This window comes from Nicotiana tabacum, chromosome 7 (assembly GCF_000715075.1).
Source record: "Nicotiana tabacum cultivar K326 chromosome 7, ASM71507v2, whole genome shotgun sequence".
Classification (NCBI taxonomy): Eukaryota; Viridiplantae; Streptophyta; class Magnoliopsida; order Solanales; family Solanaceae; genus Nicotiana; species Nicotiana tabacum.
Genome location: NC_134086.1, coordinates 36,803,742 through 36,875,830, shown reverse-complemented (window position 1 = coordinate 36,875,830; position 72,089 = coordinate 36,803,742). Strand labels below are relative to the sequence as shown.

Sequence of the window (72,089 nt, the reverse complement as noted above, 5' to 3'; positions counted from 1 at the left end):
TGAAATTATGTTATATTTATTGTTTCAATTTACTTATTTTAGTAGTATTGACTTGTTATTTCACATCGTACATTGTTCATTTTTTAGTTAGAATTGATAGATTAGTTTTGTCAAATATTTGAATAATATTGTGCCATTATATTTATAAATATTAATTTACTTAATCAAATATGCATTCCATGATTTTCTTACAAAATTTATAGTTTAATTTTTCTAATTAATTAAACTAAATATTGTTAATTTAAAAAAGATATATCAATTATTTTTATAATATTACTTATAAATATATGATTACTAATTAATGTATATTCAAGAAAAAATATGCATCTTAAAACAAATTTAATATTATTTGTACTTATAAAAAATCAACTATAGGTATATATTTATTATATTAAATTTTAAATTTTGATAATTACTTCTTTTAAAAATTTAATCTAACTGTGTAATATCACTTGTGCAACCAGACAGTACGCTTGTAATTATACTGTATTTAGGTTATGACAAACAAACAGGTCGTCGTAATTAATATATTATGTATTACTAGGTAATGTAATTATTACCTTGGTAATTAAATTTCAATTATCGTGTGGCTTTCCAAACAAACCCTAGAAGAATTTCCACTATTGCTTAGAATAGCTGTCGGTGGCAGTTCACATGGATTAATTATCTGATGATATCTCTTAGCCTTTTGACTATTTGATGGAAGGGGAGCCTCAGCGTAACTAGTAAAGTTACTGCCATGTGACCAGGAGGTCACGGGTTCAAGCCGTGAAAACAGTCTCTTGCAGAAATGCAGGGTAAGACTGTGTACAATAGACCGTTGAAGAATGGGATCCTGAGGGGTCAATCGGGCTTATTCGAGAAGGCGATGACTGATCGCAGCGGACTCAACCTAAGGAAGAGTGGGCGCTAATACTTTTACCCAATAGCGGTATCGGGGTCAATTTTCCACAGGGAGCTTCAATTTGGAGTTGAGTGTTTGTATGGTCTAGGACTATGTTTTAGCTCCTAATTGATCTTCTAACATTTTTGGTTTTCTTTTGATTATCAACTACAATTTATCAACTACAAGTTTAAAGCTAAGTTAGGCTAAGATATAGATTCTAAGTTGTATGCAATATAGAGAAAGACACTAGGGTCGTGGCATGTACCTAAGTGGTCAACTAACGGGTAGAGATTCTTAATGCAAGAATGATGAATATGGGACTTATGCTATAACCGTTGCACTTTTGTACCCACTCTCACACCTCTCGGTAGAGAGTGATTTTGCCCAATTGCCTCTCTCGAGACCAGTTGGGTAGGCCAATTTGCCCAAGCAACTTATGGTTCAAGTTGGGTAATTACTCTCTCGAGGTTTAACCCGTTAATTGGGACTACCATTCTCACGGGTCCATCCCAATTCCTTGTTGGAATTAATCTTGGGGTCATAGACTCTCTTTCTCAAGAAGAGTCAAAACTCACTAAGCTAGACTTAGTGTTTGCAACCACCAAATATTAATGAAAACATAAGATTAATCCAAATAACAAATACCCAACATCATTCATGCACTAAACAATCACACCCATTAATTACCCACACAAGGATTGAGCCACAACCCTAGCTAATGGGTTTAGCTAGCCATAATAGAAATAGAAATTGAAGAAATAGTAGATGAAATTGACATAATAATTAACTACAATGTTAATCTACTCAAATCCACGTTAATACTAGAAGAAATTGCCCAAAATGGACTAAAACTATGAAGTCTCGAGTTCAGCTGCTATCTGATAAAAAACCAAACTGAAAACTGCACCTAAAAAGTAAAATGTTCTATTTATACTACACAAGAAAAATCGGACAAAAATACCCCCGAGGGTCTGGCGCGGACCGCGCACAAATGACGCGCGGCCGCGTAGGGGTTTAGGTCTTCATATCTTGCTTCTCACACTTGGGGACGCGGACCGCGCAAATGCGACGCGCGACTGCGTAGGGCGTTTCCATGCGGACCGCACTGATTAGGTATATGCGGCCGCGTGGGCTTTTGCCTTGAATGACCGAGTCTCTGACACTCTTGGGCGCGGACCGTGTGGAAAGGAGCGCGGACCGCGCATCTTGACTTGAAAATTGCATGGTCTCTGAACTATCCTGTGCGGTCGCATGGCAAAGCAGTGCGGACCACGCAGGTTGACCTGGAAATTGCCCAGCCTCTGAACTCTCCTGTGCGGCCGCGTGACAAATCAGTGCGGACCACACGGGTCATTTTGTTCCCCACTTCAGTTGTCTTTTGACACTTGGCAGATTTCACTCCTTTTTGAGCCGATCTTTGGTATTTGTCATCTTGTCGCTCAAACCTGCAATCAAGCGCAACTTGTAAGCATTTTGGGACTAATTTATGGCAGTTAATGCATAAAGCTTAGGTAAGAATGGGTATAAAACATGTAGAAATCACAGTTATCAACTCCCCCAAACTTAAACCTTTGCTTGTCCTCAAGCAAATAAAATGAGACCTACCCCTCAATGGACAACACTCGAGAAATTCCTGTTTATCCTAAAATAACCTCAACATATCTTTGCAATGGGTTTGAACGTGATTTATGGTTTCTTTCAGGGTGGTAACAAATATGTATACGGTCGAAATCGGGCTCGTCTATTGCATGATAGATCGGTATTGAAACATAAAGGGTTGAAGATTGACCCCGGGTTCCATCGGACTAGGATACGAAGTTAGAATGCCCGTCCTTGAGAACATCGAGTCCATGACCCCGAAATCGACCTTGCCCCGAGTGAGCTCGAGGAAACATTGCCAGACCGAATAACGGAAGGCTGAAATATCCGTAACCGGTAGGGTATCACGGTGGAAATCTTGGCATGTATCAATGAAAAACCGGCTAATTAGCAAATTATGGGATTTTTACCTTTTATAAAATTGTACCTAAAGTAGGATTCCCCTACTATATAAAGGGGGTCTGATTATTTGTAAAACACATTGTGACATCCATTTAGAAGCAATATTTTATTATTTTCTCTTCAAGTTCTATTTCAACTGTGTCTTGACACTGATCAAAGTTTCTTCTGCTAAAGGTTGGCTCTCCCCCAAGGCTGTCACTATTAAATTCGTGTGGTTTGAATTTACTTTAGCATATTTTATTTTCAATTACAATTTAACTTGTCGCTTTGTGTCAATTTAATCCACATATCCGTAAAACCACTTTCAAATTCAATTGTTATCTGATTTTGAGGGTAAACAGTTAGGCGTCCACCGTGGGACTAAGGTTAATAGTGGTTATTTGATACAAATTTTCATAACACACACTATTTTACACTTGTTCTTTGAAGTGTCTCTGATTTCATGATTAAAATGTCGAACTCTCAATCAACACCCCTACATGTTGACAATAAGTCCGGCCACCATGGCGAAAACGATAATGTAGCACCCGGGAATAACGTGCCCCTGGTCGACCTCGATGGAGTCCCGGTTGCAGATCCAATCGATGTTAGCTCGCATGTGGCCATCAACGTAAATTTGCCCATGGATCCTGAGGATAGCGTCCGTAGGGATGTTCGATCGGCCGCACAAAGCACACACGGTGGGGAAGATGGTGGAATCAACTTACGGATGATCTTCGAAATGTTATAGGCTCAATATGCGGCAATAACCCAACTCCAGAACCAGAGCCGCCCGTTAAGTAGGATTGAGCCCGAACCATCCCAGGTAGTTGTTCACAGAGTTGAATCGGTCTCAAGGAGATCGAATGAGAATGAGTCGGGGACCAATCCAGTAATCATGAAGATGCTCGAGGAAGTGATAAAATAGATAGAGTCGGGAGAAAAGAAGATCGAGGCAAACGATAAGAAGGTGGAAACTTACAATTCCAGGGTCGATCAAATCCCAAGAACGCCGCCGATATTGACAGGCCTGGACTCTAGAAAATTCATACAGAAACCTTTTCCTCCGAGCGCGGCTCCTAAGAAGTTTCGCATGCCCAAAATTCCTAAGTACAATGGAACGACCAACCCAAACGAGCATGTTACCTCCTACACATGCGTCATCAAAGGTAATGACTTGGAGGATGACGAGATCGAATCTGTCTTGCTAAGGAAATTCGGGGAGACCCTGTCAAAGGGAGTTATGACATAGTATCACAATTTACCACCTAATTCTATTGACTCGTTTGCTATGCTTGCAGACTCTATCGTGAAGGCACGCATGGGGGATATCAAGGCCGAGACCAGAAAGTCAGAACTTTTTCAAAGTAAAGCGGAAGGATGATAAAATGCTCAGAGAGTTCGTGTCCCGATTTCAAATGGAACGGATGGACCTGCCACCAGTCGCTGATAATTGGGCCATTCAAGCTTTCACCCAAGGACTCAATGTTCGAAGCTCGGTGGCTTCACAGCAGTTGAAGCAGAATCTGATAGAGTACTCAGTTATTACTTGGGCCGATGTGCATAACCGATATCAATCAAAAATCAAAGTCGAAGATGATCAACTTGGGGATCCTTCCGGGTCCATTTATCCTATCAGACCCATCAACAAAATCAAGAGAGATATCGACCGTAAACCGAGGTCGAATAGAGATCGGTACCAGCCGTATTATGGAGATCGAAGGAGCAGTGGGTCCGGGTGAAATTCTTTGTGAAATGAAAGGAGAAATGATCGAGGTCAGATCACTCGAGGACTCATGAGTAAGAACAACTTTGATAGGGCTATCGGGCCTAAAGAAGTACCAAGGTTATCGGAATATACCTTTAATGTTGATGTGGCTGCCATCCTATATCAGCTATCGGTCGAATCAAAGATACCAAATGACCTCAGCCTTTACAATCTGATCCAGCCTAAAGGGATCCCAACCAGATGTGCAAATATCATGGCCACAGAACATAGGATTGCCAACAGCTGAGAGAGGAAGTAGCCGGTTGTTCAACAACGGGCACCTTTGAGAATTTCTAAGTGACGAGCCAAGAATCATTTCAGAAACAGGGACTCTAACAAACAGACCGAACCAGAAGAACTTCAACACGTCATTAACATGATCATTGGTGGGGTTGATGTCCCTCAAGGGCCGATGTTGAAGTATACCAAAATGTCCATCACGAGGGAAAAACGGACTCGAGATTACATACCAGAAGGTACCTTGTCCTTCAACGTCGAGGACGCAGAAGGGATCATGCAACCTCACAATGATGCACTGGTAAATATATGTACTCATAAATAAATCTCGAGTTAAGTATGTGTTAATTGATCCAGGTAGCTTGGCCAACATTATCCGGTCGAGAGTCGTAAAACAGCTTGGTCTATAAGATCAAATCGTGCCTTCAGTCAGAGTTCTGAACGGATTTAACATGGGATGTGAAACCACTAAGGGGGAGATAATATTACTAGTTAATGCCGTCGGGACCATCCAAGAGGCCAAGTTTTATGTGATAGAAGGAGACATGAGATACAACGCCCTGTTCGGGAGGCCATAGATTGTAGTATGAGGGCAGTGCCCTCTACTCTTTACCAAGTGCTAAAATTCCCAATGCCATGAGGGATTAAGACAATATACAGATAACAACCAGCCGAAAATGAGATGTTTGTAGTCAAAGAAGTGATTATGATATCGACACTCGCAATGTCAAAGGAACCAAGTTTGAGGGCAAAGCAAGAGGCCAAATAGCAATCACCGATACTGGCCACGATCCAACTGAATAAACAGGGGACTGACGAAGACGATAATTATAGGGTCCCCCAATATTTTATAGTCTTCGATGACTCCGGCACTACTAAATCAACGGTCAAAGAGCTGGAACATGTTATATTGATCGAGCATCTACCCGATCGAAAGGTATACTTAGGCACGCGGTTAACTCGCAAGCTCAGGAAAAAACTCATTTGATTTTTATAGCAAACATAGATTGTTTCACTTGGTCCCATCTTGATATGACAGGGATCCCACCGGAGGTAACCACTCACAAGCTAGCCTAGACCCAAATTTCATCCGGTCAAGCAGAAGAGGAGGCCCCAATATGAGGTCAAACATGCTTTCATCAAGGTCGAGGTATCTAAACTCCTTAAAATAGGGGTCCATTCGGGAGGTTAAATACTCGTATTAGTTAGCAAACATAGTGGTAGTCCCTAAAAAGGGGAACAAATTAACGATGTGTGTAGATTATAAGGATTTGAACAAAGCATTTCCCAAGGACTCCTTCCCTTTACCCAACATTGATCGCATGATCGATGCCACGACCGGCCACGAGATCCTCAGTTTTCTTGATGCCTACTCCGGATACAACCAAATACGGATGGACCCGGATAATCAGAAAAAAAAAAACCTTGTACGGTATGTACTGCTATAACACGATGCCATTCGGATTAAAGAATGTTGGTGCCACTTATCAACATCTAGTAAACCAGATATTTGAAGAACAAATAGGAAAATCGATGGAGGTTTACATTAACAATATGTTGGTAAAGACCCTGCGAGTAGAGGACCATTTAAAACTTTTGCAGGAGACCTTCAACATATTGAAGAAGTACAATATGAAGCTGAACCCGGAGAAATGTGCATTCTAAGTCGGATCAGGTAAATTCCTCGGGTTCATGGTATCCAATCGAGGAATCGATATCAGCCCCGACAAAATCAAAACCATTGAAGATATCACGATCGTGGACAACGTGAAGGCCATGCAAAAATTAGTCAGACGCATAGCCGCCTTGGGGCAATTCATCTCGAGGTCCTCAGATAAGAGTCATCAATTCTTTTCGCTACTAAAGAAGAAGAAGAACTTTTCGTGGACCCCAGAGTGTCAACGGGCCTTGGAGGAACTCAAGCAGTATCTATCGAGCCCACCGCCGCTTCACACACCGAAGGTAGATGAACAACTATACATGTACTTGGCGGTATCGAAGATAGCGGTAAATGTAGTCCTGGTCCGGGAAGAACAAGGTACGTAATTTCTAATTTACTATATTAGCAGGACTCTAAGTGAGGTCGAAACTAGGTATCCTCATCTAGAAAAATTGGCGCTCGCTTTCCTAAGCGCCTCTAGGAAACTGAAACCATATTTTGAGTGCCATCCCATATGTGTTGTGACAACATACCCGTTGCGAAATGTTATGCATAAATTCGAACTCTCGGGACAATTGGCCAAATGCGTCGTGGATATCAGTGGGTACGTTATTGAATATAGGACAGCCATCAAATCTCAAATTTTGGCAGATTTCGTGGCTGACTTTATGTCGGCCCTAATACCCGAGGTCGAATGAGAGTTGTTGGTAAACTTGGGGACGTCCTCGGGAGTCTGATCCCTCTTTACGGACGGCGCATCGAACACAAAAGTGTCTAGACTTGGCATCATACTAAAACCACCCACAGGCAACGTGGTTAGACAATCTATTAGAACTACAAAATTGACTAACAATGAGGCTGAATATGAGGCCATGATTGCAGGTCTCGAACTAGCCAAAAGCTTGGGGGCGGAGGTGATCGAAGCTAAGTGCGACCCCCTCCTTGTGGTGAACCAAGTTAACGGGACGTTCGAGGTCATAGAGGAACGAATAAAAAGGTACCTGAATAAGTTGCAGGTAACATTACATCGGTTCAAGGAGTGGACTCTACAACACGTACCTCGGGATCAAAACAGTGAGGTCAATGCCCTTACTAACTTGGGGTCTTCGGGTCGAAGATGATGAGCTTAACTCGGGGGCAGTCGTACAACTTATGAGATTGGTGGTGGAAGAAGGTCATGCCGAGATAAACTCTAAGAGCCTAACTTGGGATTGGAGAAACAAATATGTAGAGTATCTGAAGACTAGAAAATTGCCCTTGGATCCAAAAGAATCGAGGACCCCGCGTACAAAAGCAACCCGTTTTAGCTTGTCCAAAGACTGAACCCTGTTCAGAAGAACGTTCGATGGCCCACTAGCGATATGTCTAAGACTAGATGATACCGAGTATGTTCTAAGGGAAATTCATGAGGGCACCTGTGAGAATCATTTAGGCGTTGATTCATTGGTTCAAACGGTGAATAGAGCCGACTATTACTGGATCGACATATAAAAAGACGCGAAGGAGTTCGTAAAAAAATATGATGGATGCCAACGACATGCTCCAATGATTCACCAACCTGGGCAGATGCTCCATTCGGTTTTGTTGCCATGGTCGTTCATGAAGTGGGGAATGGAGATCGTTGGCCCCATTCCATGGGCACCCGGTAAGGCTCAATTTATTTTATTTATGGTTGACTATTTCTCTAATTGGGTGGAAGCCCAGGCATACGAGAAGGTTAGGGAGAAGGAAGTCATCGATTTCATTTGGGATCACATCATATGTCGGTTTGGAATGCCGGCCGAGATCGTCTGCGCCAATGGAAAATAATTCATTAGTGGCAAAGTAACCAAATTTCTTAAAGACCACAAGAAAAAAAGGATCCTATCAACACCCTACACCCTAGTGGGAACGGACAAGACGAATAGACCAACAAAACCATACTCCAGAACCTTAAAAAGAGGTTGACCGGTGTGAAAGGAACTTGGAAGGAAATCCTACCAGAAGTCCTGTGGGCATACTGCATGACCTCGAAGTCAAGTAGCGGGGCCTCTCCATTCTTATTGGTTGTCGAAGCTCTAATACCATTCGAAGTTGTAGAACCAAGTATCAGATTCTGATATGCGACAAATGAATCAAATGATGAGGCCATGAGTATGAGCCTGGAGCTGTTGGATGAAAGGCGCGAAGCCACCCTCGTTCGGTTAGCTGCCCAAAAGCAACAGATTGAGAGATATTACAACAGAAGGGCTAACTTTCGATACTTTAACGTCGGGGACTTAGTATTAAGGAAGCTCACGCTGAACACCCGAAACCCAAGCAAGGGGAAGTAGGGGCCGAACTAGGAAGGGCCATATCATATCATCAAAATCATCGGAAATGGGTCCTACAAACTCGGAACAATAAGTGGCGAACAACTACCGAGCAATTGGAATATAACTCACCTGAAATGATATTACTGCTAAGGTACGATCCCATTCGTTTTCTTTCACTTATGTTTTGGACTAACGCTTGCAGGTAACCGACAAGGAGCAGTACAAAAAATTTTGTCCTTAAAGCACGCGTTGCACTCTTTTTCCCTTGAACCGGTTTTGTCCCAAATGGGTTTTCCGTATTACGCCCCACAATATTACGATGATGTTATGCCTTGCAGTATTACAATACGATGATGTTACGCTTCGCAATATTAAATTACGAAGATGTTGCACCATATGGTATTGTACGTTGAATTTGTCGTAAGGTAATTGACATCAGTCCAAGGAAAAGATTATTTGGAGATTATAATGATTATACTATTTTAAATAAGTGATGAGTAAGTTCGTGAAGGTGAGAGGGGAAGCAAGTCAAAGAAAATGAATTTTAATCGAAGTTTGGCAATTTGGGATAAAATACGGTCCAAGCTATAATACCCCGATATTTATGGACTAGTACTATACAAGGTACCATATGACCACGATAGTATGATGTATAATGTGTATTAAAAATGAGTAGTATTTTAAGTAAGTTGAGATAATTCTTAATTATATGGGTAATAAGCTAATTATTGGGTAATGAGATATTACCTAATTAATTAGGAATATATTGGATAAGATATCTATGGATAATGACTAGGTGGCATGATGTGGCAGCCCCTCCATTTAAAATAAGTGACTATCTTAATTGAAAGGTGGAATCATAAATGATTATGTATAATACATGTAGTGTTTGGCTTCATTAGACTTAAAGAATCAATGTAAGAGATCTTATAACATTTCCTAATTCAACCATTGCAAACAGACACTACACTTAATCTAGCAAAGTTTTCTGTGAAAATCTTATAAGCTTTCCTCCTAAATCCAAACATTACAAGAACGGAAAGTTAAGCTTACTCCAACAAGAATGGACGCTAATCTTGAAACAAAACAATTCCAACAAGATTTCTTAGCACCGCAACAACGTGAGATTTTGTGATTCTAAAGGAGTACGGTGTAACCTTTTTCAAGAATATCATACAGATTTTTTCCTACTCTAGGTATGTTAAGGCTATCCCTTCTTTCTTTTGGCATGATCTATATGACAAACAAAACGACCAAATGTTGAATTTTCATAAATGACTCTATTCGTAGAAATACTAGAGATGCTTATGTTCTTGATTCCCCATGTGTCATATTATTCTATCATATGTTCATGGGTCTTAGAAAATATGTAAGTTGATTAAAAAAATTTCATGATATTAATCAGAGATATAATGGTCTTATGACGTACCGAGAGATTTTATTAACGTATTTTCACATGCATCTCATGCACTTATACATGCACATTGATCCATGATCAGATGGCATTATATACGCGTATATATATGTATGTATATGGGATATGAAAAAGGTTATGGCGTTATATACGTACCACCACCTAATCAACTAGTATACGTTGATGATTTGCCCATAGTGGCCGAGATGATATGAAAGGGTGCCATCAAAGGCTGATGATGTTATGAAACATGTACCTATGCATGACATGACATTCATACGCATATGCATGACACTATAAGTATTTCATGATTTACAAATTTTTCCAGACTTACAGGTTGAGTCATTTACTCTATATTTCTTCCATGTCTGTTATGTACTTATTTATGTGCCTTACATATTCGGTACGTTATTCATATTGACGCCTCCTTTACTAGGGGATGCTTCGTTTCATGCCTGTAGGTCCCGATAGACAGGTCGAGAGCCCTGCAAGTAGGTTATCAGCTCAGCGAAAGATGTTGGTGCGCTCCATTTTCTTCGGAGTTGCTTGTTTGGTTAATATGATTTAGACATGTATTGTTTGATATGGCAGGACTCTGTCCCGACCTTTGTGAAAATTACGTATTCCTAGAGGCTTGTAGATATATGTCATGTACGTAAAAGATTATATGGCCTTGTCGGCCTATGTTCAGTATACGAGTGGTTATTTTGGTCTTATAGACCCTTATGTCTCTTATGCATAAGTTGGTATTACATGTTGTATCCTACTCATCTCATGACAGCCTTCCGGTTCAGTTATCTATGATAGTATGACATGAAAAGATACGTTATATTGGTCCTTGGTTGAGTAAGGTACCGGATGCCCGTCGTGGCCCATCGGCTTGGGTCATAACAAAAGTGGTATCAGAGCAGTTCTGTCCTAGGGAATCTACAAGCCGTGTCTAGTAGAGTCTTGTTTATGGGTGTATCGTGCACCACACTTATAAGCAGAAGGCTACAGGGCATTTAGGACTGCCACTCTTTCTTCTTTCTCTAGATATGTGGTAGAGCTCAATTATAAGAACTCAATTTTTTAAACTCTATCTTATTCATAATACGACGATGCCTACATCCAGAAAGACAGTTGGTAAGAGATATAGTTGCAGAACAGTTGAGTCAGAGGAACTCGATTTTTACTACGTGCTTATGATGAGTAAATGTAAGGTATCCAGTGTGTACTAAGACGTGTGAGCTTCTGGAAAAAGATTCCTAAGGCATGAATATCTATCCACCCATATGGTGAAAAGCAATAAGAGATTCAGAAGATAGATACAAGTTTCAACAAGTAAAAGAAGCAAGGTAAAGAAGGGAACAAGGTACCCAGTTAGTGAAGATGATCATTATCTACAATTCAGGAAAATAGATATAAGCATTATGAGTTACCTAGAGGTATGTATAATTGGCGACACCCACCTCATTTATGCCCTATGGAAACTAACAGGTGTAGTTTAAGAGAAGAACGTGATATCAGGATCCGGCTGGGGTTAGAGTAACCCAAAATGGTGAATGGATTGTTTGTGTTAGTTCACATTTCCGAAGGTTATTGCAAAATGTACTAATAGGTCTCCTTGTGAGGCACCCATATGGTGCACTCTAAAATAGTACAACTAGATATGAGTACTATAAAGATAGGAACTGAAAACCTGGAAGGGATAAACATTACCTTAGTGTGACTCCTCTCCCCAGTAGAGCGAGGACATTGAGCAACCCGAAGAGCCAATGAATGAAGCAAGGAGAGCTAAAAACAAAAGAATGTCGTGTTGAAGTTTCCACAAGAAAGGGATAGGCATAAATATTAACAGAGTAATGAGAAGAGAGATAAGGAAGAATTATGAGTGAGATGTGATATATGGATGACAACGGTAGAGTATTACAGAACCTATATTACCGGGTCCATAGTCAGGTGAAGGAAAAGACGAGAGGTAGAGTAGGCCTTAAGACAATAAAAGAGTATAAGCCATAAAGTCATATCCTCATTTCGAGAAATAAGTTCGTGAATCTAACATGATTGCCAGAAGGAAAAGTTAGACCCTAGAGTAATAGAAATCAGTATGGACTGGTGAACAAGATAAACTAAACATGAATTAGGAACTGAGTGATTTGATAATAGTCGGTATCATGAGAATTTCAGATTGTATTCCGACAATGATAGAATGGATAATAGAAGAAGATCCATGATGAATTCAGATAATGGTCACTTAGGGAGACGCTTCCCTAAAACAAGTAATATGAGCAAAGTTAAGCTTAATGGACTGTATGTGCCAATTACACTAAGTGTCACCAATGCAAGTGAGGAATTTTGTTTTCCTTGGTACAAAAGGATTACCGCAAGGCGAGTAAAGGTCATTGATGATGTGAAAGGACACCAAAGATGAAGAGAAAAAATATCTATAGGTAGGTCGTCATAGATCCAAGTCTTAGTACTTCCTTAAAGGAGGGAATATGGAATAATAAAGGAAGAATGCGATAAAAATGAGAAAGAGATAAGATTGCACTTATCCAATTATTACAGATATGCTATGATTCCAGAATATTATGTAAGCACGACATTAGGGAAAAGAACTAAGGCTTCCAACCCGAGATGTTTTTGATAAATAAGGAGCCGGTGCGAGAGGTAAGTTAAGACAAAGGGAATAACCCAAGAAAGATTACTCGGAATATTGATATGAGAATGGGCCAATGAGTAGTTAGTGGTTGATTCAGGAAGAGCCCAGTTATGGCTAGACAAGAGGATAAAAGACAAATCAACAAATCAATGCAAGATAAACGTAGGGAACCCCAATATGGGAAATTCAGTCTCGCAGTTATGACATTATAATACTTGAGATTTATTCATATAAGAGTTGAGGAAGTTAAAAAGGTATCGTATGAGTATTACAGAAATAAAAGAAAATACCACTAGGAAGATAGTCAAAATATCAATTCAAGAGCAACCCTTCAAGTACAAGGGTGTGGAGGTAGGTAACTGCGGATAACTATAGGTGAGGAAGGACATCAAAAATTCCGTCGAGTATACGACGTAATAAGCTCGCAGCTTTACAAGAGTCAAAAGATCTTCCCTAAATACTACGACAAAAGACTAGTTGAGGAAATAAGGAAGAAGGCTTCAACATAAGCACAACGACCTAAAGAGGAAATGGTCGTGTGACAACAGTCTCAAAACAACATTGTATGTACTCCCTAAGAAAGTGGCACCTACCATGGCTAATGAGCGGGTAGTAAAACCAAAAGTAATATTCGAGACCATATGAGTTGTACAAAAATTTTGGCACGCGTGAGAACTCGGATAAGCTAAGTATGCACGCGACAAGGGGACAAAAAAACTAGGAAAAGCAATTGCTTACATTTGAAGAAAGCCGAGATGGAACAAAAGGAATTATTCGATTAATGATCAGCCGTAGAGAACTCCGGTATAAGTTAAAGAAGGAATTGGCTCCAGATCATAGACAAAGGATTGAATCATTAGAAGATTGTATCATAGTTTTCCATAGCATCCATGAAAGGTTAAAGTAATAAATAAATGCCTTGAGTCGCAGATCGAAATATAGCTTAAGCCTACATAAAGACTGATCAGAAGGAAGAGGAAACTAAAGAGTTACATCAACTAAGTAAATCAGCAATTTGATTTTGGACCTAGAAAAATTATGGACATCGTGATTGAGAATATTGCAGAATCACTCTTAATATCAGAGATACAAGAGAGACAATACATTAGCCATATTCTATAATGACTCTACGATAAAGCCAGTCAGAAAAGTACCAGCCTTATAAGAAGTTAGTATGAAGCTCTCATCGGATTGTGTATACACAAGAGGTGCAAGTATTATAATAGAGCTTCAAGTTTTGAATATGAATTATACTTATGTGGAAGGGAGGTCATGAAAAAAATAGAAGATACGATACAACATACGAAATACTCAAATGCAGAAGGTTGTGAATAGTCCATACTTCGAACAAAAGGATAGAAGCGCTGGGATTTAGTATCCAAGAATAATAACGGCGTCCTCAGTGGCTTATCTTCTAGCCTATGATTTATAAGTATCGATAGGTCTAATTAAGAGAATAAAGAAGAATTAGAGACGATGTGATATCTCGCTTGATGTTCCAGAATAATATAAGGAAATTTATGGTGCAAGGAAGTTGAAGGAAGGCTACGAGTAGTATAAATGGATATATATGGGTCGCAAGCTAAAGTATGAAGAGCGACAAGGTTGTAGGAAGACATGAGTAAGGATAATAAAGGGCGAGTGAGAAGGTGACAAGAATGGATAAGCCCTCGGGATTAAGCCCACGAAAATGAGAGAGAGATGATGGGTTCTATAAATTATATAAAGCTCAGTATAGCCTGAATGAGCTCAAAGGAGTTTAAGACTAGTAGCATTTAGAAGTAATAGAATTTTGACCTGGTAATAAAACGAGGGTGCAATTGTGAAAGATAAACGATGACGTTTGGGCCTTTATTTGAATAATGATTTGAAGAAAGAAAAGAGAAGGAGAAAAGTTTTTGCGGATGGCGCGAGATTAGAATACCCCCCCATAAGGTGAATCACATTGAAATACTATGAAATACGATAATGGAAATCACTTCAAATATTCCTCAATGCTACGTAAGCCCTAATGGCAAGGTATTACGTAAGATGTTTCAAGTTATCGATGGTATATTGTAGATCAATGTTAAGGCAAATCAATAATGGATGGGCAAAAGTTACAAGGTATGACATGAGATTAGGCCATCATTCTTAAGACGAACGGTAATGAAGGAGCATTAAAGGACTGAGATTTATACCTAAAGGATAAGCAACAAAAGTAACCGGGAGTTTGGTAGCATACCTCAGTAACGATAAATTGAAGTAAGAATTATGGTATGGTATGACCTAAGTAGATGCAGTAAAGTCATACGAATGGATAACGGGTCTATGAAATAAGATATAGCCATATTCACAAGTTCTACAAAGTATCGATCGAAGAACTTCAGTACACTTATAGATGCTCAGAGAGGCATCCTATTAAGCCTTTTATATGTTTACAAAGTAAGGCTTAGAGATTGGCTAAAAGCTAGAAGAAAAAGGAGAGAAGAGTCACATAGGCACAAGGTCAGTATCGTGGAGGCTGCATGATAGAAGGTAGCAACAGTTACGAGATTGGAAGGAATTCGATCACAAGTCATGGCATAGGAAAGAAGCCTAAATGGCAAGGAGAGTATTAAGGTATTCACAAGAGCTATAAGCTATGAAAATGATAAGAGCATCAGTCAACGTTCGAGGACGAATGTTCCAAAAGGGGGGAATGATGTTATGCCCCGCAATATTACGATGATGTTATGCCTTGCAGCATTACATTACGATGATGTTACATTTTGCAGTATTAAATTACAACGATGTTGCACCCTGTAGTATTGTACGTTGAATTTGCCGTAAGATAATTGACATCAGTCCAAGGAAAATATTAGTTAGAGATTATATGGATTACGTTATTTTAAATAAGTGATGAGTAAGTTCGAGAAGGTGAGAGGGAAAGCAAGTCAAAGAAAATGAATTTTTGTCGAAGTTTGGCAATGTGGGATAAAATGCGATCCAAGCTATAATACCCCGATATTTATGGACTAGTATCATACAAGGTACCATATGACCATGATAGTATGATGTATAAGGTGTATTAAAAATGAGTAGTATTTTAAGTAAGTTGAGATAAGTATTAATTATGTGGGTAATTGGCTAATTATTGGGTAATGAGATATTACCTAATTAATTAGGGATACATGTATATGGATAATGACTAGGTGGCATGATGTGGTAACCCCTCCATTTAAAATAAGTGACTAAGGATCTTAATTGAAAGGTGGCATCATAAGTGATTATATGTAAGATATGTAGTATTTGGCTTCATTAGACTTAAAGAATCAAAGTAAGAGATCTTTTAACATTTCCTAATTCAACCATTGCAAACAGACACTACACATAATCTAGCAAAATTTTCTGTAAAAATATTATAAGCTTTCTTCCTAAATCCAAATATTACAAGAACGGAAAGTTAAGCTTACTCCAACAAGAACGAACGCTAATCTTGAAACAAAACAACTCCAACGAGATTTCTTAGCACCGTACCAACATGAGATTTTGCGATTCTAAAGGAGTAAGGTGCAACCTTTTCCAAGAATATCATACGGAATTTTTCCCTACTCCAGGTATGTTAAGCATATATCTCTTCTTTCTTTTGGCATGATCTATACGACACAAACGAAACGAGCAAATGCACAATTTCCATAAATGACTCTATTCATAAAAATCCTAGATATGCGTATGTTCTTGATTCCCCATGTGTCATATTATCCTATCATCTGTTCATAGGTCTCAGAAAATACGTAAGTTGATAAATTTTATTTCATGATATTTATCAGAGGCATAATGGTCTTATGATGTACCGAGAGATTTTATTAACGTATTTTCACATGCATCTCATGCATTTATATATGTACATTGACCCATGACCAGATGACGTTATATACGTATATATATATATATATATATATATATATATATATATATATATATATACATATATATATATATGTATATATGTATGTATATGGGATATGGAAAAGGTTATGGTGTTATATACGCACCACTACCTGATCAGCTGATATACGTTGATAATTTGCCCACAGTGGCCGAGATGATATGATGGGATGCCCTCAGAGGCTTGATGATGTTATGAAATATATACCTATGGACGACATGAAATTCATATGCATGTATGACACTATAAGTATTTCATGATTTATAAAGTTTTCCAGACTTACAGGTTGAGTCATTTACTCTATATTTCTTCCGTGTCTATTATGTACTTATTTATGTGACTTACATACTCTGTACATTATTTGTATTGATGTCCCTTTTGCCTGGAAACACTGCGTTTCATGCCCGCAGGTATCGATAGACAGGTCGAGAGCCCTCCAATTAGGCTGTTGCTTGTTTTATTTAGTATGATTTAGACGTGTATTGTTTGGTATGGTGGGACTCTGTCCCGACCTTTATGAAAATTACATATTCTTAGAGGCTTGTAGACAGATGTCATGTACGTAAAAGATTGTATAGCATTGTCGTCCTATATTCAGTATACGAGTGGTTATTTTGGTCTTATAGGCCCTTATTTCTTATGCATAAGTTGGTAATACATGTTGTATCCTACTTATCTCATGGCAGCCTTCCGGCTCAGTTATCTATGATAGTATTACATGAAAAGATATGTTATGTTGGTACTCGTTTGAGTAAGGTATCGGGTGCCCGTCGCGGCCCATCGATTTGGGTCGTGACATTCCAGCAAAGTTTTTAACGAGGCAACAGTGGATCGTGCTAACTTAGAATTGAATACTGGTCATGAATCGTTGTTGAAGATCATTTTAACAATATCTGAGGCTTCTTTATGATCAACCTTGAATACTGGGGACATTACCCTTGGATATCAACTTTAGCAAAGGAAGAAACTTCGTAAACGAAGGGGCTCGATCAATAGGATTTATTGTAAGGGCCAAACGGTAAAATGAATCGTGCCCACATAGATTGCTCGAGCCCTAACACAAAGCTTGTACACATGTGCAAGTCTCTTCCTTGCGAATAAGTATCGTATCTTTTTAAATTTTTCTTACATTTCTTAATAAATTTCCTACTTCCGACCTCCTAAAGGTCTCAAGCCCAAGGGCCACCTTAGTCTGAGTTCAAACGATCGCTCCCACCTGGGGACTGCCGTTCGAAACCAAACTCGAACGGTCCGAGCTATCAGAGCTCGGGGCATAATTCATATTAGGCAATGCCCGAATTATAAAGGTTAAGGCCACCCCCACTCGGGATACACCTGAACTATAAAGGCTACGGCTATATTAACACGGCTCGGAGATGTCCGAACCCGTAACAAAAACAACAAGGCCTTAAAATTACTTAATCGGTTCTATAGGCTACCCTCGACATATCATAACCTAAAAAAGTCCAAGTACTTTGGGAAAAAAATTTCCAGTCACACCAAATCCCCGCGATGCCTTAAATGAGATAAAGTTGAAGGCAAGTTTGTTCAAATCTTCAAACAAAACCTAACTATTTCATGCTAAGGTAATTAGATCTTTACAAATATAAGTAAATAAAGAAAAGAGAAGATTCAAAAGTTGTTGAAGGGAAAAAGCCTTATATTCATAATCAAAAATTATTTTTACAAGGTTCAAATAGTCCCGATGCACATTTTTACAAAGGCCAAATAGCCTCAACAAAAGGATAATACAAAAAAAACCTCAATAGGATCCAACCCTGCACTACTACAAAGTAGCGAGAGTGATCGAAGCAGCTTTTACCTGAGAAGGTCGGGATCGATTTCCACAGGGAGCTAGAAATAGGAATTGAGTTTCTATCTAAATTAGAGATGCGTAATTGCTCTTAGTTGCACTTCTAATCATAGTTGGTCTTGTGCTTTTACTTATAATTTTATGCTAATAAGATGCTAAATTAAGCTAATAGTGAAATACTTGAAGGTTGTCTAAATAGTTAAGAAGGCACTAGGGAAGTGACTTTCTCCTAGGTGGATACTTGACAGGTTCTTAAGGCTAAGGCTAGGTTGTCATGTTGGGGATTATGATATAACCAATGCACTAAACTTCTCACTCTATACCTCTCGGTAGTTTGAGTGATTTTGCCCTAATTGACTTTCTCAAGACAAATTGGGTATGATAATTTGTGCAAGCAATTTAGGTTCAAGTTGGGTATTACTATCTCTAGGTTTAACCCTTTAATTGGGGCTATCAATCTCTTGAATACGCCCCAATTCCTTGTTGGACTAATTTTCCTAGACTCAAATTCTCTTTCTCAAGAAGAACCCAAGTCAAATAGGCACAAATTAGTGTTTGCAACCACTAATTCAACATTGAAACCATAAATTAGTTCAAATATCAAACACCCATAGACATTCAAGCCTTAAAACACAAGACCCATAAAATACTCACACTAGGGTTGAGCCACAACCCTAGCTAATGGGTCTAGCTACTCATGATAATAGAAGAAAATAAAGAAATATATGAAGAAAAAACCCATGATATTTAATTACAAGGTAACACTTGAAGATTCAATGATAAAACTATTCTAAAATTACTCAAAATGGGTAAGAAACACTGTTTACGAGCGCAACTGGAAGTTAAAATACGACTGATGACCTAAAAATGGGAAAAGAAACTATTTATGCTAGCCCGAATTTTCTGGACAAAAATACCCTTGCAGAGGGTAGTGCGGTCCGCACAAAATCGAGTGCGGCCGCAGTGAGGCTTCTTAGATTCAAACTCTACTCTCTGAACTTGGCCACCGCGGCCACAGTGGCTTCTATTGCGGTCCGCACAAAAACGACCGCAGACCGCATTGGCATTAAGCTCCAAATCTTCAACTCTCTGAACTCCCTCTTTGCGGACCACACAATATCGAGTGCGGCCGCGATGAGTCCATTGCTGTCCGCATGAAATGCTTTGCGGCCGCAATGCTTGATTTCCTGAAATAGGCACCTCTCTGAACCTCCTCACTGCGGACCGCACCAAATGGAGTACGGCCGCATTGGACCTGTTGCATTGTGCTTGGACTTGTTCTTGGTACTTGTGCATGTTTCACTCCTTTTTGAGCTGATTTTGACTAATTGTCACCTTGTTGACCAAACCCTGCAAACAAGTACAACATGTAAACCTTTGGGACTATTTTGTACACATTTTTAATCAAAACTCAAATAAGAAGGAGTGTAAAATGCACCATAATCCCTAGTTATCAACTCCCCCAAACTTAAGGTTTTGCTTGTCCTCAAGCAAACAAAATAAGACCCACCCTTTAAGAGTAAATCCAAGAAAATTTAACTGACCTAAAGTGACCTTATCTAGCATCAATTGGGACTAACAATTGCCCTCAATTCAAATGAATCATTAACAACATTCACTCTTTCAAGCATCATGGTTTTAGTGCGACACAAGAGCATCAAGAGTTGACTCAACCCATCAAAGAAACTCTTTCTACTACTTTGGTCATTGTGGAACCCAAACTCATACTTCCTCAACTCTCCCTAAGCAAACCTCACCTTTAAGATTGTAGCACTCAGAACGAGGATAGTGGAAACACGCTCATCTCTCTCAAAGAAAGGTCACAGGTACCGCTCTAAGTATCATAAGTTTGCCCCTTATGAGAGTCACCACTAATGTAAGCTTCATTCAACTCAAGATCATATAGGGCTTTTGTGGAGATATAGTGAAGGCTTTTTGGTTCAGGGTAGGAAATGTTTGGTCTAAGTAGGTTCCATCTTCCCTTTAGCACTTCTTTTACTTCATTTTGGCACATATTCTCTTGACTTTTTAAGTACTTTAACTTCTTTTTAAGGGGTTAGAGAGACTCACTGTCACTCTTTCTTGTTCATTTCAAACCTTTTTCTCCTTTCTTAACTTTCCACACCTTTCATTTCTTTACTTTTATTGAATCCCTTCATTTTTATCTACATTGATCATTCTTTTTGTCTTTTTGATTTTCTTTCTTTTCCATTGCCTTTCCTTTTCTTCATTTTGTACCTTCTACTACTTTGTTGCATTCCTCATCTCTCCCCCCAGCTTATGCTTTTGCCTTGTGATAAGGAAAGATTGGGTGCAAAGAGAGGGTATTTTTAGAACGGGTAAAGGTTTGTATCGTGGTTTTTGAAAGAAAAAGGTCTATAGCTCAAAAGGGTTGACTAGGGATTTTATCATTGGTAGGCTATGGAAGTTTTCAAGATATCATTCAGATCAAGGAGAGCCTATAATCACATCTCAAGTCAAATTACACTTAGGATTTTGCCTAGACAAACATTCAGGGCAAGTTCTAGACTAATGGCTCGGGACTTGGACTTACAATTCAAATTCTCACCACACAAGCTATGGGATTGCTAAAGAGACAGAGTCGGGGGCCCACAACAACCTTAGCTAAGATTTGAGCAACACAATGGTCCCGAAAAATCACTTGATGATTATCGGCCAACACAAGAGTCTCAAGGTCACAACTTTCACCATCCTATACACAACAATTTTTTTTTGACCATATGATCAAAGGCAAATATGTTAGGCCCAAGTGAAGCTTTGCTTGAGGCACCCTTACCAACTAACTACTAAAAGCAAAAAGAAAACAGACTCAAACCCTTAAGAAGGTTGTTATGTCATCCATCATCGGGAAGAGTCACCTGGTTCACACAAATTCCACCTTTGGAAAGAACCATGGCATTAAGAAAACCAAAGGCTTGCAAAAAATCAAAATAAGAAGCTACGCACATAAAATAAGAAGTTATGAAAGGAAAAATGTGGAAAGTAAAATGAATATATACAAGAGGGAATTTGGTCGAATATACAATAGGGGGAATAAATATATACATAAGAACGTACTTTATATACAGACCAAAACTAAAAAGTACGAAAAGTGCAATAAAATGATAAAATTATGTACAAACCAAAGGTAAAAAGATAGCATAAAGAAAAAGTAATGTTATAGATACAATCATCCAAATAGGGCTACCCCCTCAAATGAAAGCTAGCATTGTCATCAATGCTAACTAACCAAAATAAGCACAAAATAAGAAAGAGAGGAAAAAGAAACTTCCTATTGGCCCTCCGTCTGCATAGGATCCTGAGTCTGGGTCCCTGGGTCCTCGGTCTGCTCGGGAACCTATAACTGGTTCCCTGTGATATGTGTCTCTACTAGGACCTGGGCCTGGACTGAGTCCTAGGTCTGTACTGGAATCTGAGGTTGGCTAGAGGAATCTCCCTGCAGGTCCTTTAACTCTATAATAGCATCGTCAGTACGGGGAATCACCCTCTTCCTCTAGGGTGGCCTCTCTGTCTCCTTCTCTGGCTGGGGCTGGGCTGCTGGAGCCGGTTCATGCAATAGAAGATCCAGAGGCAAGTGATCAGCCTTCAACCTCTCTACTTCCACCCGTAACTCCTTCACCGACTCCTTTGAAGCACGAGTCTTCCTCATTTTCTTTGCCTCCCTAGCAAGCTCCTGCAATGCCTTTCCATGAGAATCAACAGCATCCATGAGGTTCTTCTGGTTGTCTAGAAGCTCCTTGAGAGTGTCCTCCACTAACTGTGGGACCTGTGGAAGAGGAGGTGCTGACTGGGCTGCCACTAAAGTAGATAGTACAGACAGCTTAGAAGTGGCTGTTTGCATCCAGTTGTTGATGTTGGCAAGGGTCTGGTTCAGGCGGTGGGCAGTCAAAGGATACGCAGTGGATGAGGGGATCTCTGGAACTGTAGAAGTTGAGGGTCCTGGGGCTATGTCTGTTGTGGCAGAAGGAGGCTGAGTAGGAGCCACTACTACTACTGGCTCTTCAGACTGGCCAGTTGAAGTAGTGGCTTTGCCCTTAGGGTCCTTGGGGTTGTCGGGACCCTTGGTGATGTACTAGGAGAACGGTGCCTTTGCTTTCACTTTCACATCAAATCTCCGCTTCTCCACGTCAAGGTCCTCAAAGTACATAGTTAGGAAATTAGGGAAAGGGTAAGATTTGTCACCTTCGTTCACCAACCGTGTAATTACCCGGGATATCACATTCCCGATATTGATCAGGTACCCCGCCATGATCGATGCCACCAATATTGCCCGTGGGATAGGAAGTGAGTTGTCGTGAGTGGTGGGGTCTAGCCTACTACACACAAATGTTTCCCACCCTTTAGCTTGGAAATTCAGGGTCCTCCTAAAAATCTTCACTCCCGCAGTCAACTAATCTAGGGTGGTACCTGGGATTGCCAAGTACTCTGCTTACCAAGGACGAGCAGCCTCACCCAATTCCACCTTTTCTAGATACAATGACTCATCCTCCTCCGGGAAGCCCAAATAATCATTTATTGTTTTGCCATCAAATTTCACTTTTAAGTTTCTCACTTTGGTCACTGTGGTGCCCTTTTTGATGTGGGCAACATTCGTATAAAACTCCTTCATCAAGTGCTCATTTGCATCCTCCACATGGCCTATGAAATAGTCCCAGCCTGCTCTCTCTCTGAATTGTCTCAAAACATTGGGGTTGTGAGGCAAAAGGTCTCGGGTGATGAATTTTTGCTCAGGTATTAATTTCCTCTCAGGCCACCATTCTCTGAACTTGTGGTAGGCCACTTCACTCACGAACCTATCCTGCCAGGCCTCCAGGTTTCTGGTTCTCTTTATCCCTCCTACTTGGGGCTCACCCCCTCCGACTTCTTCTTCTTCTTCTTCTATGGGCCCCTCCCCGGATAGTGAAGCTGTAAGTGAGGTGGAATATTCATTGTCACTGCCTGCAGCTGAGCCCTCAGAAGACTCAGAAGATATGTGCACTGATGCTTGGGTAGTGGGAGAGACCGGAGGTGTATCCCTCAATTTGTTTCTCTTCAGCCAGTCAGGAACATATTCTGGCACGGAGTCTGAGTCAGATGCCTCCCAGGAAGGCTCATATTCACTCCCGAATTGGTCAATAGCTCTATCAACAGCCTTTATGAGCCTTCTGGTGTTTTTGATGTTTTGCCGGGCTTGCGGGGTCAATCTTATCATGCCTCGTCCTCTACCTTGGGAGGACTCTCCTTTCCCTGATTGTTTATCACCTTTGCCTCGTGATTTCACCATGATCTGCAAAGGGAATATAGTTGAACTTTGTTAGTATCAACAGAGTCAGTAAAGCCTTGCAAAAAAACTGCTGATATTTAGAAGTTGCAGACCGCGGACCGCATAAAATGAAGTGTGGTCACAAAGAAGCTACCGCGGACCGCACTGAGGTGGGGTTCAGACTACCCACTCTCTGATTAAAAGGCACTGCGGACCGCATAAAATGAATTGCGGTCTGCATTGAGGCACCGCGGACCGCATAAAATCCATTGCGACCACGGTCGTCAATTATCAGCTTTTAGAACTTTTACCACCGCGGTCTGCACAAAATAGCATTGCGAACCGCTCTAAGGCACCGCACAAAATTCACCGCGGTTCGCGGTGAGTACCCAGCAGCAATACCACCATAGGGTTCAAGTTTTTCACGTTTTTGGTCCAATTTTTCATCTACTCTTGATCCCCTAAGTGTTTAATCACTGTTTTTAACTAACTAGCCCTAATTTAAACATGATTAAACAAACATATGCTACATAATTGAAAGAAAAATGGGAAGAAAAAAAAGAACAACTAAGAAAAATAAAAATTAAAAGAAAATAACAAAATTAAACGACTAAGAAGGAATTAAAGTTACCAGAAGTGAGATGCAAGCTTGATTAACGAGACTTAGCAGTTAAATTCACGCAAGAATGAGTGATGTACAGTAATTTTTAAGCTGTTGAGAGTAAAAGGTCGAAAAGTTTAAACTGAGGGCCTCAGATCCTATTTATAAAAAAAAGACCCGGGGCCCATCTCACCTACCTACCGCGGACTGCACAAAATGGCACCGCGGTCCGCGATACTCAGAAACAAGTACTAGAAAGATGGCCATTACGGACCGCAAGAAATGCAATGCGCCGCAGTGGTCCACCGCGGGCTGCTCAAAATGCATTGCGACCGCGGTGGAAAACTTTAGAGACTCCTCATTTTGTACCAATCAACTTTGCGGTCCGCATTGAATTTTTGCCCCCGCCACTAAGCCTTTGCGGCCGCACAAAATGAAGTGTGGTCCGCATTGCAAACTTCAGAGAGTGCATTTTTTTCAACTTGGTCCTGCACTGCATCAAACAATCCTACAACATCTCATAACCAGTCAGTCCAAAATAAATCCTACACTACAAAGAAAATCAAGGGAAAAAAAGAAAGACACATGAGTTTCCTCCCAAGAAGCGCCTGATTTAACGTCATAGCACGACGCAGGTTACCATCAAATCACTTTAGATGGAGCAATGCCACCACGTGGTTGTCATCAATCTTGCCCAGGTAGTGCTTGACCTTGTGCCCATTAACTCTGAAAACCTCCCCATTTTTGTTCTTCAAGTCAAGTGCACCAAACGGAGTCACAAATACCACTTCAAAAGGTCAACTCCATTTCGACTTAAGCTTTCCCGGAAACAAACGTAACCGAGAGTTGAACAAGAGAACCAAATCACCCACTTTGAACTCCTTGACATGAGCATATTTATTATGAAAGTACTTCATCTTGTCCTTGTACAAGGACGAACTGGAGTAGGCATGGAATCGAAATTCATCAAGTTCATTAAGTTGCTCCACACAAAGATTTGCTGCCACATCCCATTTAAGATTCAGCTTCCTTAAAGCCCACATGGCCTTGTGCTCTAACTCAACCGGTAGTTGGCAAGCTTTCCTGAACACCAACCGTTATGGAGACATACCAATCGGAGTCTTGTAAGCAGTCCTATAAGCCCATAGAGCATCATCCAACTTCTTTGACTAATCGGTCCTATTTGCATTGACCGTCTTTGACAATATACTCTTGATTTCCCTATTTGAGACTTCAACTTTGCCAGTCGCTTGAGGATGATAAGGAGTAGAAACTTTGTGATTGACACCATACTTTGCAAGCAAAGTGTCAAAAGCTCTATTACAAAAATGAGACCCCCCATCACTTATGATTGCACGAGGAGTGCCAAACCTTGTAAAAATGCTCTTCTTGAGAAACGCAACAACACTCCGGGCCACATTGTTGGGTAAAGCCACAGCTTCAACCCACTTTGAAACATAGTCAACCGCCATAAGAATGTATGTGTTCCCACACGAGCTAACAAACGGGCCCATAAAATCAATGCCCCATACATCAAAAATATCAACTTCAAGAATGATATTGAGAGGCATCTCATCTTTCTTCAAAATTCCACCCGCTCTTTTACATTCGTCACACCTCTTCACAAGTTCACTTGCATCTTTGTACAAAGTTGTCCAATAAAACCCACAACTAAGAACTTTTGAAGCAGTCCTCGCCCCGCCATGATGGCCAACATAGGGAGAGGAATGACAAGCCTCTAAGATACTCAATTGCTCCTCCTCTAGGACACACCTTCGGATCACACCATCCATGCAAATCTTGAACAAGTATGGCTCATCCCAATAGAAATCCAAACTATCCCGTTTAAGCTTCTTCCTTTGGTTAGAAGAGAGCTCACACGGGATTATACCAATCACAAAGAAATTAGCAACGTCCGCAAACCATGGAATACCATTCACCGACACCGAAAGGAGTTGTTCGTCGGGAAATGGATCATTGGTCTCTAGGCCATCACGAGTCCTCCCCTCCTCCTCCAAGAGGGACAAGTGGTCCGCCACTTGGTTTTCACTACCCTTCCGGTCCATAATCTCCAAATCAAACTCTTGAAGTAACAAGACCGATTGCATCAGTCTAGCTTTGGAATCCTTCTTCATCATCAAGTACCGGAGTGCGGCATGATCGATATGAACTATGACCTTGGCACCCATGAGATACGGCCGAAATTTCTCCATCACGAACACAATAGCCAAAAGCTCTTTCTCAATTACCGTATAGTTCACTTGAGCATCATTCATTGTCTTGCTCGCATAGTACATCGGATGAAACATTTTGTTTAATCTTTGACCCAAAACCTCCCCAACCGCAACATCGCTCGCATCACACATGAGCTCAAAAGGCAAGCTCCAACTGGGTACAGTAATAATAGGAGTGGTGTTCAACTTGTGCTTGAGAAGTTCAAAGGCTTGCATACATCTTTCATCGAACACGAACTTGGCATGTTTTTCCAATAACTTGCATAAGGGATTCACTACCTTTGAAAAGTCTTTGATAAATCTTTGGTAGAACCCCGCATGCCTAAGAAAACTTCTAACTCCCTTGACAGAGGTAGGGGAAGGAGCCTTGAAATCACATCAATTTTTGCTTTGTCCACCTCTATACCATGCTTTGAAATTTCATGCCCAAGAACTATGCCCTCTTCCACCATGAAGTGGCATTTCTCCCAATTAAGAACAAGATTGGTTTCTTCACAACGGGCCAACACTCTATCAAGATTTTTCAAACATTCCTCAAATGAATCACCCACAACACTAAAGTCATCCATGAAGGCCTCCACAATATCTTCCACCATATCGGTAAAAATGACCATCATACACGCTGAAATGTAGCCGGTGCATTACACAACCCAAAAGGCATCCGAGAAAAGGCAAAGGTGTCATATGGACAAGTGAATGTGGTCTTCTCTTGATCTTTCGGAGCAATCAAGATTTGGTTGTATCCGGAATACCCATCCAAGAAATAGAAGAAGGCACGCCCAGCAAGTCGATCTAACATCTGATCAAGAAAAGGCAATGGAAAGTGATACTTGCGGGTCACTTTATTCAACTTGCGGTAGTCCATGCATACCCTCCAACCGGTGACGGTCCTGGCAGGAATCAACTCATTTTGCGAATTTGCAACCACGATCATGCCACCCTTCTTCGGCACACATTGCATCGGTGAAGTCCAAGAGCTATTAGAGATGGGGTACACAACCCCGGCATCTAACCACTTGATCACCTCCTTTTTCACAACTTCTTGCATTACCTCGTTCAACCTCCTTTAATGTTCCAATGAGGGCTTTGCATCATCTTCCAGAATAATCTTGTGCATACAAAATGCGGGGCTTATTCCCCGAATATCAGCTAAGGTCCATCCAATTGCCTTCTTTCGCTTTTGAAGCACTGCCAATGTGGCATCAACCTGCATGTTAGTAAGACAAGAAGAAAGAATAACTAGCAAAGTTGAACTAGGGCCTAAGAACTCATACTTGAGAGGTATGGAGGCAACGACCTCAACTCCAACACCGGAGGTTCCTCAATTGAAAGTTTTGTTGGTGGAGTCCTCCTATTCTCAAGATCCAAAGAGGGTTTCCTAGGCTCATAAGAGTAAGAGCCCATTCCATGTAAAGCATTCACGCACTCCACTTGGCCTTCATCCTCATTTACATCAAGATTCAATAACACGGCCTCTAGAGGGTCTTCCAAATTGATCATTGCACTGGTATCATCAACTATCACTGTTGTGACAAGGTCCACAAAAGAGCACACCTAACAACTGTTGGGCTGCTTCATTGACTTGCACACATAAAAGACCACTTTCTCATCACCCACCCGGAAGGTGAGTTCCCCTACTTCCACATCAACTAAGGCCTTCCCAATAGCAAGGGAAGATTTGCCTAATATGATTGGAACTTCATAATCTACCTCACAGTCCAAGATCACAAAATCAGCTGGCAAGATAAATTTGTCCACCCGAACAAGAACATCATCAATAATACCCAATGGCCTCTTCATAGTTCTATCCGCCATTTGCAATCTCATGAAAGTCGGCCTCGGTTGCCCAATACCCAAAGTCTTGAAAACTGAGTAGGGCATCAAGTTGATACTTGCCCCTAAATCACATAGAGCTTTTGCAAAGTCCGCACTCCCAATGGTGCAAGGAATGGTGAAAGTACCGAGATCTTCAAGCTTCGGGGCCACTGAGTGCACTATTGCACTAACTTGGTGGGTCATCTTGATAGTTTCACAATCCATGGATCTTTTCTTTGTCACCAAGTCCTTCATGAATTTAGCATAGCCCGGCATTTGTTCTAGAGCCTCCACCAAAGGCACATTAATGGATAATTTCTTCATCATGTCAATAAACTTTTTAAACTGATTCTCATTTTTCTGCTTCGCGAGCCTTTGAGGATAAGGTGGAGGTGGCCTTGGCAAAGGAGCCTTGGCTTTAGGCATAACCATTTCCGGCATGTCTATTACGTGTTCCCTAGACGGGTTCACATCATTCTGAGTTTCCACCTTGGTATCTTGGAATATCAATCCTTACTTCTTCAATCACGTTCTCATCAATCACATTTTCAACCACCAAAGGAATTTCATCATCTTGCAACTCAACTTCATCACTCAAAATTGCTTTTTGCTTGGAGGCATTCACATTACCCTCTTCCACTTCTTGTAGTCACCACCATCACATGATTATTCCCACCCTTCGGGTTAACTACCGTATCACTTGGTAGTGCCCCCTTAGGGCGAGTATTCAAGGATTGTGAGATTTGGCCTAATTGAACCTCTAAGTTTCTGATTGAAGTATTGTAGGAAGCCAACTGAGCATCAGAGTCTATATTCTTTTTCATCATTTGTTCAAACAACATTTCAATTCTCCCCATTTTGTTGTTGGAAGAACTAGGACCTTGGGATGGAAATGGGGGTGGATTATTCGGTTGTTAGTACATTTGGGGCCTTTGAAAGCCTTGCCCCCGATTTCCTTGATTGCCATTATTTCAACCTCCCTGATTGTTGTTGCCATTCCAATTACCTTGGTTGTTCTGATTATTATTCTGATTGCCCCAATTGGAATTTTGGTTGTTGTTCCCCCAATTATTATTTCCTTGTTGTTGTTGATTGCCCCAATTGCCTTGGGGTCTCCATTGTTGTTAGTTGGAAGAATTGCCCCTTTGGCCTTGATAGTTGTTCACGTATTGCACCTCTTCATTCTGCCCATCATAACCATCATCTTGGAATCCACCACAATCATTGTCAAATTGATTTGAACTCTCTTGGTTTTGTTGACCTCTTTGTCTTCTTTTGTTCACTAGCATGTTGACACCCTCCATAGCATTTACTTGGCGCGGATTTTGAATCTGTTGTAACTGTGCCTTTGCTAACTGGTTCATTATTGTTGTAAACTCTGCTATAGCCTGCCCATGATCATGTAGCTCTTTGTGCAAGTGAGTGACCGTGGGGTCACACTGTGGCACATTGGCTCTACTTTGCCAAGCGGGGGACGTGTCAGCCATCTTGTCAAGAATGTCACAAGCCTCATCATACGACAGCTTCATGAAATTTCCCCAGCAAGTTGGTTCACTATGCACTGGTTTATTGTGTTAATGCCTCGGTAGAAAGTCTGTTGGATCATGCCTCAGTCATATCATTGTTGGGGCATTCCTTTACCATAGTTCTATATCGCTCCATATCTCATGTAATGGTTCGATGGGCTCCTGCTTGAAGGCTATGATCTCATTTCTCAATGCTGCCATGTGCCCCGATGAGAAAAACTTTGCAATGAACTTATATGCCAACTCATCCCAAGTTGTGATGGAATGGTTGAGAAGTCGCTCAAGCCAATCCAATGCCTTCCCTCTAAGTGAGAAAGGGAATAATCTCAACTGAAGTGCATCCTCGGACACATTCATTTGCTTGCTCCCTCAACAGGTATCCACGAAACTCTTGAGATGTTTGTAAGCATTCTGATTGGCAGCACCCTTGAAATACCCACGCTGCTCCAGCAATGTCAACATCACATTGGTAATTTGAAAATTGCCCGCCCGGATCCAGGGTGGGACAATTGCACTTGCATATCCTTGGTTGGGAAGCACTCGAGGAGCCACTCTTGGAGATGGCGGGGGAGGGTCTGGAATATTATTATTGGCCTGGTGGCCTCTCCTTTGGCCTTGAGGTACAATAGGAACCTCATCATCAACATTGTCATCTACCTCCTCCCCTAGCGAAAGATCTCCAAGAAGTGCGTTGTTTGCTGCCATTTTGTACCTAAAGTTGTGACACACACAAATTAGTAACACAGAAGGAAAGAAGAACAATACACAAAACTATTTTCCAGTTGCTTCTAAAATTTCCCTCAGATATAAATTGTTCTACATTAAGTTTGCCTGGATCCCTGTATGTATAGTTGGAATCCTATTGAGTAATGAACTGATCCACCTTCGAGCACTTCCACACATATGCTTATTAGTTTTATGCTTGCACCAGATGTGCACATCATTGAAGCAATCAGTTTTGTTGTTGATTGTGTGTGCGATACAGTGATAACATATGCCTATCATTATGTGCCTCTCTTCATATGATGTTGAAATATTGATCTGCACTTTGATATCACCTCTAAGCACCTCAACTCCTTTTGTATGTACTTTCCAATAGAATCTGCATAAAGTATATGACAGCAGAGTATTCTTCCAAAATTCTATGCTTTTGCCTACCATTAACTTTCTCCCAGTGGAATGAGTGCATTGCACTAATACCACCAACTGAGATTCCATCAAATAGTAGGGCATAGGGACAGTAACTTTTCCTGCAAAAAAGAAAACACTATTAGTAAAAAATCTCATCACCATGTCCTCCTCCAAAAGGAGTTGGGCATGGTGATCACTTGTGTAAGCTCCAGTTGTCTTCTCTTCTATACTTCTCTCCTCCATATGGATTTGAGCAACGAATGTGTTCCTAGAAATCCTTCTGCTCCAGTTGTGTGTTGTTGTATTTATTGTATGACACCATCCTTTGAGTGTATTAAGATGTTTTCCCAATATCTTCATCAATCGTTGATGACAGAAAAAGGAAGGCCATGTACCAAAAATCTGGGCAGCTTTCTCTTATATCTCCAGTGATGCAAATTCCTTATTAGATCAGATGTTCGAGACATAAAATTCCAAACCCAAACTGCCTTCCATAGACCACTGGAGACTCTCCATGCATTCCTTCTTGTGCTCACCACTGACCTCACTACATGGGAATGAGCACATAGTGCTAATACCACCCATAGAAGTTCAGTCAGTTGGTGAGACATGTTTACAGTACTGATCCCTGCAAAAAAGAACACGATGTTAGTAAAAAAATAGTGCATTTTGATCTCTTCCCTGCAGATTTGATCACAGTATTCCCATTGATCTCCTTCTTTCCCTTTGACATCCATTTGATTCTCCGCTAATTCTTGGCAACCTTCACCCTCAAATAAGGATATTGCAGTTTATCTAAGTTCACAATCCTTCTAGCTAGTGAGTCAAGTTGTGCAAAGCCATGAGCCTCGATATCTCCATTATCCAAAGCATGATTAGCCAAGTGATCTGCTAGACTATTGTCTTCCCTCAGAATATGTGAAATTCGAATATTGCATTCCTCCATCAGCATTTTAATTGAAAACTTTGTGTGTGTGTGTGTGTGTATTGTGTGTGTGTGTGTTTGAATTGTGCTTAAGGTAGTTTGGCAGAGAAGAGACTTATATAGCAGCTATAGAACTTGAAAACTTTAAGGTGAAGCTTTTTGAAGATTAGGTTCAGAGGCAAATGACTCTTTGTTGTATGTTGGTTAGGCAGAACTTATTACATGCAGCACTCTTTCGAACTGAATATTCGAAGCTAAATGTATTTGTCAATTAGCTACATTAAACAATAGATACACAATTAACACCGCAAGAATTCATATCTTTCTAATCTATTTGTGTCAATCAGTTCTCTTCCTTTGTTAACTTATATTGTGTTTGGTTTTCAGAATCTGAAAAATATTTGAATAGTCATGAATCAAGAAGGGTGCTCAAGCAAAAATAAGAAAATATCCAACCGCATTCCAGCTGGATCACTTGCATCTTTGCGAAATCAAAGGGTTTCGTCGTTGACAACACAAAGAACCTTCCAAGCTACAAGGTCTAATACAAATGAAGAACGACAATCAGAAGGTGGATTACCTTCATCTTTGCGAAACCAAAAGGTTTCGTCGTTGACTACAAAAACAGTCTTGAAAGTTATAAGGTCAAATGCAAATGAAGAACAACAATCCGAAGGTGGATCTCAATTGCAAGAACAAGTGCAACAAGTGCCACAGAATTGCACCTCTTCAGCAACACAAGGAGTACATGAACAAGTGCAACAAAAGAATATGGATTCCATCACTCCTGCGTCACAGGGAGTATATGAACGATCTAATGATTCTACCAATCATGAAGCAATTGAATAATTTGAGGAACAAGACAAATATATATAAATTTTAATCATAAACTTAACTAAATATAGTGATTAATGATTATCTTTGTTTTGTACTATTGCAGGCCCCTCCTTGCCAAAAAGAAAAAGAGGTCGTACTCAAATGCCAAGTGCTCATGTTAGAAATGAGCGTAAAATAATCACTCTAAATGAGTTTAATTAATCTGTTGGTCCTACTAAAGAGGTTGTAAAAGAGTTGGGTAGCTTCCTCGGCACATTGGCAAGGAGTGAGACTTTTTGTCCTCTTAATGTATTTAATTGGAGAAAACTAGACACAAAAGATGATATGTGGAAATATATCAAGGTATGAAGTTGCCAATGTCCAATAAACATGATGATATTTCTTATTTCTTACACTAACCAAATTGCACTAAATTTGTAGAAAAAATATGACATTCCTGATGGGGCGAAAAAATGGATTTTTGAATCAGTTGGTAGTGTTTGGAGAAAGTATAAGAGTCAATTGAAGACAACTCACTTTACAGCCTATGAGAATGATGAGCTTCAAATGGAGAATAGGCTAGTAGATGTTCCGGAATCTCACTTTAAGGATCTTCTTAACTATTGGAACTCCGATCCTCACAAGGTAATTACATCCAGAATCTCTTGTCTAGTCTTCAGTGAGTGAACCATAACAGCACTGTTATTATGAGTACATACTGGAAACATTTTGAGTGGACTATTATCTAATGAGGGGGAAATGTAAGATGATGTTGCAGTATGCATCTTCTTTTCTTGATCTGTTATTCTGCAATTACATATTTTGTTGGAGTTGGTTTGTCAGTTGGAAAGAAATTCAATCGAAGCTTGATTGGTTTGTGCTAGGAAGAAATATTTGCAACTCAAGATCATGGTAGAAGAAGCTCTCTCCCAGTAGTATACATTTGTGCCCTGCTCGTGTTCTCAATCGATTCATGAGAACTCCAAACACTTCTTGAAAAACCTGTTATGGCCAAATGTAGGAACTGAGCGAGGCCAAATCATGTAGAAAACATTCCAAATAGGTTGTTATACTCTGTTTAGGAAGAAAACCTAGAATTCTAAGAAACTCTTGACAATAATCATAATAATGTCCTTGTTTCATGCCTCTGTTTCAAGAGTACTTGAGGAATTAAAGTTCTAATTCTGCAAATATTACTATCTGTCACACAGTAATATAGCATCACAGTTGTCATATCTTTTCACATGTTTCAGTATCTAATGTGCAAGTCTAATATGTCTATTTAGTCCAATGTTTAATCAATAAGTGTAATATTCTATAATTAGATAACTAATCTCCCCTTAACATTCATTTAAGTGCATGGTATTGGGATGAATATATCTAAGCTATTCAGATGTATTCACTTCAACAGCTACTACCAAGTCCTTTAATCAAAGAAGTTATAGAGATGAATTTGTAACTACCTGACTTTCAACCTTTTTTTCTAAAGAAGTGACAGCACTTAATCAAGCAAACTTTAATACTATGAGTCTATCTTGGGTCATGATGTGGGTAATAGGCATAACTGTTGGTTGCTATTTGGTTGACTCGTTTATTTGCAGAAAATATCCGAAACCAATACAGAGAATCGAAATAAGTTGAAGTGTCCACACACTGCTGGCAGAACACCTTTTGCTCTAATTCGCGAGGTTTGATGTTTTATCTTTCTTATTTTTTTTAAAATTATGAACTTGCTAACTTTATATGGAAAGATTCTTATACTTGTTTTCATGTAACTAGGAGAAAAAGAAGGAAATCTCTAATACTTCAGATACTATATCAAGTAAGGACATCTTTGTGGCTACAAGAAAAGAAAACTTGGCCGAGTATACAAAAGCTCATATGACAATATGATTAGTAAAATTGTACGAAATTTCTAATTTAAAGTTTGTCGTGCTTATTTATTTGTTCTTAATTATTGATTCGACTTTAGTTACTTAAAACTCTTTTTTCTCGCATTTGGTTTGTTGGCTGAAATAAAGATGGCGATCATTCAATTGACGTTTTTGCATCAGTCATGGGACCTAAACATCCAGGTCGCATGAGATTGTATGGACGAGGGGTTACCAAGATTGTGTTAAAAGGGCAAAAAGGGAATCTTGGATCTTCTGATGAGAGGATGCAGCAGAAAATGGAGGAAATTGAAGAGAGGATGCAACAAAGAATACATGAAAAGTTGAACGAACAAAAGGATGCTATGGAAGAAAATATTACAATGAAATCGGACGACTTCAGCGTTTGAACCCAGATTTGCGACTTGTCCTGACATGTTAAGGTTTAGTGCACGTTCACCTGTAGAAGCTTCCTCTGCACAACAAGCTGCTATTCAACTAAACAGTCGGCCATCTGCTGGTAGTAACAATCAAGGTCAGTACGTACCAAATGTTATACATCTTCTATTTCTTCTTCTCCTCCTTCCTTGCTTGGGATTTTGCTTTGGTTCAAGGCAGGGTGGATATGGTAATATCCTTTTTTCTTCCTATAAATGTGGCTATTTCGGCTTTGCCTATTTGCTCTTAATTAAAATTCAAATTGTTAAGCTTAAAATATATACCTTAGGGCCCCTAGGACCATTTCTCCGCAAAGGTGTTGAAGTGGTGTCACAATTAGCAGATCCAGCATTTGGACATGTAAGAATTAGAGCAACATTTATTAGACTGAAGTCGCTTTTAATTATTGTCATTGCTGGTACTAAGACGAGTGGAAGGTGTCTCTAATGAATGTGTACAATTAGACGATGTTAAAGAAGCAAATGAATACATGTTTTGGTCAGAATAATTTTCATCAAAGGGAGTTGTCTAATACAGTGGTTGTTCAGTCCATTTTGTAAGTCTCGAGATCCCACTTATTTTGCTCCTCATTCTTTGGTTTTTTCCTTCGAGTTGTCAAAGCTGAAATTTCCAAGTCAACAAACATCTTAAAGGGATTAGATGTAAATGTATGGTGAAGAAAAAGAGCAAGAAGAGAGTATGCTCAAATACAGAAATAACTGTTTATTCTCTGCTTCTTTCCTTGCATCAGTCTTGAATATCTTATATCAAATTAATATTAGTGCAAGAATTGAGAATGATGGTTGTAGCTTCTTGGTCTGCTTTATTCATTTTCTATCAGTTTCTGATCTTTAATTCAGTTCAAGCTCAAAATCAATCCCGAGATAGCTGCCCCGGGGAATTCCAATGTGGGATCCTTGGAAGTGTGAGGTTTCCTTTTTCTATATCCTCACAACTTGCTTATGGATGGTACACTATTGATTGTGATGCTAAACCAAATCCAAGAATTCATTTGGAAGGAAATGTTTTCACTGCTTTGGAACAACGGTCATATGATGATAGTTTTCGACTTTTTGATCTTAGGTTTAATGATTTATTGGCAAGAAATAGTTGCAGTTCTTTCGATAAAAGTTTATCTTTTCCAAGTCCTCCTTCTATCTCGTTTAGAACCAACGAACGCAATCTTACCTTGTTCATATATAACATTAGTATGCTACAACCTTCTTTTGTAATAAACATGTGAGATCTTAAGGAAAATATTCCATCAGAGTAATTTCTTACACTGTCGTTTTTGTCGAATACACCAGACTCCCAATGGTTTCTCTTTATTTTGCTGAACAAATTCTGATCTTTGTGACTCTTATGGCTTTCTTTTGGTCTGTTTAATGTTCTTCAGCAGACTGTGAACTATACATCTGGGGACCTATAGAATAGTGTGTCTTGTGGTGACATTGAAGTTGAAAGGGTTTGAGTTGGAATTACTTTTGTTCATATCCGTAGGAGTCAAAATGGCTTGAACAAGAATCCATCCTGCAAAGATTGTCCAGATCCTTAAAATAAGTGGTACCTTTGGATCAACTACTTGAAACTCTGTATTGATACAATCATTTCGTAAACCTTTTTTTTCATGGCAATTAATAACTTTATTTATCCTCTTTTGTAGGTGGAGTAGATCAAGAAATGGATGATGAAGACGATGAAGAACTAAACCTTACTTGAGATGAATTTTGATTTGTTATAGATGAATGTTCTAGGAATCTTTTGTTGCCAACATTTTTTGAAACTTATTTACCCTCTTAAAATGTACTAAACTTATGCACTCATGGGGTAGAACATTTGCTTTATGGATATTATTTGCTTGATGGATAATTTTATATTATTACTAGTTTCATTTTATGATGTATTTAAATTTTAGTGTTATTATAATTTATTATGTGTATAAATATTTATTTATAACAGGTGCTATATTTTGGTTTTAACTGAACTGATACAATAGCCTACCAGAACTGTTGCAATATGATACAAATGGCGTTCCAGTAAACAATATAAACCATTGCAATAGGTCCCATAAACTGTTCCAAAATGATCTACAAACCGTTCCAAATACAAATATAACCGTTACGATAGCTTAACGAAACCGTTGCTATATCCAACATAACCGTAGCAATAGCTTACATAAGTATTGCTTTAAATAATATGGCAACGATTCAGAACCATTGTATAAACAATATAGTAACAGTTTTAAACCGTTCCAATTAAAAAAATAATCGTTCCAACAGAGAAAGGGAAAACCGTTGCGATAGACGTATCTATTGTCACGGCGACGCAAACTGTTGCAAGAACCGTTCCAGTAGACCTATGGGTACGCCGGCTGATGTGACGCAGTGACAGTCTGTAAACTGTTACAAAATCCCTACGACAACAGTTTGACAATCTGCGGGGACGGTTTTGCAACCGTTACCGTAGACCAATTTTTCAGTAGTGATTGAGAAACCGGCTAATCAGCGAATCATGAGATTTTTACCTTTTTATAGAATTGTACCTAAAGTAGGATTCTCCTATTATATAAAGGGGGTCTAATTATTTGTAACACATATTGTAGCATCAATTCAGAAGCAATATACTGTTATTTTCTTTTAAGTTCTATTTCAAATGTGTCTTGACACTAATCGAAGTGCCTTCTGCTAAAGAGTGACTCTTCCCCAAAGGCTGTTACAACGCAATTTGTGTGATTTGAATTTATTTTATTTTCAATTACAATTTAACTTGTTGCTTTGTATCAATTTAATCCATATATCCTTAAAATTATTTACAAATTCAATTGTTATCCGAATTGGAGGGTAAACAAAATCGAAGAACTAAACTGAGAGACCTAGCTGTGACTCTCTGAAAAGAGACTTCAAAAGTTGTTTTGACAAGAAAAAATTTCAACATATGCTTGCGGATTTGTGTCATGAGATTTTTGAATCACGTTTCTATGGTCAATTTTTTTTCTCAAATGAGTTCGGATTTTCTCACAAATTCATCGGTTTTTCCCTCCTTGTTTGTGATTATTATTTGACCAGTTGAATCATCTGTTTCTTATGGGAATATGATGTGAAAATTTGATTTGAATATTAGATGGGAACTAAAATAGTTGTTCTTCCGCTTATCACACTATCACTATGTACATCTTGGGTATATGTGCTTTTGTCCATTAATTACGCTTCAATTCTAATTTTGTAATATATGAGCTATCATAATTTTTTCTGCGGTACCATTAATTTTGTGATTATGGAATTCTACAATGAGCAATTTCAATTTTTTTGGCAATACAAATGTCGCTTTCTAATTCCTATAATGTTATACTTTTGCGTCACATCGTATAATAATACACACAGGTGAAACGTGAGACATGAAGTTGTCTTTTCCTCATTGAAATTTAATTTGTCTTCATTCTCATTCCAGAATTTATTTAAAATTTTAAAAGCTTACACATTACTTTTTTTCGTTAGTTTTTAAGTTCCTGAATAATGAATTCTCACAAGAAATAAGGTTTCTTGCAATGTGATACAAAATTATTGGCATTCGAGCTTTGTGAAACAGTGGACCCAATTACAATTTTTGTCACTTTCAGGAGAGACGATTATTTACTTTAAACAACTTTATATTTAGGGGAGCTAAGCTTTATACTCCCTCAGCCCGTCTCAAATTATTTGATTTTTAAAAAAAGTTGTCTAAAATTATATGTCATTTTAGAGGATCAAGAGTAAATTAATTTTTTTTATTCTATTCTTAATATTAATTATTTTTAAAGATTACAAATACCTTAATTATGAGTAAATATTAAATGAAAAGAGATTATATCTTAAGAAATAAATAAGGATAAAATAGTTAAAAATCTTTTCTATTTAATATTATCTTAAGTGGCTCGTAAAAGAGAAATACTAAAGATAATTTGAGACGAAATGAGTACACAACCAAGCTGTCTTTGCACTTGGCAGTACGTAATAGTTGGCACCTTAATTAACTAATTAATTGTTGTTGATGATTAATCATCAATCTTTCTTGATTTAACCAATAAATAAATTCCTCAAACCGGAAATAATTCGGACTATCCAAAGTCAAAAAGAAAAAAATAAATAAAAAAACAAAGAAAAATTGACCCATTGTTGTGTTGCTTTTCTTCAACTTCTTTGAATGAATAAAAAACCAATGCCGTTTCTCACCTTCCATCTTCTCTCTTTCTAGAATTCCACAACTGTCCTTTCTTCTCCAATTCTCTCTCTAGATCCCCAATCATACATATATATTGCGATATTTATCAATGGCGTCGACGGAACAGTTGGTGATGGGCGACGGCGGAGGAGGAGGAGGACCGCGGTACGTGCAGATGCAATCGGAGCCGGAGCCATCAACATTATCGTCGTTTTACTCGTTTCATCAGGATAGTAGCCATGAATCAACTCGAATTTTCGATGAATTGCCTTCGGCTACGATCATTCAGGTCTCTCGTCCTGACGCCGGCGACATCAGCCCCATGCTTCTCACTTATACCATTGAAGTCCATTACAAACAGGCACTAAGCTATTCTTCACTCGATTTAATTTCGCCATAGCTTAATTTCAAATCTTTTTGATTCGCGATTTTGTTAAAATTCCCTCAGATTTGTTAGATAATAATTGTAGGCAGTCAATTCCGAAATCTGTTTATTTTTGGATAAGTAGCATTTTTTGGAAGTATAATTGGGCGATAACATTACCTTATAATTTGACGATAACATTAAATGTGATTTTTTTGCCAAAGAAAGAAGCTGAAAAGAATTTAGGATATTTGAATCGTTGAGTTTTTGTTAGGTGATCATTTGGGAAGGTCGTTTCTGTGTTAATTTAGGTTGTCAAACATCAATTTTAGTCTTGATTAAACTAAAAGATGTATCTTTGATGTCAGAAGGGCCTTTTTGTACACCAAAGTGTATTATGAGTTAACATAGAATGGATATAGATAGCTGACTCCAACTCGTTTGTGTTTGAGGCCTTGTTGTTGTTCTCAGTGAAAAGGGTTTGTATTTGCTACTAGAAATTGTTGGAGCTAAATAATTTTGGCATCTGATTTCCCTTACATTATGTATTCTGAGTGATAAATGACATGAAAGGAGTAGCTCACTAAGTCTAACATTGAAGAGTAGAAGGTTGTTAAGAACATTTGTTATTTGGAGCTCAAAGAGCATTTTCTTACTTAGTAGTTGTTTTGTAATGACCTTGATATCCTTCCGGAGAGACCTTATTCCCCGAAATATTTGTCCTCCATCTCTTTCAGTTGAGGCATTTCGTCTAATAGTGTTATGTCTTTTTTTAATTTCCTGTAGTTCAAGTGGCAATTGGTGAAGAAAGCGTCACATGTATTTTATTTACATTTTGCATTAAAGAAGCGTGCATTCATTGAGGAGATTCATGAGAAGCAAGAGCAGGTATATTTTGCTTTTTCAGTGAAATATTATTGGTTCCACATTATATAGTAGCTTGTAGATCTGATAGCAGTGCAGTTCTGATTTGAGGGCTGTTGCTATGGTGGACTTTTCATGACATTCTGACTGGCACATTCTTTTAAAGGTCAAAGAATGGCTCCAAAACTTGGGGATAGGAGATCATACAACTGTAATTCAAGATGAGGATGAACCTGATGATGAGGCTAGTCCTCTACGTGCTGAGGAAAGTTTCAAAAACAGGTGATTCTTCATCTAAAACCACTTCTCATGATAAAAGGGGAGCATTAAATACATCAGTTCCTGTTATAATAGTTATCGTTCTTACAGGTGGTTTTTTGTTCAGAGATGTTCCATCAAGTGCTGCTTTGCCAATTATTCGGCCAACCCTGGGAAGGCAACACTCGATGTCAGATCGAGCAAAAACTGCTATGCAGGGTTATTTGAATCACTTTCTTGGAAACATAGATATTGTCAATTCCCAGGAGGTATCCTTAAGTGGTTTTTCTCTTGCTTTCCTTTGCTTTGTTGTTTTTACTTGAAGAATCCTCAAATCTGTTTTTTCGCCTTAATCATAAGTAGAGGACACCGGATGTTTCTTAGTACTATCTTTTACTTGGCCTCGGCTACTGAGGTCCCCGTTAATGACATTTAGCCTTAGTGCCTAGTTCCGTGATGTCTAATCTTGCTGGGCCTTCCTCTACTTCCCAAGATGTCTTGCCCTGAGTAGACTCTTTTATTTCTAAGGTTTCAAGGTGGTAAGTGTATTGCCCTGCTTACAGGATGTTTTGCTGTTTACATAATTGATTTCCATGAAATAAACTTCAAGATGTATTTAAAGGACTTGCTTCCTTTATTTGTGAAAATGCATGAGAAAGAACCTCACTGACATTACCATCTAACCAATGTCTAACAGAACCTTGTTACTCCAGGCCTTCTTGTATAGTCCGTATGGAATTTAGATGGTTCCTGTAAAGCGGCACAAATCCTCAAGACCATAGGAACGACATTCTCATTCGCGTCGGACAATACCAGAAAAAGTTGTTCATCATGTATATTTATAGTAAATAAGAGTAACATATTTTAGTTGAGGTTCTGTGTGTGCTCCTCCATCAAGAAGTGCCATGTATGCGTGTAAAAGATTACGAATCTTATTTTCAAGCTCCCAATGTTCTAGCTACCTGATAAGGTTAGTGGTGATATTCAATCTGGAAGTTTCACTTCTAGAGAGAATGTTTTCACTCTTCTAAGGGTAATAACTAAAAAGGAAAGTCCAAACTTAGGATCTTTGAACTGGTAGTTTAACACTTATATTCTCTCTATGCACTTATTTTCCTCCCCCTCACCGCCACCCTCCCAAAATTTTTTTGCCTTCTCTATGCAATAAACAGATGAATGCCCTCCACAGAAATGAATCAATCACCTCTTATCTAAGCGCAATGGAAAAAAAGAAAGAAATAAAGATGACTAAAAATGATTTTAGAGGATTCAGTTGGGTCATAACCAAATTCCTTGGTCATTATTGCAGTATCAGAAGTCACATCAACCAAATGCTCTTTGCCATCTTTGTGATATATGACATATGTCTTTTCGTGCTATTAGCCGGCAGTCGCAATAGGGAATTGTGGATAATTCTAATTGAAATAACATTTCTTGGCAGTGTCAACATCAAGAGTCATAGCCTTAATTTTCTAGATTCTCATCTCTTTTGACCATCTTGCAGGATTTCAACATTATATCTCTTCCTGTATGTTGAAATATATTCTAACATATACTTGTTAATTCACCTTTGTTTTGTACTTGAAGATGCCTCAGCAGCTGTATTTTTAGTCAATGTGTTATGCTACACACACTCTTTCCCAAATTATATAGATGTCAAATGTGATAGAAAAAAGTTACATGTATAGACACTTGACAATACCTTATTTCACTGGAGTTAAATTGCAGGTGTGCAGGTTTCTGGAAGTTTCTAAATTATCCTTTTCTCCAGAGTATGGTCCTAAGCTGAAAGAAGACTATATTATGGTGAAGCACTTACCAAAAATTCAAAGACACGATGATAGTCGGAAATGTTGTTCATGTCAGTGGTTCGGCTGCTGTAAAGACAACTGGCAGAAGGTAGCCTTACTTTTTGGTTCATACTGGTTGCAAGATGGTTACACGTATCTATTCAGCCTCAGAGCTGTCAATTTGTCGGTTAATCTCCTACTTGCAAAAAGAACTTAGAAGGCACTATAATCTATACTATAATCTACAGTGAAAATTGAGAGTTCACGTATTTTTCTGATATATATATTTTTTAATAATAAATATTTTCTAGATTTTACTTTTTTTTTATCGCAGGGGTGTCTGAAGCACTATTTTGTCGTGGAGCATGAAAGCTTCAAATTTCTTTGGAGCTGTCTACTGATTTGTATATCAGTTAGCGTTAATGACTAAAATAGAGATGATTCCGCAATAGTAGCCTTCACTTTCTCTAGAGTAATGGTTCTGAGACTCACGATTTGTAAAATCATTGATGAGGCAACTTTCTTGAAAATTGTAAGAGGAATTTTTAGGAAATCTCTAGTTTGATTTTGTGCTTGGTTTTGAAACAACACTGAAATAAGCTGCCTTCTTTAGGCCTGAGGTTTTCAAGTAGAGTATATTTGTTTACTCTATAAATGAAGTTCTTGTTCTGTCATTATTGACACGATTCTTTTGGTTTGTGCCCCTCTCATGTTATCTTTGAACTCTGGGCATGGTGCAAGGGACTGGTTGATGGGCTGAGGTAATTGATTTTGACATCTAGTTTTGGGCAATTTCCATTAGCTGGAAAAAGACTAGTGCATTTCGATACTCTCTCTTTCAGCCTCGTGTATTTTGCTTGTTTGTTTGATCTGAATTATTCTCTTCTTATGCTGGTGACGCTTTATGTATGCATTTCTACTTTTAGTGGAGGGTGTTTTTCTGGATCTTTCTTTCCCAAGATTTTACAATTGAGCTTGTAGAGCTTCGAAATGGCATATGACATTGTGTCATATTTGAATCCGGGCAAGTTCTATGTATGGCTTAGGATTTGCGCCTTATTCTTATCCTCTAGTAATGTTTTCAGGTCCTCTAGGGCATGGAGTAAATTGTCTCAACTTTGATGGAAATATCCTGTTTGATTCTTTTCAGGTGTGGGCTGTATTAAAACCTGGATTCCTGGCTTTCCTCAAAGATCCATCTGACCCCGAGCCGTTAGATATAATAGTTTTTGATGTATTACCAGCATCCGACGGAAATGGAGAGGGTCGTGTTTCTTTAGCAAAAGAAATAAAGGATGGAAACCCTTTACGCCACTATTTTAGGGTAAGCAGCTTCTGAAACTATGGTTTTTTTTTTTTTGAAAAAGAATACTACTCTAAATTCATTAGGGTGGCAATTCAGCCAAATCTTCTAGAGGCATTGAGATCTTGTATTTAGTAACTTCTACTAGTTAAAGATGCTTGGGATGCCACCTTGTGTATTACAGCATAAGTTTTTCTCAGGTGTCTTGTGGTACAAGGTGTATCAAATTGAGGACTAAGAGCAATGCAAAGGTGAAAGACTGGGTAGTAGCAATTAACGATGCAGGGCTTAGGCCACCTGAGGGTTGGTGTCATCCGCACCGTTTTGGTTCTTATGCTCCTCCTAGGGGTTTGACAGATGATGGCAGTCAGGCTCAGTGGTTTGTTGATGGTGAATCAGCTTTTGAAGCCATAGCGTTGGCTATTGAAGAAGCAAAGTCAGAGGTCTGCGTTTATGTCTGAATTTGTTACAGGGGTCACTTTTATCTAAATGTTCAAAGTAAGAAAGGATTTGGGTGATTCCTTGTTTTGACAGATCTTTATGTGTGGCTGGTGGCTGTGCCCAGAACTTTATATGCGACGTCCCTTTCACCCTAATGCACCCTCCCGGCTTGATGCTTTACTGGAAGCCAAAGCAAAACAAGGAGTTCAGGTTGGTGATGAAAGCTTGCATAAATGATTCATTAGGTTCTGATTTATTAGTATGTAATATGAAAATGGGGAGGATTTATTATCTTTGGTTTTGCTCTTTTGACACTTTCTTAATCTATAATAAAGGTGATGTGCTTTTAATGAGAAAGGTTCTACCACTCTAGTGTGAGAAATATTTTAACTTGCAAATCAAAGTTTTCTTTTCGGTTATAAAAATATTGATGTGTCCATGTGAATGTACTAATTATAATTAGCATCTCATTCTGCTAATGTATCAGTTCTGCCAGAATTCAACTTTTGGAATGATTTATGTATGGCTGGTACCTCATGATGTACCAGTTCTTTTGCTAACCCCTTTCCCCCCCCCCCCCCCCCCCCAACGCACACACAGATTTTAGATTTTTCAGTGATTTATATATGTGTAGTTACTTGTTTGATGCTCCGATTCTTTTTTGATATTTTCTATTCAAAGTATCATGTTGTGTTAGGATCTCTGGTTCTGATAGTGTTGTGGTCTTTCTTTTCTTGTCTCTGTCACCCCTTTTTTTTGGGGGTGGGCTGGGTTGGGGGGGGGGAGGGGAGTTGGAGAACAGTTGCTTCATTTCCAAGTTCCATAGGTTTAGGTAAATAGCCTGTCAAACCTGCATCAGCTCGAATTTCTAAGCACAAGTATTTTGTAAAATCTTTTGTGGTAGTCGTTGCTTATCACTTGATTGAGGTCTGTATTTTCGCAAAGTTCGGTGTTACTTCTTAATTTCTTGTCTGTTTCCATGTGATGTCGTGCTTTCTTCATATTATAGAAGTCTAAAACGCTTTACTTCATTTACTGATGCAGATTTACATCCTTCTATACAAAGAGGTTGCTATTGCTTTAAAAATCAACAGTGTGTATAGCAAGAGAAAGCTGTTAGGCATCCATGAGAATGTCAGGGTGCTTCGTTATCCGGATCATTTTTCAAGTGGTGTGTATCTATGGTATGTGTTTCCAAACGTACTTATTGCCTTGTTTTTGTTATTCTTATTGACAATTTTGGCTAATCTTTATTTACAGCTAATGGTTATGTATGGTACATATAGGTCCCATCATGAAAAAATTGTCATTGTTGACAATCAGATTTGCTTTATCGGAGGACTGGACCTGTGCTTTGGCCGTTATGATTCATCTGAACACAAAGTGGGTGATTGTCCACCTCTTATATGGCCTGGAAAAGACTATTACAATCCAAGGTGTTCTTCCGCACTAACTTGTCAAGAAGTGCATTTTTGCGTATTATTTGGAACTAGTCATTCTCTTCTTTGAAATGTCATAGATAGTCAAATGCGGAACTCCGAGCAATGTCTAAATCACATTTTAGTTTTTAAGGAAAAGTATACTCCATCCGTTTTAATTTATGTGAACCTATTTCCTTTTTAGTCCGTGCCAAAAAGAATGACCCCTTTCCTTATTTGGAAACAATTTACCTTTATGCAATGATTTATCGTCACACAAAATATATGTGCCTCATTTTACACCACAAGTTCAAAAGTCTTTTCTCTTTTCTTAAACTCCGTGCTCAGTCAAATAGGTTCACATAAATTGAAACAGAGGGAGTATTAAAATGGTAAACTTTCTCTAGAATATTTGTTTATTTTCAGGTGCACATAATTAAGAGATTATTGTATAGAAATTCTAACATACTTGTAGCTCAAGTATCAGCTTAGGGAAAATGGTGAAATACTCTGTACTACTGACAGCAGTACAATATAATCCATTTGGTACTCCCTCCGTGCAGATAACCCGTCAGTCTGCTGTCTTTTTTTGCTTTAGACATAGAGAACTGAGGTGTGACTTTTAAAGCTGTGTTATCAACAATAGAAAGAGATCGTTATGGGAGAAAATAACAGGAGGGAAGGGAAGAGAATAAATAGCTAACTTGATGAAAAAAGAATGCAAGACGAAACTCTAAATAAATGTGAGATAGATTTCACATCTTATATTTATTCAATGAGGAGTGATTCGGCACTAGCTCTAACACACCAATTTCCTGATATTCTGACACCACTCTCTATAAACTTAAGTTGGGGAAAGGAAACCATCTTGTGTCTTCTTACTTTGAAGAACTCAACAAGAAGAAAGAAGAATAAACTCATCGGAAGATTGCGTTAATTTTGTCCTTTAATGCCTGAAAAAAAAAGTTTTGATCACCCGAAATTCTCTTGAAAAGTTGGTAGGAACAATGATCTTATGCACAGCATCCATTGGACTGGTCTCTTAGAAGAGGCATTATGCCGTGAGAAAGGTTAAGAAAGAGGCAAGAGTAGTAAAACTATAAAAGGAGAGAGAATATTGGCCGGGTAAGTGACATAAGGCCGCTTGCCAATCGGCTGAAGTTACTTAAAGCTATATGATCATGGAGGTTGCAATACCATTTGACAAAAATAAGAGGACAATAAAAAGAACATGATTGGAATACAAGATACACCTACAAGTAGGTATGAGATACGTTCACATGTTATATTAATTGAGGGACTAACTTAACACTAACCTCTACTTTCTAACATTTTAAGACACTAACACTTCATATTCTAACAGCTTCTATTTAAAGGCTTGAAGCTGCATTTGAAATAAGAACTTCAGTCACTCGAAACAAATAAATGGGAAGTTACTACCAAGGATATACTGGGCATAAGTTTGCTTAATTCATTTCCGGCCCAAGTTATACTGCTCTATGATAGGTGATGAAAGCCATGCGGTTGATTGGTTCTTTTAGATGAATGCTTTTCCCATTTCAAAAAGCTAGTACATGAGTTCCTCTTATTCATTCTTCACACCTTTTCCTTTGAGAACCAATGTGAAAATTGATCATCTTTGTAGTCCTGCTCTAAGAAATTACTTCTGCTTGAACACTAGTTGCTCATGTAATACAACATTCAGGGAATCTGAACCAAATTCCTGGGAAGATACCATGAAGGATGAATTGGATCGGAATAAATATCCACGCATGCCATGGCATGATGTCCATTGCGCCCTCTGGGGACCGCCGTGCCGTGATGTTGCTCGACACTTTGTTCAGCGCTGGAATTATGCGAAGGTTCATATTTGTTGTAAGCATATTTTTCTTTCTTGGTTGTGATTGTATTATCATATTGACTTTTCCTGCAATTCCTCAGAGGAACAAAGCTCCACGTGAGCAAGCAATTCCGCTGCTTATGCCTCAGCACCACATGGTCATTCCTCATTACATGGGAATGAGCGACAAGATGGAAAATGGAAGTAATGGTGTTGCTCTTCCTCATAAAAAAATCAAGAGACATGATTCATTTTCTTCAGGGTCATCTTCCCAAGACATTCCTTTGCTTATGCCTCAAGAAGCTGAAGGGGGTGAAAGTTTTAAGGAAGAACTAAAAATAAATGGCTTCCATACAGGGAATGGTTTTCATGATCAGAGGAGCAGGTCTAGCAGAATCCCTTTCTCTTTCCGGAGGACCCGAGTAGAACCTCTAGTTCCAGATTTACCAATGAAAGGATTTGTGGATGATTTGGACCAAAATCTGGAGCTATCTTCAAATTTGGTGCAGCCTGGCATGAAGAAGTCAGACAAAGATTGGTGGGAAACACAGGAGAGAGGCGATCAAGTTGTTTCCCTTGAAGAAAGTGGGCAAGTTGGTCCTCGTGTTTCATGTCGTTGCCAGGTGAGTTATAATCCGCCCATGCCTACATATCTTATGGATGTCAATTTTTTCAGTTTCTCCAAGCTTCTACTTCTTTGTTTGTGTTTGCTATATTTTCTGGTGTAATGAACCATCTGTATGTGTTGGCGTGAAATTAATTTAAGTGGGGAACATGGTCAATGAGGATATATACATCCTAAGCCCAACATGTTTGAGACTGAGGTGTAGTTATTGTTGAATGACCATCTGTATGTCTGCTGTTTAACCAGCTAATTCTAAAACTGCCAATAAAATTGGTGTTGGAAATTGATTGTTTAATATGCTGGAGGAGGAATCTCATGAATTTTCCTTTCTAAAAAAAAAAAAGGAATCTCATGAATTTTCTGTTTTAGAAAATTCTCCATATATTTTTAGTTGACTTTAAGAATTTCATGCTGGCATGCCTGCTAGCTTTCAACTGTTTAAACTGAGGAAATGGTGTTTTAGAGTCCTTACTAGTATTGCGTGCATCTGTTGGTAGGCTTTATTATTAACTCTTTGTTCAGGAACAAGGAAAAAGGAAGGGAAACTAAAAGGATAGAAAAGGAAGTTATTTTCTTTTCTTTGTTTCGTTTGGATGGAAAACAAGAAAAGAGAGGAAAAAACTTCACTTTTCTTTCTCATGAATTTAAATTTGTTGGTCCCAGTGGACAATGATGTCTTCCCTTTATTTTCTTTCTTCATTATCTGTTCAAACCAAACAAGTTAAAAGGGAATTTTTTTACACCTTTCCTTCTTTTCTATTCCTTTTTTCTAGCTTCGGGAAACACACAAGTGAGCAGAGGCGAACCTACGTTGCGAGTTGAGGGGTCACCGGACCCGGTTAGCCTCAGCAAATACTCTGTATATATAAGTTGTATATATCTGTACAAATATGGGGGGTTGGGGGGACACGCAAAATATTTAAGGGTTCCATCCATATATGTACACATATATACAACTTATATAAACAGAGTATTTGCCGAGGCTAACGGGGTTCAGTGACCCCTCAACTCGCAACGTAGGTCCGCCCCTGTATGGATGGAACCCTTAAATATTTTGCGTGTGCCCCCCATCATAAAAGGGCTGGCTGGGGAAGTGGTCGGCTTGTGCGCTCAAGTTCCGTTCTCTGATGATTGTCGCGGGTTCGAAACTATTTTCAACCTTTCCTCCTCCTTTCTTTCTTGGGTTTTCTTCTCCTTTCTATTTTTAGTTCTATTCTAGTCCTTTCTAAGTTATACTTAATAAATTGCTTTATTTTTTATATTTATCTTTTTCTAATTCAATTATAGTTTAATGCAATTTACTACAGCGCACTAGAGTGAGACTAGCCATTTAGGAGTTAGTCTTAGGATGCTACTGATCAGCTACTGATGCAGGGCTGTATTTGTTGGATATTAGTATACTTTACATCCTTTTCTCCATCCTTTTCGTATTTCCTATATTTCTTATATTGTTGTTATTTTTTTATTTTATGTTATGTATTTTATGTTATTTATTATGAGTCTATTGATAATACTAATATATTGTCTCTTGTTGCTCTCTTGAGCCGAGGGTCTCCTGGAAACAGCCTCTCTGCCCCTCGGGGTAGGGGTAAGGTCTGCGTACATATTATCCTCCCCAGACCCCACTTGTGGGATTACACTGGGATGTTGTTGTTGTTGTTGTATAGTTTAATGCTAACACATAACAGTCAACTTCATTAATTTTTCTTTTTTGAATCCCTCCCTTAAAATTAAAAGCCTCAAATTGTAACTTATCACTCCACAAATAGAAAAATATAAATTCTTCTACGCAACCTTCTTCAACAATCACTTTGTCTCCGACTCGACAAGGCAACTAAGAGTTTGAAACTCTTCTTCAGTTCTTTGACTATTAACATACCATTAATCTTGATTTCTTGAGTAAATTTTGGATAATTTAAAGTTTGAACGTCCTTTTGATCACTGACCCTTTTTTATTTAGTAATAGACTAGAAATTTTATAGTGGGAAACATGCTTAATCAAATACCTTCTCTTCCCATAACACCCATTTTGCGAAGAAATCTCTTTTTGTTCGGTGCTTTCTTTTTCTTTAGAACTTCCTTTTGTTTATACTTGGAGGATAAATCATCATAATTATGGAGTATTAAGTTTTCAAAGAGTTGAAAGCCGAATTTTATCGCTAGTGACTAGTATATAATGGTGCCTCCGTCGTGCTCAGATCCTGGGTCCGCCTCTGCAAGAGAGATTGAGAGGATTCTTGTCATTGTCAAGTGAAAACAATGGGTTTCTAGTCCAGTGGGTTTACACCTTTCAGCTTTCCCAAGTACACAATCTGAAGTGTCTTATGTAACTCAATTGCTAATGATTCATATCAACTGAGAATGTAGGAAAGCCCAAGTGTGGATTCTTCTTGGGAGAGACTTTTGAGTGGTAGAAACACATCTGCGGAGCCTAAGTTTTGTCTCCGGAACCTATGTTTTATCGACCTATAGAAAGATATAATGGAACTGTTGGCCCTGGGGATTTCGTCTAGTGGGTAAGAACACACGCCTGATATGGGTTAGACGCACGTCATGGGCTTTGGTCTAGTGCTTTACTGGCTCGTTGCCGGTTATCAAAGGCAAAAGATGTAATGGAATTGTTGAAGTTTTGATGTCATAAAATACCTATTACTGGCCAATTAAACGCTGGGGGTCGACTATTGATGGAGATGGAGTAGGTATTTCCTCATTTTGACGCTTTACCAGGTCCAACTTCTTATAATATCTAATTGTATAGATACAAAAAAGATTTTGGTCAATGTTAATTGTCATTAGAAATGAATGAATGAACATTCTTTTAGAGAAAAGGCTTCATTCCATGGTTTAAATTAGGATATTCGGTAGAGATGGTAGATCTATTCTCTTCTTTTCCCGTATGAATACAACCATACAGGGTTACACATAGAATTAGAAGGTTAGACAAAATCAAATTCTTATGCAAGTAACAGAACAGCAATTGACTGACATTCTGACCAAATAAATGGTGCAGTCATGAGAATGTGAAGTGGAATCATAACCTAAAAAGGTTAGTGAAAAAGTAAATAAGCGACAAAAGATGTGACGATGCCAGCTGAGTGGTGACAGGCTTGAGTCACCTATCTCTATCCGCAGCTCCATGTGCATACCTAGCTGCATCCTTGTTGAGAATCTTTCTCTTTTCTGGTTGTTAAAAAGCAGATGAAATTGGAACATCTCATGTTAAAGAGTTTTCATGGGTGCCTGTTCTCATATACCGTCATGCGTGACTACTATGCACTGCTTGATATAGAATAACGTGCCTATGTACATACCGTAACAGTTGAGTTTCTTCTGTCCGTAATCTTTTCTTGAATTTTTGTAACATCTTTACTTGAAACAATAAATTTTCTGGAAGTTCACTTTATGCGCTTCTAGATGTGATATTTTATTCTTTGTAAAAGTAATCTCTCCAAGTCTTTGTGGTTAAAAATATAATTGAGCCATAGCAGATGGTTTTTTTTAAGGATTGTAGTTCGCTTCAGTAATGCATATCAAATATCCAGTTGTTGTTGGTTTGAATCCCTTTATAATTGCATGTGATGGTTTTATGTTAGATGGGGTCTTTGATTTGTCATACAGTTAATAAGGTATTTGCTTTCAGGTTATAAGGAGTGTCAGTCAATGGTCAGCTGGAACAAGTCAAATTGAAGAAAGCATACACAATGCTTACTGCTCCCTTATCGAAAAGGCTGAACATTTTGTTTACATAGAGGTATGGTTCTCGTTGATAAAACCGTCATATTAGCTGGTGCCCATTGGCTGAATTAGGATGTGCAGTTTGTTTTTTCCTTAGAATACTCTACTCCTTGCATGCAGATTGTTGTTTGGCACTGCTACCACTTCTCCCTCCCAACTTGTTCTTAAGAAGGATACTGTCTTAGCCTTTAGTTATAAAGTAGCAGGAGTGGTTTTGCTAACGTTCTTTTCCTTTAGCCAACAACATAAGTTGTTTCTGTTCTGATATTATGCAAGCATGAATGCGGTGTCTTTGCTGGAAATCTTCTCAAAGTTGTATTGATTTAATAGTTAATGCATTGCAACTTTATTATATTATTGGCTCTATGCATGAATCCAAACTTCTCTCTCTGCTTGCTTTTTTTTGTTCTAAGTTTTCTTTTTTTTGCCTGTGGGTGGAGGCTATAGTCAGTTGATGGTTTCTCATATTCCTCCGATATCTTGCTGCAGTCAAGCCTGGGATCTGTTCATTGAGAAACTTTAAAGTTTGACATCTGTAATAATCTGATGGAAGTTCAAATCATGTTATTTTACCTTGAAAGCTTATATTTTTTTAATGATTGTTTCGATAATATTTATCCACCTTAGGGACTATACAGTCTTGAGTTCACATGCTAATATTTTTATGACATGACTCCTGTTATGCCTTTTAGACTCTTAATCTAAGTAAAATTTTCCTGGATCAGTTGGTGACTACGTCCATGTCCTTATGTGATCTAGTTGTAGTGTTTTTTTCCAGTTTTTTGCTCGATTTCATCGTAATCAATTTCGGATTGTGCTTGCAAGGGAAGTACATATTAGGACATAGCATTGTTTAGCAAGCCATATATGTAGGATTGGAAAACGTTTCTGTATGATTTAACACGTTATATTCTGTTAACTGGTACTGTGGACACATTCGATGGTTGAAGTGCCTTATAATCAGCTTTAAAGGTCTATTGAGTACTTAATGCTTCAACTTAGAGAGGTACAATATGCTTTGAGTATGTGGAAGATGACTCAACTATCATATTCCTATAGTAGTAATGCTGAATTTTGAATAAGATATGCTGTTAGACCAACTATGAATTGCCTTAGAGTTGTGCTTTCTATTTCTTTCTTCTCAATGATAAATTTCCATTTACGGGTAACTGTGAACAACCCTATTTTTATGACATGACTCCTGTTATGCCTTTTAGACTCTTAATCTAAGTAAAATTTTCCTGGATCAGTTGGTGACTACGTCCATGTCCTTATGTGATCTAGTTGTAGTGTTTTTTTCCAGTTCTTTGCTCGATTTCATCGTAATCAATTTCGGATTGTGATTGCAAGGGAAGTACATATTAGGACATAGCATTGTTTAGCAAGCCATATATGTAGGATTGGAAAACGTTTCTGTATGATTTAACACGTTATATTCTGTTAACTGGTACTGTGGACACATTCGATGGTTGAAGTGCCTTATAATCAGCTTTAAAGGTCTATTGAGTACTTAATGCTTCAACTTGGAGAGTTACAATATGCTTTGAGTATGTGGAAGATGACTCAACTATCATATTCCTATAGTAGTAATGCTGAATTTTGAATAAGATATGCTGTTAGACCAACTATGAATTGCCTTAGAGTTACAATATTTTCTTGATTTACTGATTTTGAGCAACCATTCAGTGTATCTGACACTGTATTATAAATTTGTTTCAGAATCAATTTTTCATTTCTGGTCTATCTGGGGATGAAATTATAAAAAATCGTGTTTTGGAAGCACTGTACAGGCGTATTATGCGAGCTTATAACGAAAAGAAGTCCTTCAGGGTTATCGTTGTGATACCGCTTCTTCCTGGATTCCAGGTAACAGTCCTACATTTTCCTTGTGGATGTTTATATTTTTCTACTAAGGATTAAATTACAACAGGGTGGTCTGGATGATAGTGGTGCTGCTTCAGTTAGAGCTATTATGCATTGGCAATATCGAACAATATGCAGGGGATCTAATTCGATACTGCATAATCTTAATGACCTCATGGGATCTAGAATGCATGACTATATATCATTTTATGGTCTCAGAGCTTATGGAAGACTCTTCGATGGTGGTCCTATTGCATCTAGCCAGGTATCCTTCCATCAATCCTCCTAGTTTCTCAACACACTTCATGAATCGTGAACACTTCCCTCTCCATGTCCTGATAGTCACGGGACATCTTACTAGAAGTTTAGGATGTTATGTCATCTGGTTTGTAAGTTCTATCTTCTATGGTTGTGAAGTTTATGTCGGCAATGTCAAAACGTATCTTACAACTGGGTGGTTGTGTATGAGTTACACCTCTATTCTCATGTGTCTAGGCATCGGAACTGCTGCTTAGTGTTCTAGGGTTAAGGCTTGTACGATGTGCATATTCCTTCGCTAGGCCTTTTTTTGTGTGGAGTAAAGTGTTTCATTAAAAGAGGCATCAAGGAGATGCAGAGTTACAAGGAGCATAGTTACACGGGACAAGAGACAATACACGAAAAATAGTAGTAAGCCTCTATACAAAGTGTCAGTCTAGGATAAGAGAGCTAACAAGTTCAAAAAGTGTCCATACTAATTACTGGGGACAACTTGGTCCAACAAAAAAGATTAAGTAAGCATTTAGCTTTGATAGGCCTTGTACAGTGGGTAAAACAAGAATGACAGTCTTCAAGACATATAGTTTTACTATTAGTAAAAAGATTTGTCTTTGTTATGGAGAAGGGAAGGACCCAAGAAGGGGGGGGGGGGGGTGAGATGGCGAATCCAAGAGTCCTGCTTGAGACAATGGTTTTGGCAGGGGTACCTCCAACCTGCTAAACAAGAAAATTTGTCTTTAAGACTAGAACACTGGCGTAGGTAGAGCCATTGCTATTCTGTCAAGACCCTTTTCTTTAGGGTGTTTACTTTATTGAGGACACTTCACCAAAAGCCGATATTCTTTGCTGAACACATCTGAGATCAGTTCAGGAGAAATCTTTTTGCCTGAAATAGCATCATGTTTTTACATTTTAGGCCCCCTTTTTAGCATGATTTCTTTGGGTGAAGTGATCTCCATAATGGTGCTTCCAGGAAAAGTATTACTCAAGTTTTGTATCACAACTTTGGTGTGTTTTTGCTTTTAGTGAAGTAATTTTTTTAAGCACTTCTATTTTCTAAAAAAAATAAAACTTACCTCAAACAGTGTTTTATATTTTACTTTTGATAGTAGGCAAACTGTCTTTTGAAACTGTATCTTTCAGCTTCCATCAAAATGATTATTTTTAATCCAAATCTCTATGAACACAATTAGAAGATCAACGAACCCTGGGAAAAAGTGCATTTCCATTCCAAAAATGTTAGAACTCAAACACACCATACTTCCACACTAGGCCTTGCTCTACTCAACCTTAGCTACATTTACTTGTTATTATGTAGTTCTTGTGCATAATCATGTTTGCAGTTGTTTCCTTGGCCTTTAAGAAGAGCTGATGTGATGTTAAAACCAAAGATCTGAACTTAAGATCATTAGTGATTTTGTCAGTCGGAATATAAAGTGATTAATTGTTCCCCCTTTTTCATTTAGCTTATGTGGGAATATCCAGTTGATGGTGAATTTATGTCACTCTGTTTCTCCAGGTATATGTGCATAGCAAGATCATGATTGTCGATGACCATACAGCCTTGATTGGATCTGGAAATATAAATGACAGAAGCTTGCTTGGTTCAAGAGACTCTGAGGTATTGTTACTCAGTCTTTGATCCTAAAAGAAGAGAAACCCTTTTAAATGATTGGAGCCTTCAATAGTTGATAAAAGCATAGTCTCTAACTGAAACTGCCTGCATAATGTGGTTAATTTGCATATGCTGTGCATACCCCTGCTCTATATATTTTCGTGATGGGTTGAAGAAAACTTTTTCCTTTTCTTGTTTGCTTAATGCCCGGTCTGAGTTTTACCTAATCTTTCAAGTTTCCTTTGAGCTGTTATATCTTCGTTTAAACTGTCATTTATCTGCTAAAGAATCTTCGAAGTATGCTGGCCAAACATGTCTCTTAATCCACCAAAAGAGGCTACCAAGCTACAAAATCAAGTATCCCCTCTGGCATGTTGTTGAGCTCATTGGCTAATTAATGTTGTTCCATTCTCTCCAATTACACATTTGCAAAGTCCCAAGTTTGATATCACAGTTTCTTTTTTCTTTTTGGTGGGGTGAGGGGGAGGGAGAATTCAGGGTTGATGTTGAAATTATTGTGACATTCACTTTGATTATATACATTGTTGGATGTGATTTGATGTTATAGCTATTTGTTATCGAGCTTTGATGTTAAAATGACTTATAAAAATTTAGTCTGCCTCAACCAAACAATTCAGCTATAACTTGATCTCAAACCAGTTGGGTGGGTTATATGAAACCTCTGTAACCATTATGCGCTATTGCGCCAATTTGGTTCAAACTTCACTACCAAATTAATTTTTCAAAATATCATGTTTGAACCTCGCATGTAATTGTCCTTACGAATTAATGGTAACAAATTGATTGATTTTCCTTTTAAAACGATTCGATAGAAGGGGCACCCAAGAGTGTGGCCTTGTGGTCAATGAAGTTGGTGCAAATCTTATAGACCATGGTTTAAATCCCAGCAAAGACAAAATACTAGGTGATTTTTCCCATCTGCAAAACCCTTGGTGGATAGAGCCCTGTACTTGTGCTGGTGGGAGGTGTAGCTAGTACTCGGTGGAGTAGCCGAGCTGCGTGAAAGCTGACCCGAAACCACCACTACCCCCCCCCTCCCCCCCAAAAAAAAAGAAAAATCTGACAGAAGGAAGCTCAACTTTATATTTATGTCAGCAAGTCGTTTCTTAAAGACACTATTGTGCATCATACATGTGGAAGACAGCCATAGGTATTCGTTTCTTCTACCCACTCGTTGACAGTCTTATTGGTCTCACCTCTACATTATTTATAAGTCGCCTTAGCTCTCTGAAGTTGTATCTGGTGACAAGTTATGTTGTACTCATTGTATTAATTGCTATTACCCAACCTCTTCTTTAATGATCAGTAAGGATTGTGATTTTATTGCAGATTGGTGTACTTATCGAGGACAAAGAGTTCGTTGATTCATTCATGGGAGGCAAGCCTAGGAAGGCGGGGAAATTTGCATTAACTCTTCGCCTTTCTCTATGGTCTGAGCACCTTGGTCTTCGTACAGTTGAGGTGCTAAACTGTTGGCCAGTCTGAAGCTTTTTGTTCTAGGCTATATGAATTTTCAGCTGATTAATTGTTGTCCCTTGCTAGGTTGGTCGAATTAAGGACCCAGTGATTGACTCAACGTACAAGGATATTTGGATTGCAACCGCTAAGGTATGTGCGGTAAAATGCTTCTTTGAGTTTCATGATTGAAAAAACAGTCTTTGTTTGCAATTAAAACAATTACCTAGTTTTAAAATCAATGGAGTTATTATTTTCAAACCGAATTATTGACGCTCGAAAACGTTACATCTGTGCTTTAACACGTCAACGTTGTCTGATACTTGAGCAATGTGTTATTGTCAGACAAATACAATGATATACCAGGATGTTTTTTCTTGCATACCCAACGATCTGATACATTCCAGGTATAGCTAGCTGCCATCATTTTTCTCAGTCCATTTACTCTCTTTTTCCTTTCCTTTTTGATCTCATATTCCTCTAATGTCAAGCAGGGCTTCACTCCGACAATGCATGGCATTCTCGAAAGAAAAACTTGGTCACACGACCATTGATTTAGGAATAGCTCCTAGCAAGCTAGACTCTTATCAGGATGGAGATATCGAGGGTATAGATCCCATGGAGAGATTAAAGTCTGCGAAAGGTCATCTTGTTTCCTTCCCTTTGGATTTTATGTGCAAAGAAGATTTAAGACCTGTATTTAATGAAAGTGAGTACTATGCATCAGCTCAAGTTTTTCATTGAAGCTTCAACTGACGGACCATGAAAATGAGAATGAGTATTAAGTGTTTCAATGGGCGATGCATCCTCCAGAAAATTATGGTACTGTGTTCTGTATCGCAACATTGTACAAAAGCCAGGATACACTTGAGAAGATATTTGGTGAATTCTGGCGAAGGTGCAAAACATACTAAGATAAGCCTATGTATCTAGCAAAGAAGGATGGAATTATTGATACTGTGTTCATTAGGCCGATAGGGTCCCACTGCACAAGCTCAGATGTCAATGTGACTGTTGGATAGGACCCGTGATGCGTGGTTCATAGCCATGTGCTAAGCTACTAGCGCCCTCCTTTCTCCACTGGAGTAGCCAATTGTTTCAGTTTTGACCGGCATTTAAAAAAAAGGATAGATAAGATCTCTATTGCCTCTTCTGTGAACAGTTTCTTCGATATATTCTCCACACTGCGCATCGTGATTGGACACTACAGCAACTGGCTTCTGTTCACTTATATTCATGTAATGTACAGATATAAAGCAGACTCTGCATTACTCTTCTCTGAGCAATTTCTATTTATGAGTCCCAGTTTTGTTTTGGGAAGCACTTGTAGGTTGTATAATCGATTATTCGGATCCAGAATTAAATGAATTATGTTATAAAATAAAAGCAATGCAATAAAATGTAAATAAGAATAAATAAAAAGAAGGAAGAAGTCTTTTCTTCTTTTACTTTGGTATATCTTTCCATTGCAATTACATAGCCTTTTATAGGCATAAAAAGTAAAGATGATGGACATAAAGTAGGAGATTTAATCTTTAAGCTATTCACAACATGAGCATTCAATGTACAAACTATGCTATTCACAACATAGGCATCCAATGTAGCATCCAATACTATGCTATTCACAACATGGGCATCCAATGTAGCATCCAATGTACAAACTATTTATAACAAATTATTACTATTCTTGCTCTTTAATTGTATAAATAAACTTAATTCATGCAGTGTAGAGTGATAATGCGGACTCTGCATTACTCTTCTCTGATCAATTTCTATTTGTGAGTCCCTCGATTCGTGTCAAGAATTAAATGACTATTACTATTCTTAGCTCTTTTAATTGTAAGGGTCATGGACTCATGGTTGTGCGGTATTCATATCGTAGTTTTGAATAGAGCCTTGATTGATTTTGATATAACACCACAATTACATAATCTTTCTTACTATTACTAAATGTCTAATTATACACACTATAATTACCAATTTATAAGTGCATTTAGCGTGTAAACAAGCCTAATAATCCCAGGCTGTAAAGTGAGACGTAAAGTTAGTACAGGTGTACAAGTTACTTAAAGAGATAAGTAGCGATATTGCTACCTTAGAGGTTGCACTTCCATATGCTCAACGTCACAGCTGAATGAAAATAGCACATGCTAATATTTGATAGTTTAAATCATTATTATGCTGTTAACAACAGCAATAAACAACCTAATTATGATTACACTTTTTACCAATGTGCTCAAGCATGAGAACTCGAAATCTCAATTTCTTCGAAAGGCAAATTATATATTGTATGGGTATGAAGTAGACATGAATAAATAGGTGTTAAGATTTAAATAACTGACATTGATTGAATAATTGTTAATTGAATAAACATCAAGTCACTTCTCAAACTTTGAACATTTAGGTACAGACTAGTTATGCGACACCACATTGTTAATTATAATATAGTCAAACGTTTCTGTATTTTATTTATATTATATAAGAATTAAAGTTAACGCTTAATTCAAACTAGAAAATAAATGAATTTGTACACTAGAAATTACTTATATGATTTTTAATACGTACATTGATAATTTTCTTTTTCGGATGAAGAAATATTTTTATTCGAAATAGCTTAACTAAATCACGACATAGACTATCACAAAACTCTAATTTAATGGATGACATTGTGAATCCTTTTTATGCATCCAGTTTTCACGTTGATAGGGCTTTAAGAGATGGTTTAAAGAAATGAATACTGCATAAACTTCATGGGTGACTTTAACACTGAAGATAACTATTGGGGAAGAATTGTAAATACACGTTTTATAAGTAGAAGACGAAACAAAAGACGTATCATAAGGTTGCCTGATGCCGGAGTCCGAAGGGAGCCACCATCTTCTTACATCTCTACAGTCGAAAAACACACACACACACAGTGAGGTTAGCCGTTTTCTATACTGACTCTTTTTTACTTTTGGAATAGTTGTCAAGATTGCATTTTCCAGCCTTTTTGGAAGTGAAATATAATTGCAAAATTGATTCCCATTTTTCTTCATCTTGTAATTGGAGTATTTTTATTTTATTTTTAATTTCATTGCTATTAGCTCCTGCTTATGCTGATAATGGCTGAAACAGCGATTTGGGATGAGAAATAATGGCTTTGGATACTTAAAATTTGCCCTCACTCACATTACTTAATTGAAATATGCTATTAGAGTTACATTGAGGCATTAACTAGTTTTGCTATTATGTCATGGTAAATCAACTATGATTTAGATGAGAATAGTAGTTTATGATGATTTTAGTATGATATTATTGAAAGTTGACTACCTAGAGTTATTTGATTATACCTACTCAGTGTCAGTCACGGAGCCAATAATTCTGATTAGGGGATTCAAAAAATTCAAAAATGTCGTACTTGGAATTTGAACCTGTATTATGGGGTTTCAAACATATATGCTATACGTATGAAAATATTTATGTTATCCTTTTGTTTATGCAGTATAACTTTCCGACAAAGGGAGAACTGTGCTTATAGGAAAACGAGTTATATATAATTTTTTTCCCTCTAATGGGGTAGTTGAAAGATGAAATCTTTATTATATGTTGATCATACATGATACAATTTGTAGGAACGAACAGGAGCTTGTATTTCCGGTTGCTTTGAATGGCGACAGTAGCTTCTGGTGCTTTGGTTTCTTTGGAAGAGCTGGTTCCATCTTCGCCATACTTTAAACACGGGGTCTCTCTTCGCGTTACTGGAAAGTGGGTAATCAGTCTTCGATATCAATGATGATACTTATCTCATTTCTAGCACTTATTTATCTGCCTTGTCTTTCCTGAAATTTCCGATTTTTACCTGCTATAGTCTTTAATTGATCTGCCAATCTATGTTTTTGCTGAAATTATATATAATTCTCCCCTAAACATTATGAGTGAGTGACAATTTTGTCAAACATGAGTGAAGCTCTTTTGAGTAGCTTCTGCTCAATGTAGCCCCATTGGTTTAGTCAGTCTGGAGAGAATCTTACCTTCTATTTTCCTGTTAATTGAATATTTGCTGCTTTATCTAGCTTAGGGTGACATAGTCCGTGAGGATTCATATAGCTGACCGCAACTTGTTTAGGATTGAGGTGTACTTGTTGTATCCTTTCTACTGTAGTCCAGTGAAAAGCTCCATAAGTCCTTGTGGGATCAAAAGGGTCGCCTTTAGTTCGTCCATCAAGGGTGCTGCTTGTCAATAACAAGCTCAGCGAAATAATCTGTAATTTAACCCTGTCTCAGCTTCACTTATCCCTAAAATTGTTCTTACTTATACCAAGGAGGTGAAGCATCATAGTGCGGTTTTTGTGAGTTAGTCAGAAACTTACTTTTCTAACATAAGGAAGCTAATTCATACTCAAGCCATGCTATTCTTTATGTTTCTTCTAGGCTACAAGAGTATAATGTGGGGACTGCTGTTGCTGTGATTGTTGATAAGAATGCGTCATTAGAAATTGACACACGGCACTTGAATCTCAATCTTCGCGTTGGTTCCATCTTCCAGTTTATTGGAGAACTGCATCTTGAACCCGATCATGAGGTATGAAAACCTGAATATTCATTTCGGGCCACTAGCTGCTTTTAGTTTCTTATGCCCTCTTTAGTCTTAATATTACTCCATTCTAATAGTATCTAGTTATTACTCGCTTCCTATCCCAGGAAAAAGAATACAAAATGTGAGGTAAATGGTGACTTGTCTTTGTGAAGCACTGAGAAAATACTGGTTCTGTTAAGCCTTTAAGGTCACATTAACTGAAATTATAGAATGAGACATGACAATTAGATCACTATGCCACTGCTGTTTTAGTGTCTATTTGTATAAGCTGATTATTTGTTGTCTTTTGCCTTTAAAACGTTACAAGAGCATCCGATACTCTGGCCAGGGATGTTATTTATGATGTGTAATATCGGAATTTCAGCACACTGATTTCTGATTTCAGGCCATTCTAAAGGCACGAGTTGGACGAAATGTAGATGGAATGGATCTCAATCTCTATCGTCAATCTCTGCAGCTTTTGAGAGACTTTCAAGCTGGGCAGTTGAATAGCTAGGCACCTTAATGAAGGATTTATTATTGATAATTTTCCAAAAGTAAGGTTTCAGAATGTAGATATTATTATGGAAACATAGCAAACAAACACAAAATGTGGAGAACAACTCTTACACCTTTATTTTCCTTCATTTCATGTTTGTTTTTATTTCACTGACTTTTTATTAGTTATGCATAGATGTATTAATATCCCAAACGTGTGTTTGGTATAACATGAAATTTTTCTTGAAAAATGTCAATGTTTGCCGTTTGGGTTGCAGATTGAAAATTAATTTTTGTAATAAAACAATATTTAGAGGTTGATCATATCGCTAGCAAACTGCATAATGACTTGATGAAGTTTTTTAAAACAAACAATTAACAATAATGTCTAAGTGTTGAGATATTAAAGTTATTTTATGTATCAATCAACTGGTGGAGTTGAGATGTTGTGAAGGAAAATGATCTCCACCGAAAAGTAAGGAAAGTTATTTTCCTCCATTTAGTGAAAATATATTCTAAACAACTGCAAATTTTCAATTAAAAAAAAAAATCATCCGAAAAATATTTTCCTGATACCACATTTTTTTAATATCGTTAAGTAACATATTTTTATGTTTTCCTCCTTTTCTTTCAGCTATCTCATTTATTTGATCACAATTTGACCCCATATACCGGATGCAAATAAATTTTTAGCAGAAAATGATCGAATGCCAGATTTTAGAACATGCATATGTAGGCCTCCCAGATAGCGTTCAACAATTTTCTCATACCCCTATTTCTAGGACGGCTTGTAAGTAAAGATCTTTTGAATAGGAGCTAAAGCTTTTCTTCCCTTACTTGCCTTTTTCTTGATTTGATTTTCTTAAATTTTTGACCCTACCTCTTTTTTTTTTTTTTTTAATATATATGAGAGATTTATTTTTACACGTACGAAATTTATCTTTTACACATAAGAGATCTAAAAAAATCATTTTCTTAAATTCAAAATTGTAAAGGGCCATGACTTACGAATAGCACCCTAAAAACAATCAATCCATATGTTGATGGTTTAAGTCGTGTGAAGAGCAAGTAGTAAATTGATTTTATAATACTTAATTTTGCTTTGATTCTCTACAAAGCCTCTCTTTGTTCAATTCTAAATCATCATATTGTGACGACCTAAAGGGTCATCACCTGTTTTAATTGAATTCTGTGTCTCCGAGACCCTAGAAACCACATTTAGAGTATTCTTGATTTGCGTGCGCAGTCCGGGCGCGTAGCCGGAAAGCTTAAATATGAAATTCTGTGAAAAATGTTAAGTCTTGATTTTAAAATGAGTTAATTTGACCTCGGTCAACCTTTTGGGTAAACGGACCCGGATCCGTGATTCAACGGTCCCGGAGGATCCGTGATCACCGCTGCAAAGAATGTAGTGCGAGTCATATCCTCACAGATGGCACTTCATAACGATGTAGTCAGCGATGTTTCTAATTCTCTCACTTATGACGCCCTTTTCTTGTAACAAACGCCCAATCTGCTGGGCCCTGGCCTCCAAAGTTTGCTCAGCTGCATAATTTTGTTCCTGAAGTTGTTGCAAGTCTATTTCTAACTGTGCCAATGCCGTATAACAGTGTTCCCTTTCAACCTTGAAGTCTTTTGCCTGCTTGATCATTTTGTTTTCCGTGGTGATGACCCTTTTCTTCAGCCTTGCGACTTCATCATCGTACCTTTCTCTCAACTGCTTAACCAGGCGTACCCGTTCATCTGCGCTTTTAGCCAAATGTTTTTGAGCCTTGGCTAGTCCACTTTCTGCTTTGTTCAAATCGAAACTATAGTCACTCACTTTCTGCCTCAGGTTAGCTATGAGCTTTTCATCTATGTCATTTCGAGCTGGATTTTCTGCCGCTACTTTCAATTTCTGAATTTGAGCTCGAAGGGCCTCATTTTCTTTGGCTAGCTTTTTCTTTTCTCCTTCGTCCGCTGCCACTTGCAAGCTATTCTCCAATTGAAGTTCTCTGACTTGCTTTTCCAACTTGCTTATGGTAGCCCTGTACTCGTTTTCTTTGGTCAGCCAATCCCATTTTACCTGAGCTCCGTTGGTGAATTGCTGGACATGGGGTCTCTTTGTGGGCCTGTCAGACTCATGTTGAACTCGAGAACTTTTACCATACCAAGCAATATAACTGGCTCCACCTCGCCTCTGGATAGGTCTCGTACTTGCGTGTTAGGCCCTAAGAATCTGTACTGATGCCAAACCCGACACACTTTTTTCTTCTGGGAAGGCAGCTTTTGGATCTAACTCAATGACTTGCTGACTCAAATCTTCATTGTGTGAGATGGTCTGGTATCGGCCCAACTGACGCAAGACTCTGTGCGGAGCATAAGGCTGGATACTCCGCAGACCCATCAACAGCAAAAAATACACCTCAGCTGACATATAGATTACTTCGTTGACCGAGAGCCATCCGAATGTCCATTCGATCTTATTTGCGGTCAAAGATCTCAAATGAGCATGCCATGCTTCCGTACCATCTGGAAACTCATAACCCTCTACTCGCTTTTCATGTTTTTCAATGCACTCGAAGCCAGTCATACCACAATTCAAGTATCCGGGACGGTGGCAAAGGTGTTCCTCCATCCATATTTGTAACAGCATATTGCACCCTTCAAAGAACTTTGCTCCTTCTTAACGAGTAAGAGCTCGGTAAATTTCTGCTAAGATCAACGGCACTATAGTCCCATTTGCCTTTTTTATCATAAAGTCAGTTATCCCTACTATCCCCATCTCTATGTTCCCGTCTTTTCTCGGGCAAACCAAAATACCCAGGAACGCCACTATGAAAGCTAATCCACTTCGAGTTTCCCACTTGTCTTGATTCCCAGCATGAGTAAGATCTGGTGTTTCGAAGCCACGGGGATTCCCGTAACGTCGATACAGAAAGTAGAAGGTACAAAATCCTTTGGCCAGATTTCCATCTCGGACATCCCGACTGATGCTTAGCAAGTCCAAAAATTTGTAGGGGGTCACTGTTCTTGGTGCTACCGGGTATTGACTTCTGAGATTCCCTTCGAAACCAGCATATCCTGCTATCTCTTCTAGCGTAGGAGTTAACTCAAAATCTGCAAAGTGGAACACATTATGGGATGGGTCCCAAAACGATATCAAGGCCTCAATCACGTCTTTTTTGGGCTTAACCTTCAAAAACCCAATAAGACCGCCCAATGCTTTTGTCATAACTTTCCTGCTGTCGTCCCCCAAATCATGCCACCATATATGTAGCTCCAAAGGGATCTCTTCACGGACTGAGAAAGGTTCATTTTGATTTGTGCTCATCCTGCACATTTATTAAGGTGATTTTAATCAAAAGAAAACTATGACTCATTTTGACTTAAGAGAAAAGACCGTTTTCAAAATTTCCACAAAACATCCGTCCTTGCCAACACGGCCTTTCAGCACTTCAAAAATAAAGATTTTAAAGCTGTGTCAGCTAACCAGCCAAAACCTTTAATAGTGACAAAAGTGGCTGTTCTTGCAAAAACAGCCTTCCGACGCCCTTTTAGGGACATCCGGCTATTTCTGACAAGAATGGCATCACCCTGATTATTTTCAAATTAAAGTAAAAATTTTCCTGGCTACTTTCACAAAAGAAAGTTGGACCCGATGGGGGTTGCCTACGTATCTCACACCTTGTGAGAATCAAACTGGCGTAGTTCGGGCAAGCAAAACAAACTATTTTTTTTTGAAAGCAGGATTTTTTTTCATTTCATTGACAAAGAAAACTATTTTTTGAAAACAACAACTTTTTTCTTCTTTTTTCATTTCATTGGTAAATAAAACAAACTATTTTGAAAACAAAACCCTTTTTTTTTCCTTCCCTTTTTATGTTCTCGAAAATTCGACAGAGTTTCGACACTATTTGGACATTGGTTTTTTTTTTTCAGAACAGGCGATTAACTCTCTTTAACCTTCATACTGATATCCCTCTTTCCGACATTTATAAGCCGGTCAACATGCAAGTCCGAAGCAAATAAATGCACAAGTAGCAAGTAGGATGCATCAGGATGGTCTTTTTGTATCGGGTGCACCTGTCCTAGACAGACCCAATCCCTGTGTTGAGTCTCCAAAGTCAAATGCGCATGATGCAACAAACGTTCCTACTAGGGATCCGGCATGAGGTCTTGTTATACTAGATTTAAAATCTGGGTTTATTGTTCTAGACCTGGCTTACCCGAGCGGACAGCTCGAGCCGAGGGGGGCAGCGTACCGGGAATACAGAAGCTTCGCCAGCTTTGCAACTTGTCCGAACCTCGTTCTAAATTTGGAATATGACTCTAACAGAAAAGTAGTCACACGAAGCGCACACTTCTTCATGATTTAGAAGACTCAGAGAGAAGAGGGATTTCGCAACAATTTATATACAGTATCAAAGCGGTAAAAGCAATCGATTAACACATAAGGCCCAAATCATGTAACAAAATCAGATAATGGATAAAACCAACTATAACATTTATTCTAAGCTTGAATTCTTGAACCCTGAACCAGAGATTCTGGGTTCTGTCCCCAACAGAGTCGCCAGAGCTGTCACACCTCCTTTTTTTACCTACACCCATAGGGAAGGGTATAAAGGAGTTTTTCCAATTAAAGGACAACCGAAATGGGATTTATTTATCAAAAGATTCAGAGTCGCCACTTGGGAGATTTATGGTGTCCCAAGTCACCGGTTGAATCCCGAATCGAGGAAAACATTGACTCTATTTAACAGTCCGCGAACTAGAAATCCGGGTAAGGAATTCTGTTAACCTGGAAGAAGGTATTAGGCATTCCCGAGTTCCGTGGTTCTAGCACGGTCGCTCAACTATTATAATCGGCTTAATTATCTGATTTTAGAACATTTTGAACCTATGTGTTAATTTTAACTTTAAAGCCGCTTTTAGTTGATTTTTAAAGAAGATTGAACGTCGTTTAAAACGTGCCTTTAGATCGCGCCACATGAAATGCACCCGCGGTTTGGAACACATTATATTTAACGATTTAGGATTTGGGGTTGGGTCACATAAAATGCGCACCCGAGTTTAGGAAGATAATATCATTAAAATACGCGCTTAAAGCAACTAGACGTTTCAGCTTTGCGAGGGCCATGGAAATTTGCTAAATGGCGTGTCTCGAATTCTAAGGATTAAATCAAAATCAATTAAATGAGGGCCATACATTTTACCATTTTTGTTTGGCATGGCGCATCTCGAATCATTTTATTAAAAAAAAAAGTTTTGAACTAACTCATGAAGGGCGCGAGCCACTTGTAACGTATAATATAGCTCACCCCAGACTAATTAATGAGCATCATTAATTGATTAAAAGACATGAGGGAATTTCTAACTATTTTAAGCCAATATTTAAGCTAAACTTTAATAGCCAATGAGCTAGTAACAAGCAAAACCAATATTTGATTGGGGAGGGCTCAGGCTGGCCGTGAGCCCATCAGCTGACTGCCCAGCACGAGAATCAGATGGGCTCAACATGGAGCCCAAATTGGTGGTCTAATTGCTGGAGGGGAAACTGATCACAAATGGGCCAACGATAGCGGCCCGATTTTAAGATTTAAAACTAACACCTGAAGTAAACTACATTGTTAAGAAGGTTTAGAGTTTGAACAAATGCCAACGACCTTGAGCCAAGGCAAAGCACATTCTTGATGCTAACATACATACTGACGTGAAGTTACGATTCTTGGTTATTATCAATCCATATACAGGTCGTTTTCACTATTTAAAGTCACCAATTCGAATTTCCAGCAATAAAGAAAATAATTTAAAGTACAAAAAGACTTCATTTATCAACAATGGCCTTGGAACTGCCCAGTTCCAGACCTTGGAAAGAAAGCAGGCACTGGCTGATTTCACTTAAAATAAATAAGAGACTTTCCTATATTGCAACATAACACGCTTCATGCTCAAAGAACAATCGATCTTCTGCATCCTAAAGTCAGAACTTACTACTAATCAGCATTAAAACTACAACACTTAGTGGCTTTATTATAGCCACTCGAATCAGCTATCAAAATACACACAAGTTAATCAACAGGCTCACGTAAATATAGAACCAAATAATCTGAAATAGATTGCCATGAAACATAGTGCCATCAGCATTCTCATTCCTATTTCAACATGTCATTTGAGGTCGAATGAGTACCTGGTTACAACAAAGATAAACAAAAAGCTTGAGAATCAGCTTAGAGCAATACAAGGCTAGCAGGTGTAGCAGCACAGATCAGCAGTAAAACCAAATCAAACCTCTTCCAAAGACCCAACAATTTCAGCTTTTAAACCATTTTTACTCAGATAAAACAAGAGTTCTTTGAAGCCTTTTAAAATTCCATTTGAAACTTAAGATTAGGGAGCAGATTCAGAACCAATTCCCACCCAAGAGATACAAAAATTTCAGGGTATTTTCAGAATCATTCCCCAGCCTTTTGTGCTTTTCAGCCCTTTTTCTCCTTTTTCCAATCTGCCTTGAATGTCAAGTTAGGATGCCTTTATAGTCAAGCTATTAGGGTAGCCTAGAAGAATTCAGATTTGCATTTTAACCCTTTTCCAATTTTGATTTTAGCTCCCATACCCCTAATGCAAATTTCAGAATTTCAAAACCAGTCTCAAAACCCCTTTCCTGGAAGCTTCATAAGGTTGTTACATATGATTCCCTAAACCAATTACCTAAATTACCCTTTAACCCACTGAAAATTACTTCAGAAATCCTAACGGGTCAAATTGACCCAAGGATATAAACCAAATTAAACGGGCTACATTTGCAAGATGGGTCGGCAACAACTAAAAGCCCAAATCATACATTAAAACCCCTAAATTCTATAAGCCTTTGAAAGGCAGCATAATCCAAGTACAGGAATAATTTTCATAATTAAAAACCTAAACTAAATTACTGCTAATTAACACAAGTAAAGGGAATTAACTAAACTATTAGACGAACTAATTAACTAATTAAGAAAAGATTCCGAATTAACCATGCATGAACAACAAAACTCCGGAACAACTAAGATAATCCAAGAAGAGGAGACGAAGTAGAAAAATAGAAGAAAAGTTAAATAATAAAATAAAACAAAAACAAACAAACAAGGAAGATACCTAAAACCGGCCCGAAAAACTATCGGGGTATCAAGTTACTGAGCCATACTATGAAAGTATGGGAGAGGGTTGTAGAGCTGAGGGTGAGGAGAATTATGTCTCTCTAGGAAGAAGGGTGAATAGTGACAAACAGTGCCAAATAGTATCAAAATAGTACCTCCACAGTGCCAAACAGTTACGTGAACAGTGATTTCAGCTACTGTTCATCATGGAAAAAGCTGGAGCTCTGAGCTGAAATGGCCACGATGGCCGGCGGACAGCCATCTTTTCCGGCGGGTCAGCTTTCCTCCATCAACGATCAACCTCATACAACACCAAACACCAACCCAACACCTCTAGATTATTCTAAGATCTTGAAACCAAACACTCTAAATCAGTCAGCTTTGGGTAATGCTGCATCTTTAGTGGAACCAATTCCAATACGTCGACCAACGTTTGTAAATGGTCATCCGGTGATTAAATTCACAGAAGCAGAAGTAGATCGAATGAACTTGATTGAAGGCCTCCAATATGCTGTAGTTGGCAAGCTTGCGTATGGATCTCCAGAGATTAGCAAGCTTCGTCGGATTATTCCAGCTCAATGTGGTATTAAAGGTGAGTGTATCATTGGTTTCCTTAGAGATCGTCATGTGTTAATTCGATTAACTCTATGGCAAGACTTCCTCGATTTCACATCGAAGAGTACATACTACATCAAAGCCAAAGATGGTTATGAATACCAATTGCGTACACTTATATACGATGCAAAATTTAAGGCTGGCGAGGAAACTCTGATGGCGTTGGCATGGATTTCCTTCCCTGGACTATTGCCTACCTATTTTGTTAAGGAAACTCTATTTTCTCTGGCTACAGCAGTGGGTATGCCGATGTGTCTTGATGCAGAAACGATAATAAAACTAGGCTGAGTTGTGCGCGAGTTAAAGTTCTTGTCGATCTGTTGGCAGAGTTACCTAAGAAGATACGAATGGACATCGACGAAGTTGCTGGAGGGGTGAGGACAGAATGGGTAAAGGTACAATATGACATGTTGCCAAAATATTGTAAGGAATGCAAACTTCAAGGGCATGAGGAATTTGAATGTTGGAATTTGCATCCAGAGTTAGTCGAAAGGCAAGGTAATACAAATAATCATTTTGTAAAGAAGTCCACAACAAGAAAGTGGCAGCTGATATGCAAGAGGTTGGACACGATTTTGTGAAACAATCTGATATGGCTACTGCCCAAATACCTCATCAGGGGTCTCTTCACAAAGAGGGACCTTTGATGATACTGTCAAGTGGAAAGGTAGTTGGAAATGTCGGCGAGCAATGGAAGGAAGTGCAAGATAATCGCAACAAGAATAAGGCAGGTGTAACATCTGAAGGTAATCAAATTACGGGCAAAGAATTGGTACCAGTGACTAATGGAGACAATGGACAAATACAAACTAGTAAAGAAGCAGTTCCAGTGGTTAAGATGCAAACATCTAACAAATTTGTTGTTTTAGAAGTGGATGATGGTGACACTAATGAGTCTAATCAAATAGCTTTAGTGGTTGCAACCAAAAATCAAAGTAATACTATTCAAAATGACACTGCATCTTGGAGTTTGAATGCAGCTGCGCCGGCCTTTAATCCTAATGGTATTGCAGCTTCAACTGATGTTAATAATGATAAGTCTTTTGGGAATAAGAATGGTGAAAGCTTGGTAGCTGCTCAAGATGGAATGTCAAAAGATTTTGACAGAACACTTATTACTGGAGGCAGAGTATGGAGTCAGCAAACTAAGGAAGATGCACTATGTGCTGAATCGAAGAACATAAGGTGCTCAAACACATTTGAATCTTTGAACAATGACCAGGAAGATGTTGAGTGTATTGTGCAACAGATTTCTGGGCAGCAGCACATAGTAAAGGCAATAGAATCAAGCAATCCAGCTGCTAAATGTGTTGATGATCAACATAAAGAAACAAGGAAAACAACTACATCGAGGCAGCAACAGTTGGGATCAAGCACAACAGGTGTAGGTCGGATGAAAAATGCAGCACCAACTACATCGGGGCAGCAACAGAATAGTAGAAGCACACCAGCTTCCATTCTTGTCAAGCACTCGATGGGTGAGGCAGCAACACTTGTACAACATAGAGGGACAAATAACAATAAAGGAATGTCGTCGGGTAAGGCAGCAGCAATGCAATCTGGGAAGCATCAGCAGCATACAACAACTGCAGCTGCTGTTAATACTAAACCTGGGCAGCAGCAGTCCAATGCAAACACGACTGGGCAGAAGCAGTCTAATGCAAACACGACTGGGCAGCAGCAGTCCAATGCAAACACGACTAGGCAGAAGCAGTCCAATGCAAACACGACTGGGCAACAACAGTCCAATGTAAACACGACTGGAGCTGTAGTAATAGTAACTGATATACATGCTATTTCGTTGGAGGACAGAAAGTTGATGGATGCTTTGTGCAGTCGAAAACCACACAAAAGTGCATTCTTATCATGCTCAAAAACATCTGGAATGAAGCTGAAATTTTCAGTGACAAAGAGTCATGAACCATGTAGTGCAAAGACATTAAAGAGGCATGAACCATTGTGGATGGTTATACAAGATGAAGCAAATCAAAAACTTGAGGCCAACTTACGCGTTGCCATCTCCGAAG

At 38.6% G+C, this 72,089-nt stretch overlaps 3 protein-coding genes across 11 annotated transcripts; all 3 read left to right on the top strand.

The window, feature by feature from the left end:
- Positions 1-31,219: 31,219 nt before the first annotated feature.
- Positions 31,220-37,087, top strand: LOC107830245 (uncharacterized). 7 transcript variants are annotated; one of them, XM_016657754.2, is made up of 8 exons: positions 31,220-31,377; positions 32,489-33,280; positions 33,359-33,562; positions 34,519-34,605; positions 34,697-34,739; positions 34,939-35,323; positions 36,626-36,789; positions 36,890-37,087. In XM_016657754.2, the coding sequence occupies exons 2-6, from the start codon at positions 33,263-33,265 to the stop codon at positions 35,196-35,198; spliced, it is 612 nt and encodes a 203-aa protein (XP_016513240.1). In that variant the 5' UTR covers positions 31,220-31,377; positions 32,489-33,262; the 3' UTR covers positions 35,199-35,323; positions 36,626-36,789; positions 36,890-37,087. The 7 variants fall into 7 exon arrangements, with proteins under 7 accessions (XP_016513240.1, XP_075113212.1, XP_075113213.1 ...); XM_075257111.1 differs by having other exon boundaries at positions 31,234-32,059; positions 36,623-36,789; XM_016657753.2 differs by having other exon boundaries at positions 31,235-31,778.
- Positions 37,088-39,368: 2,281 nt separating this feature from the next.
- LOC107760012 (phospholipase D zeta 1) lies at positions 39,369-58,729 on the top strand. 3 transcript variants are annotated; one of them, XM_075257109.1, is made up of 21 exons: positions 39,412-39,784; positions 40,574-40,675; positions 40,818-40,933; positions 41,037-41,178; positions 42,638-42,808; positions 43,850-44,023; positions 44,203-44,445; positions 44,537-44,653; positions 45,488-45,627; positions 45,730-45,879; positions 47,567-47,723; positions 47,803-48,324; positions 51,967-52,077; positions 53,781-53,927; positions 53,992-54,189; positions 55,702-55,803; positions 57,148-57,279; positions 57,361-57,426; positions 57,619-57,680; positions 57,768-57,916; positions 58,001-58,156. In XM_075257109.1, exons 1-21 carry the CDS (start codon positions 39,533-39,535, stop codon positions 58,015-58,017), a joined length of 3,270 nt encoding a protein of 1,089 aa, XP_075113210.1. In that variant the 5' UTR covers positions 39,412-39,532; the 3' UTR covers positions 58,018-58,156. The 3 variants fall into 3 exon arrangements, with proteins under 3 accessions (XP_075113211.1, XP_075113210.1, XP_016433521.2); XM_075257110.1 differs by having other exon boundaries at positions 39,369-39,784; positions 41,021-41,178; positions 57,768-58,729; XM_016578035.2 differs by having other exon boundaries at positions 57,768-58,729.
- A 1,327-nt stretch (positions 58,730-60,056) lies between these two features.
- LOC107760003 (CST complex subunit TEN1) lies at positions 60,057-62,580 on the top strand. The gene is made up of 4 exons (XM_016578026.2): positions 60,057-60,195; positions 60,888-61,020; positions 61,687-61,837; positions 62,238-62,580. The coding sequence occupies exons 2-4, from the start codon at positions 60,923-60,925 to the stop codon at positions 62,346-62,348; spliced, it is 360 nt and encodes a 119-aa protein (XP_016433512.1). The 5' UTR covers positions 60,057-60,195; positions 60,888-60,922; the 3' UTR covers positions 62,349-62,580.
- The last annotated feature ends 9,509 nt before the right edge of the window (positions 62,581-72,089 follow it).

Coding starts and splice junctions, on each gene's coding strand:
- LOC107830245 (XM_016657754.2), top strand. Junction 33,563..34,518: donor GGAACTCCGATCCTCACAAG/GTAATTACATCC, acceptor GTTTATTTGCAG/AAAATATCCGAAACCAATAC. Junction 34,740..34,938: donor TACTTCAGATACTATATCAA/GTAAGGACATCT, acceptor GCTGAAATAAAG/ATGGCGATCATTCAATTGAC.
- LOC107760003 (XM_016578026.2), top strand. CDS start 60,923: ATGGCGACAGTAGCTTCTGGTGCTTTGGTTTCTTTGGAAGAGCTGGTT. Junction 61,021..61,686: donor TCTCTTCGCGTTACTGGAAA/GTGGGTAATCAG, acceptor TGTTTCTTCTAG/GCTACAAGAGTATAATGTGG. Junction 61,838..62,237: donor ATCTTGAACCCGATCATGAG/GTATGAAAACCT, acceptor TTCTGATTTCAG/GCCATTCTAAAGGCACGAGT.
- LOC107760012 (XM_016578035.2), top strand. CDS start 39,533: ATGGCGTCGACGGAACAGTTGGTGATGGGCGACGGCGGAGGAGGAGGA. Junction 44,654..45,487: donor AAGCAAAACAAGGAGTTCAG/GTTGGTGATGAA, acceptor TTACTGATGCAG/ATTTACATCCTTCTATACAA. Junction 52,078..53,780: donor AACATTTTGTTTACATAGAG/GTATGGTTCTCG, acceptor AATTTGTTTCAG/AATCAATTTTTCATTTCTGG.